Source organism: Lepisosteus platostomus, chromosome 5 (assembly GCF_059453375.1).
Source record: "Lepisosteus platostomus isolate fLepPlt1 chromosome 5, fLepPlt1.hap1, whole genome shotgun sequence".
In the NCBI taxonomy this organism is placed as follows: domain Eukaryota; kingdom Metazoa; phylum Chordata; class Actinopteri; order Semionotiformes; family Lepisosteidae; genus Lepisosteus; species Lepisosteus platostomus.
Genome location: NC_142615.1, coordinates 61,302,787 through 61,367,909, shown reverse-complemented (window position 1 = coordinate 61,367,909; position 65,123 = coordinate 61,302,787). Strand labels below are relative to the sequence as shown.

Genomic DNA, 65,123 nt, shown 5'->3' with positions numbered 1-65,123 from the left:
TCCTGCTCGTCTCCGTGAGCATCTATCTGTCCGCTTTCCTTAAGCCGTTTTGATTTCTCACGATGTTCTGGTCAGGTGCGCTATTAACATATAAGGAATTTCTAAAACGTGGTTTTACATTATTGGTCAGCGCATTACAAAGAGCTGCCTTCAACTGGTGAGGACAGCTCTGAGCAGTCGAACAGGTTGGCTCAGTTTTTTGTTGTTGTTGTTTAATGAGGAGAGAGAGAGAGAGAGAGAGAGAGAGAGAGAGAGAGAGAGAGAGAGAGAGAGAGAGAGAGAGAGAGAGAGAGAGAGAGAGAGAGAGAGAGAGAGAGAGAGAGAGAGAGAGAGAGAGAGAGAGAGAGAGAGAGAGAGAGAGAGAGAGAGAGAGAGAGAGAGAGAGAGTTCCAGGCCATATCAAAACTGATCATGTTTTCAGACGGTGTACTTTCAGCAAAGCTTTCCGGAAAAGAAAAATAATAATAATATCGCAATTCAACACCTACTTGTGAAAAGAATATGATAGGTAGCGCCACATTCAATAGTTCCCAAACATTAAAAACAGGAGACGGAGAAAAGCGAAGTTCTCCAGATCAACGGAACGAATTCTCTAGAGGCAAAGACGTCACTCGTGCTGAACTTTAATGTCATCAATAAACCGCATGTACAGTAATAATTTCACCTGCGGTTCGGATCACAAAGTTACTTACGGCTTGAAAATATTCAACATAACACATAGCACGCAGGCTGTCATTTTGACAAACAAATAATAGACGATTGAGGACCGTTTTTTCCCCATTAAAGAGAACTTATTATGCTAGGAAGCTGCAGCTCACTAATATGAATAATAATATGAACTCAAATCACCTTCAGGTGTACTCAAAGCAGTCCTCTGAAAATGTAGAACACAGTGAAACTAAAACTATAAAAAACTATTAACTATTCTTACTAATCACAGACATACAAGAAATACAGTACCCACCAAACTTAACAGGCGGTCTTCTAGAATAGAAAAACTGCTGTTTTTGAACATAATTGTAATATTAGGTTTATTCATCATTGGAAGACGAGCTCAACTTAAAGAACAGGGAAATACAAAAAAAATATATCATATACACAATATGTTCAGTGACGTAATGCAGCATGTATAACTCGTAACAGATTTTGTATGAACTGAAGAAATATTCTGATTCTGTTTAAATGATCAAACGGTACAGTAAATGTATTTATTCGTGTTTTAAATGTTTGCATTTTGTGCATCCGAGTATTTTCTTTTAAAGATCAATTGTAACAGCTAAACGTGGTCAAATGCCGTTGTTTTGTGCATAACGCTAACTTCATTTTAAGTAAATGAAGAATCTTTGGAGTATTAAAAGGTAGAGGAATTAAGGAACAGAAAAGGACATTTGACATCCTGAGGACAGTAGCAGAAAAGGACAGTGTCTCTTGAGGACAGTAGGACAGTGTCCTCTGCGGATAGTGCAACTGGAGACAGTAGCAGAAAAGGACGGTGTCTCCTGAGGACAGTAGGACAGAAGGACAGTAACTGGGGACAGTAGGACAGAAGGACAGTGTCTCCTAAAGAAATTGCAGTGGAAAGTGATAGATTTCTCCTTTGCTGAATCTATCTTACAGCTCTCCCCCCCATCTTGTGAACATTTGTGAGCTTCAGCGGTTAATCTCGGTCTCTTCACACGCTGCGGTTGGTACCTTCCGACCACAGTTTCCAGCTCAGCTCCGCCACTCCTCCACGTGAATTTCACAATGCAACACAACATTAAACAGAATCAAAAAATGAAAAGATCACCTTCACGTCTGAGGGCTGTAAGCCACAGTTCTAAGGATAGCTGGTAAGATAGACAGAGTGACAGACACACAGGAAACACACAGTCTCACAGTAAAGTCTAGTGTGCAGGCCAGAATTACCCACACAGTCTCACAGTAAAGTCTAGTGTGCAGGTCAGAATTACCCACACAGTCTCACAGTAAAGTCTAGTGTGCAGGTCAGAATTACCCACAGTCTCACAGTAAAGTCTAGTGTGCAGGTCAGAATTACCTAGCAGAAGGAGCGTTTCGATCACGAAGCTCTCTCTCCTCCGTATGCTCTGTAACGGTGCGGGGGTTCCCCTTGCACCTAACACTCAGCGTCAACGTCGCTCGACATCATATCGTCCCGCGTAGCTGGAGAGGATTTTAATTCTTCTCCCGTGAACAGCGAACGTTAAAACTCCAAGGAAGAGAAGAAGAGAAAAAAAAACACATTCTCTATTTGACAGGAAAGGAAACTCTGCGCCTGAGCTAGAAGAGCCGTTGACATGTTTCTGAGCCCCACGCCCACGCAGCTGCGGGAGTATTTACTGAATTAGCGGCACCGGTGGTGCTCACGAAATGAGACGCATTCTCACGCGGATATCGGAGGTGGAGAGAGACAGAGGGCTGCATGTGCTGGTTCTGGGTGGCCCTCTAGTGGGGATCAGCGGTATCGCAGGACGACAAGTACATTTTTGAACCGAAGTTTCTCTGCTCCGTCACGCCTCACCTGACTGATAAGATCAGATCACTTTATTGGCCCTGTACAGTTTCTTGTATTAGGAATTTGTCTTGTCGCAGACCCCAGCTTGCTCTCCGTGAGACACACAGGGAGAGAGAGAGAAACTGGGGGTCAGACTGGACCTGAACCACAGGACCAGCTGTTCTCCTGGTCTAACAAGACTGGACCTGAACCATTGGACCAGCTGTCCTCCTGATCTAACAAGACTGGACCTTAACCACTGGACCAGCTGTCTTCCTGGTCTAACAAGACTGGACCTGAACCACTGGACCAGCTGTTCTCCTGGTGTAGAGAGACTGGAAATGAACCCTTGACCAGCTGTCTTCCTGGTCTAACAAGACTGGAGCTGAACCCTGAACCAGCTGTCTTCCTGGTCTAACAAGACTGGACCTGAACCACTGGACCAGCTGTCCTCCTGGTCTAACAAAACTGGACCTGAAACACTGGACCAGCTGTCCTCCTGGTCTAACGAGACTGGACCTGAACCACTGGACCAGCTGTCCTCCTGGTCTAACGAGACTGGACCTGAACCACTGGACCAGCTGTCCTCCTGGTCTAACGAGACTAGACCTGAACCACTGGACCAGCTGTCCTCCAGGTCTAACAAGACTGGACCTGAACCACTGGACCAGCTGTTCACCAGTTCTTTCCAGGCTCAGACTAATCGCAGAGTAATAAGACTGGAGACAAACATCAGGCAAAAATAATTTTATTAACAATAATTAGAAACCACACCTGATTATCTGCAAATTATTTACAGAGTCCAAAGATGCCTTCATTGAACTTTACTGCTAACTAACAGAGGCACAGCCGCTCACAGACGACAGGCATTCTCTATAGACAATAATGCTCAGATTTAGAAACGAAATGAGAAATCAGAGATACAAGCATTAACGGGCAAAAACGATAACCTCCGAGTTCAACACTACCTGTCAGGTTAAAGGAAGAGAACAGTTTTTAGAGCAGAAAATAGGAAAAGATGAATAAGAATAATAATTGTTTACACTTATATAGCGCTTTACAGGTCACGGGGATTCCCACTACCACCACCAATGTGCAGCCCCATCTGGATGATGCGACGGCAACCATAGTGCGCCAGAACGCTCCCCACACACCAGCTCTCAGTGGGGAGGAGAGCAGAGTGATGAAGCCAGTTCAGAGAGGGGGGCTATTAGGAGGCCATGATTGGTAAGGGCCAATGGGAAATTTGGCCAGGACACCGGGGTTACACCCCTACTCTTTTCCAGAAACGCCCTGGGATTTTTAATGACCACAGAGAGTCAGGACCTTGGTTTTACGTCTCATCCGAAGGACGGCACCTGTTTACAGTCCAGCGTCCCCCGTCACTATACTGGGGCATTAGGACCCACACAGACCGCAGGGTGAGCGCCCCCTGCTGGCCCCACTAACACCTCTTCTAGCAGAAACCTTAGTTTTTCCCAGGAGTCTCCCCTCCAAGTACTGACCAGGCTCACACCTGCTGAGCTCCAGTGGAGGGGGGCTGCCAGCTGGGAGCTGCAGGGTGATACGCTGCAGGGTGATACGGCTGCTGGAATATATGACTTAAAAGCACAGAGAACGGAAAAAAACGTATGCAGCATTTGGAGCTGCAATCAAAGAAGTCCATTTTAATTTTTTTTTCTGAGACACGAAGGAAAAGGTAGGGAAAAGTGCCACTACAGATTCCGTTCTCATTCCTCATGCATGTGAGCGATATGTTTCACGGTCTGAAACTCCCTCATTTTGCCAGCTGACACAACCCTGTGAATCGACCTCAAAGAGCATCTAAAACTGAAAAAGAACGATTCAAGGCCAGAGAATATAAGATCCAGTGCCATCTGTGTGTGTGTATATATATATACTGTAACGCCCTCGCCCGGTGGTGAGGAGGAAGCACCTCTAGGCGCTCATAGTACCGCTGGGCAGGCTGGGAGTTGTAGCCGGGGAGAGTTTGAGGGTCAACACGATGACCAGCAGCTGACCCTGCATGTGTAAATAGTGTCATAGTAGTTCTAGTGTCCTGTGTAGCCTCATAAGCGTATAGCCTGTTGTTAAGTAATTACCACCCTAACGATGTGTACGTGTTCCGTCAGTCTCCTCATGTGCGTGTAGATCCCGTGTTTGGTTTTGTGCGGTTGATAAAAGAATAAAGCTATCGCTTGGTTCGTGAAGCGCGTCTCCACTGGTCCTTTGTCCTGAGAAGAACCTGTAAACGCTACAATACACACATCAATAGTCCAGACTCCCTTCAGTACCTGTCTCTACTCTTTAGAGCTGGTTGATGGCGTGTCGCTGTCTTTCCAGACCCGATGCAGACGACACAATCCGGGTTTGAGTGAGGAAAACACTGGGGCAAAAGGGTCATGCAGGATATGGGGAATAAAAACAGGGGGTGTGTCCAAGGAGGGCTGGTGGTCGGGGGAGGTGTGGCCCAGGCCAACGATCCAGTCGATGAGTCAAACGAGAAATCCCAAAACAGGGCATGAGTCCAAGGCCAGGCGATCCATCCGCGACAGACGATTAAAATCCAGAACCGGGTCGGGACCGGCAGGGGAGGAACGGGAGCAGGCACTAAAAACCACAACGGAGCCAGACGCATCCGGGTCCCGGGCTCGCATGATGCCGGAACCAATGCTGAGCCCGGATTAGCGTCAGCGTCTGGCTTTTAAGGGGGAACTGAAAAGGGGGGGCTGGGACAGGGAGCAGGTGCGGGGAGATGAGGCAAACTGTCACGAACACGGACTGAAATCCGTGTCAGATCTTATAGAAGACCCTATGTGATGTGGTAAGAGCTGGAGAAAACAGGAGGTGTGGTAAAAGGGAACACACAGGGGTTTAATAGTGCACAAAATAATAGTGACAGCCCGTGAGACAGTGTACGGGGAAGACAAAACGGCATCCAAATCCAAACAGGTCCAAGGGCAGGTCAGGGCACAGTCTGAGAGTCCATCAACAAGGAATCCATCCTGGGATGCGACAAAGTTAAAATCTCCGGGAGGGGGGAGCACACGGACAAACAAAACATGGAGGTCCAAGGGTGATGGGGTGAGATCCTCCAGACCCCGGGCTCAGGAAGCGGGAGGTGTCGGGGATGAGGCCTGCGCCCTCAGGAGACGGACGTAGGGTTTCCTGGTGCCAGGCGGGCCTCGCGACATCTTACCCTAATGATGAGCCCCGAGGACTGGAGGAGCTGGTCTTTAAATAATAACTCTAAAAGGGTACACCTGGAGAGCTTAATCACACAGACAATAATGAGAGCAGTGGAGCGCCCTCTAGGGAGGGATGTTGGGTGTGACACAAACAAGGAAGGGCCGGAGTGGTTTAGCGATCGTGACCGTCGATCTGTTCCGATTCCTGAAAGACAGGACAGGAGAGGTCGCAGAGAGGTCAGAGAGACACCCCTTCGCCCGCAGCTGGCCTCTACTCAGCTGCGGCATCACGTGTCGAAAAAGGTCTCCCTTAAACTGGTTTGTTAATTCAGGTCTGACTGGCCCACGTGCTCGAGCAATTGTGTCTGCAATTGAGAAAATGTCGAGGAGGGAAAAAGGCCTCTTGCCAGTCAAAACCTATCCAGTCTGTCTGGTAAGTAGTAGGTGATGAATAAGGCAGTCTCCTAAAACTTGTTTCTTGGGCTTCAACAGCATGGATGGGTTGCTTGTTCCATACTCCTACCACTCTCTGCGTTGATTTTGCAGAGACAAACGTGCAGTCGGGGTGGCAGGGGCGAACTCCCACAGTAGAGAATTTACACTTCACTGGATCTCTGCAGTCAGAGAGGTCTCCCACCCCTGTCAGGACCCATCACACACACACACTTACCCTGGGCTGCAGTGTATCTGACATCAGTGCTTCTACAGCCAGGAGTCTGGGCTCCTAGGATGTAAAAACACAACAAGTACGAATTACTGACAGCAGCAGCTGAAAGACAGGAGACAGTGTTATCAGTACAATCTCAGCTGTACTGAACACAGTCTCCTGCTCTATGGCTGTAACAAGACTGAAGCTGTGGACAGTGCAGTGACTGACACTCTGATACACTTTTTGTGTACTGTTCTGTTTTCTGTATATTCTGGACTGTGAGCGACTCTTCTCAGTGCGCTTCTCACTGACTGTATTGTGTTGTTGTATTATTGTATCATTTCGTGACTCTGTCGCTGTGTTGACAGTGCTGCTCTTGCACTGCAATTTCCCCTCAGGGGATCAATAAAGTAGCCAATTCTGGTCCTTTTCAACTTGAAGTCTCGTGCTGAGAGAACTCGTGAGGACGAGTCTTACAGGACTCCCCCCTCCTCCCTCCTCTCTCCGCAGAGACAGATCTTGAGGTAAGGGTACGATAACATCAACACTAAGGGGCTCAGTAGGAGAGAGATTTATTTACGCTGGAGAGACCAGTATGCGGCCCCCCTCTCCAACACCTGTTTAAAAATAGAAATATTTGTCCCAGTTGGGTTGACTGGAACGGGGGGGATGACTGTGGCATGGACTTGAACCCGCAACCCATCTGTCATGGGTTCAGAGACTTACCGCTGGCCCAACACTGCCCCTGTACACAATGTGTAAATCGCATCTGGATGCAGGCTTCACCTTTGTTTCTAAAAGAACCCCAAACAGTCCAAAGACCATTTCTCAAGTTTTCTTTTCTTTATTTTTTTTAATTTTGTTCCATTTCTGTGGGGCTATCTAATCTGGGGATTGCTAATATAGACCCATGCTGTAAAAAAAAGATGATCTAAGAAGAGAGTGGTATGCATTGCTAATCTAGATGCTCAGATCAGTTGTGCAGGCCTGTGTCAAACCGGTCCTGTGTGTGTGTGTGTGCGTGCGTGCGTGTCACTTGTGAAGCCCAGATTCTCATGACAATGTTCACTCTCAGAGACACAGTTAGACAGCGTACCTCCAAGAGGTCAGTTGCTGTCTGGGAACTGGGGTATTATCTGTGGGGAGTTTGCATGTTCTCCCCATGGTGGCCTGGTCTCCTACCGCGGTCCAAAAACATACTGGTACCGAAGTGTGAACGGGCTTCTGAGGACATAGGCCCTGGTGTGTGTGTGTGTGCCCTGTAATAAGCAGTAAAGCCTTTTACTGTCTGCCTCAATGTAGGGTGTAGGGCTTTCTAAACCCTTGTTTGTAATTGAGCAAACTCTTTTATTTCCTATCAATGTTTTTTGTTACTGTAAAGCGCTTTGAGAGGTTACTTTATTATTATTATTATTATTATTATTATTAGCCGAACTGATTTTTTGTCGCTCATAGCAACAGTTATTAAGGAAGTGACGCTGACAAACAGGAAGTCCTCTGTTGTTCCTGTTTGACCAAGTTTCGCTTCCTCTGAGTTTAAACCCACGTGTGTACAGCCGCTGCATCAATTGTCTGTGTCGTCCGGATCGACTCTGAAGAGATGGAGAATCTGCTGCTTAATCTGGAGACTGAGGCGCACTCTTTCATGGAGACTGTGCTTAAATCGATCGTGCACGAAGTTTCGGGAGTTTTCCGAAACCGGACAGATGATTCCGACAAGTCGATTGAAGACAAACTCCGCCGGATCTCCCAGGTTCTGGCGAGACGGGTCGTGATTAAAATCACGTCTGTCGAACACGATTTCGGAACCGAAGTCGCGCAGACAACGCAGGAAGACGAGCTTCGCTGTCTCATAGAGGTGTTGCTCAAATCGATAGTGTATGAAGTTTCGGAGGTTTTCCAAAACGGGGTGTCTGACTCGGAGGACGAGTTTCAAGACAAACTCCGCGGCGTCGCCCAGATCCTGGTGAGACGGGCCGTGTTTAAGATCACCCAGTGTGTGGAGGAGACTTTCGGGACTGAGATGGCGCAGATGAAGCAGGAAAACGAGAGGCTGAAGGTGAGATTCCGGTTCTGGGAGAAGGAGCCAGGAGCAGGAGGAGATCGGGGACAGACAGATCGTGTTGGACACACGCTTCCCTGTGAAATCACTGCAGAGATAAAAGAAGAGACGGAGCTCTCAGGTACGTGCAGTGGCTTGTATGTAGTAGTGTCTGTGTTTAAAAACGGTGTTTTTAACTTCCTCACTGTTGAAACTGTAGTGGAGATATGCAGAACGAGGTAGGAGAGGTGTGTGATGTTGCAGAGGGTTGGTTTGCTGCAGACTGAGCTGTTGTGGTCTGGTAATATGATAATAGTTGCTGTTGTGTGCGTTTGGGCAGAAACTCTGTTAAGATTGGCCCAAGTATTATTGCTGTCTTTATTTTTATAGTTTTCTAATCCATTTACACGCTTTCTCGATGTGAAAACAATTAAACTTCTTAGATGAATTGGAAAGACGTTGGTAGGGGGATTATGTATCCATTTAACACAAAAGCCAGGTCGTTATCTCATCTGTGCAGTGTTAATGTACCGCATTGTACATTAAAACAGTGACAATTGTACATTAAAGTGTCTGTATTAACCCCTCTCTCTCTCAGTGCAGTGTTAATGTCCTGGAGTGTCCAGTCAGTGTGTCTGTATTAACCCCTCTCTCTCTCTCAGTGCAGTGTTAATGTACTGGAGTGTCCAGTCAGTGTGTCTGTATGAACCCCTCTCTCTCTCAGTGCAGTGTAGTGTTAATGTACTGGAGTGTCCAGGCAGGGTGTCTGTATGAACCCCCCTCTCTCTCAGATTGCAAACTAAGATTGCAGAACAAAGTAGATGCTTGAAAACCCCTTGCTAAAGACAAGTGCCCACATGTGTGTTGGGGCCATGGGCCCACGTTGGGGCTTTTTTTATAATTCTATAATGTTAGCATGCCCGAAGGGTGGACCCCCAGAGGTTTTGTTTCTCCTTACTAAGGAGTTTTTGGTGCCTCTTCTCTGTCGTCTTCAGGTCTTCTGTTCTGTATCCACAACACGGATGGGCGCTTGCTTGGTTAAGCGACCCTGGGGCACCCTTGTTGTGAAAGGCGCTATATAAAAATGACATGAATGGAATAGTGCTCCAGTGGGATTAGATCCCGGGCCGGCCCATGTGACTTTACAAAGTATGTAGCAAATGTGTAAAAGCCACTGGTTGGGGGAAGAGGTTTACTCACAGCATTTAAATGTGAAGCATTTCGCACCATAGCGTGTTGTGTTTTAGAGGTGGAATGTGAATAATATTAATTATAATTGGAGGTTTAAGGGATGTCAGCTATTCAATAAAGCAGCATATCACCGTGCACTTTGTAGTTCAGGATATTAACAACCCAAGTTATTCATGCTGTTAAGATTTCAGTTCCTAAATATGGTTTATGGGTTTTATTTTAAGTGTCATTGTCGGTAATGTGGGCTTTTTTTCCCCCTTGATTGTCACAATTGGAAGTAGTAACGGCAGATTCTGAGATTACTTTTAGGCAGCAATTGAACATCGGAAATTAAATCTGTTTACGGTCTACTTGTATAACACTGATCCAAATGGTGAATTTCAGAAATTGACTAAGTGGTTTAGTCAATAAGTCAAATAACTATTCATCACCCCCAAACTTGTTAGTGATTATACCTGAGTGGTAAAATCAAACTATACGCTACACACAACAATTCCACACACGCGTTAATATATTTACAGTATGTACAAACAAGACGTTTCAGAGGCCTTACATCCTAACCACTGAGATAACCTCAGACTTCTTGTTAGTATTGAGCTCTTAAGTAATGCCCACAGAGGCCACCGTAACAGACAGGCTTCTCAGTAAATGTAATAGAGCTTGTAGTTAAATCTCTCTCTCTGCAAACCCAAATGCCACAAAATGCATGGAAGACTGTCTCGCTATTCTATAAATGCATCCATAAGAAGGAAAGACAACTCTAAGGTATCTTTTACCAAGGAAACCCAAGTTCCCTAGAAATACAGAATGGCACGCGGTCTCTCTCTAGCAAGGTTCAAATATTTATGTTTCATGTGGGTTTGGATGATCATGATGTAGGGCACGGCACAACCTTCAAGTTCCACCTTCTCCTGACCTCTGTTTTCCTCTCTCTTCTCTTCTTTTTCTAAATGGGATGTTATGTGGTGTGCCTTGTGGACTGATCATTGTCAGTCATTAGCTCACAATTTAATTGAGGTACACCAAAGTCAAATTTCCAATTCATTTTTTTTATCAGAGGACCCCCACATCTCAGCAGACGTCCTCTCAGCTTTGAAATGGGAAATGTTTACTCTGTCAGGCCTCAGATGCTTTATTTGACTTCTTACAGACATATCCTAGTCCCCCGTAACCGTAGCTGTAACAAATATAATTCTATCACATGTATCCTCAAATACAAGTTAATATGCAATGGAACTAGTACTGGGTTTGTTCCATGCTGAAAAGAGAAGAAAGGAAGTACAACGTTTCAGCTGTGAAGCCTTCTTTGGGCGGGGTTTCACTTTGTGTTCCTTTTCAGCTGACGCATGCTTACACGGCTACCCGCCTGAACTACAAGTAAATATGCTTTTACTCCCGTGAACTAAACATTAAACAGGTTTGGAATCATAGTTCAACTCTTAAGAGTTATAAAGTGATTAAAGAAGTATTATACTCAAAGATCCATTGGACAAGTCTTTGCTTGGGCTTAAATAAGAGGGAACTTAGGGTTGGTCCAGGGTCCGAGATGGCAGTGGCTGTATTCTGGGAGGGTCCCCAATCTGGGAGGGTTCTGCAGACAGAAGAGAGAGAGACCTATGTTGACCAAAAGAGTCCCAACTGTCTAATTCCGTTCATCAGGCGAAAACAAGATTTCTTCTGTTGCCGAAAGGACATCTTGGCCTCAGTTTTGTATTTCACTCCCTGCCTGGAGTCTTGAAGAGTTAAGGTCCTGGGTAGGACTGCTTGCAGTCACATGGTTGGGGAAAAGTCTGATTGCCAGTTTTAGTTGGAGAGAGATGAGGAGCCAGTGAGTAAACCTAACAAAAATGAGCTCGTTGACAGTTTTTAAGAGACCGCATCACCAATTGGCCTTCCTTTGGGCAATGCATGGTCTAGGAAAGGAAACAGACTGGCTGGAGCCCATTTGCATCATATATTATTCCATTGTTCGGCTTTGATACATCTTTGTGATGTCTCTTATCAGAGGGGGCCTCTTTAGTTACATTTCCCTGTGTTTAGAGAGAGGCACCATGCTGCCTTGGTCAAGACGCACAAAGATGATTAGAAATCTTGAATAACGAAATTCTACTCAATTAAGTCTCAGTGAAATTTTGTACCATGGTGTTACTGTATTCAAATTAATGGGCATTTCCTCCTTTATTGTAATTTATGGGCAATTTGTGATTCCTCCTAGTCTCTTTTATTGATGTGTCTGTCTGGACCGTGTCTAGGTGCCTTTTCTGTCCCCAAAAAATTCCAATGGCAGGAAAATTGAGCAGACAAAATGTCCTGCAAGGTGTATCTTTGTTTTCCTGCAATGTGCTTACAGAGTATAACTTTGCCTTGGAAGTTGACTACAGACACTGGGGTTTCATGTCGGCGTTCTTGGTGTTTAGGGCTAACCTTTTGGGTTTCCTGTAGTTCCCAGAACCTCACTTGGGCAGAGGTGTGCCTCCTTGCCTCCTTTTATTTGTATTTTCATTCACTTTCTCTGGGATCGAACAGCTCATGTGTTGTTTGACTGTTTTGTGGCCATCAGGCTTGCCAATATAGCCTCCATCCGTAAAGTAAGTTTCTTTCCTAGCTCGGATTTTATGTTTTTCAGCTTTTTTTTTAATGGGATGTTGGCTTTTGAACCCTGTGCAAAGCTGGTGTTAAAGGTCTTGTTCTCTTGTCCCGTGTTTGCAGGGTCAGAGGTCAGCGCTCTCCCTGACTCTGGGGACAGGGCTCCTCTTGAACAGCAGCACAGTGAGGAGGAGGGGGGCTCCCGTCTGATGCAGGAGACAGAGCTCGCCGCAGCACAAGGGAAAGAGACACTCAGTGAGCAGCAGCACCCAGAGAGCAGACAGAGGGTGGAGGATCTGGACTCTGTGCCCACGATGAAGACTGAGCCTGAGAGAGAGACACCTGGGCTCTTCGTATGTGCTGATTTTACAGAGAAGATTAATAATCTGGACACAAACAATATTACACAAGGTTGTAATGAGCTGGGCCGTGTCTCTGTACAAGAGCACAAGGAAGAACTGGGTGAGTTTAATCTTACAGAGCAGGACATGGAGCCCCAGTTGACTGACCCTGCAGAGCAGCAGACTGCTGTACCTGGTGAAGAGAACAGTACTGAGTCACAGCACCCAGAGGAGAGTAAGGACAGGGAGGAACAACAGCAGCACCTACAGCGCATGATGATAATTAGGCCTTGTTCTGTTCAAGTGGAGAGACTCTCATTGCAGAGTCTAAAACATTCATATGATCCCTTAGTATCTGATGACTTCACACGTAGGTTTAATAATCTGGTTACTGAGAAAAGTGTTGAAAGATTAAATGAACTGGGGTGTGTGTCTGTTCTTGGGCACAGAGAGGAACAACTGAATGATCTGGACGGTTTTAGTCTCGGAGAGCTGGAGAGGGAGCCCCAGTTGATTCACACTGCAGAGCAGCAGACTGATGTACCTGGTGAAGGGAACAGTACTGAGTCACGGCACCCAGAGGAGAGTCAGGACAGGGAGGGGCAAGAGCAGCACCTACAGCGCATGATGATAATTAGGCCTTGTTCTGTTCAAGTGGAGAGACTGTCATTGCAGAGACTAAAACGGGAGGAGGGGTGGGGCTCCAGTCTGATGCAGCAGACAGAGCTCACCGGCGCACAAGGGAAAGAGACTACTGGGGAACAGCACACAGAGAGCAGACAGAGACAGACTGTGCTCGCGATGAACATGGAGCCTGAGAGAGAGACACCTGGACCCTTAATAACTGGGGACTCTGCAGGCCAGTTTAATAATGTGCGTACGAAGGAAATTGCCGAGAGGTTTAATGATCTGGATTCTGTCTCTCCTCGTGGGCCCCAAGAGAATGAACTGGCTGTTTCGAATGCTGTAGATGAGAGACCCCGAACGACTCCCACTGGGGGTCACGAGGGAGAGAACGCAGGTCTGTTTGGGGGCACAGGGCAAGATCATCACGGGGAGCGTTCGCAGAGTGAGAAACCCCAGAGAGGCCTGAGGAGCCAGGGGGGTGATCCGAGGCCTGGCTCAGAGGGTGTGGGCAAAAATTCCTCGCAGCAGCTACCGGGTTTATGTCCGTCCAACGGTTCAAAACAACACCAGCACCTTCACGCGGGGAAGAGACCATTCGTCTGCGGTCAGTGCGGGGCCAGTTATATTTACCCGATTGACTTAAAAACCCACCAGCTCATGCACTCGAGAGAGAACCAGTTCAGCAGCCGCCAGTTGTACACGTGCAGTCGGTGTGAGAAGAGCTTTAGTACACCAAACCTGTTAAGAAGTCACCAACGCGTTCACACGTGGGAGAGACCGTTCGGCTGCAGTGAGTGCGGGACCAGTTTTATTTGCTCGAGTGACTTAAAAGCCCACCAGCTCGAGCACGCGGGGGGGAAAGCATTCAGCAGCGGGCAGAGTTTAACTCCGTCAAACGGCTCGGCGACGCGCCCACCCGCGCCCCCCAGAAAGCGTCACGCTTGCGATCAGTGCGAGAAGAGCTTTGCTATACCGAGCCGGTTGAAAGCCCACCAGCGCTTTCACACGGGGGAGAGACCGTTCAGCTGCAGTCAGTGCGGGAAAGCGTTCTGCAGCGAGAGGGACTTAAAGAGTCACCAGCGGGTTCACACGAGCAGACGGTTCATGTGTAGCGAGTGTGGGAAGGCGTTTCTGGATTTAAGGGGCTTGCGGTCGCACGAGCGCGTTCACACGGGGGAGAGACCGCTCAGCTGCGGTGAGTGCGGGAAGACGTTTGCCTTTCTGTGCTCCTTAAAATATCACGAGCTCCGCCACACTGGGGAGAGGCGGTTCGGCTGTGCCGCGTGCGGGAAGAGGTTCTTCTCGGCCACCCATCTGAAGAGTCACCGGCTCCGTCACACCGGGGAGAAGCCGTTCAGCTGCAACCTGTGTGGGAAGGCCTTCACACGGCCCTCCCACATGCGAGCGCACCAGCGGCTCCACGCGGGCGAGCGGTGGTTCGTCTGCGGCCAGTGCGGGAAGAGGCTCAGCAGCGAGAAAGGGCTGAGGGGCCACGAGCGGCTCCACGCGGTGGATCGGCAGTTCGTCTGCAGCCAGTGCGGGAAGCTGCTCGGCAGTGCGGGCACGCTGAGGCGCCACGAGCGGCGCCACGCGGGGGATGGGGAGCTGTTCCGCTGCGGCCAGTGCGGGAAGAGCTTCTCGACGGCGGGCGGCCTGCGCGCCCACCGGCGCGCCCACACGGGGGAGAGGCCCTTCGCCTGCGGCCTGTGCGAGAAGCGCTTCTTCACCTCGAGCCACCTGAAGGAGCACCAGGTCCGCCACACGGGGGAGAAGCCCTTCGCCTGCGGCCTGTGCGACAGGCGGTTCACCCGGCGGGCCTGCGCCAACAAGCACCGGCGCCTCCACGCTCGGGACACGTTCGCCTGCCGCCTGTGCCAGAAGCTCTTCAGCACCGCCGGCCGGCTGAAGACGCACCTGGGCCTCCACACGGGGGGCAGGCCCTACGTCTGCGACCAGTGCGGGAAGGGCTTCGGGCAGGCGGCCTACCTGAAGGCCCACCAGAGCGTGCACACCGGCCTGAAGCCCTTCAGCTGCCGGCAGTGCGGGAGGGGCTTTGCCAAGTCGAGCCACAGGAAGTCCCACGAGACCACCCACACGGGGGAGAAGCCGTTCGGCTGCGAGCTGTGTGGGAAGAGCTTCCGGCGGCCCGCTGACCTCCGGCGCCACCAGGGTTCTCTGAGACACAAGAAGAGAGCCCGTTTGGCTATTGGCGGCAGCCCGGCAACTTGAGGGTCGAACCGTCAATCCATCGTGTCCGCGCACGAGAGCTGGATTCAGGTCAGGGTGGGGGGCGGTTTCCCACGGCACATTCCTCCGCATGAGCGGAACCGCTCGGCTGGAGTCGGCGGAGGGGTGGGCAGCCTCGGGAAAATCGAAAAAGCAGCGGCCCGTTCACACGGGGAGACCGCCGAGTTGTGGCGGGGATCCAGACTCATAATTGAAAGGTTTGGGGTTCAAATCCTGGATTGGACACTGCTTAAGCAAGAAAGTGCAATCAGATTGTTTCAGTTGAACACCTTCTGCATAAATGGATAAATGAATCAGCCAAAGAACTAACCCTTCATCAAATGAGAGGAGGCCTATTGGTAGATTGTTAAAGAATTAAAGAAGCGCCTCTTGTTCTCAATTGAAATGTAAGTCCATGTAATCTTTCAACTATATCTTAAACTGTTGCTAGCTTTCTTATTTGCCTCTCCACATTGTCTTGAAGATGTAAATATATCGGAACATAAAAAACTACAGGACATCTCCTGCATAAGTACAGTGGACTCTTCTAGACCAGTGTGTCCTGTTTTGTATTTATAGTTTACAGTCTCTATTCTCACAGCCTGCAAGCAAATACCTTGCACCTGTCTACATTAAACATCCTCTGGAAAATGTTGGCTTAGTCTTGAATTTTATTTAAAATGTTTGCAACTCTCATTTGGTATCATCTACAAATTTGATTAGCTTTGAGGCCTCGGACAGTCTTGGAGAACATCGATAACGGACCGGACTTTTTCTGCCGTAGTAACCCGAGTAAACGTTTTATATCGCCTTATACCAACAGTAGAGAACGCTGTGTTCCACGTTCAAATAAAAGGCACCAATTTCGCTTTTCCTGATGTCGAAAATGTCTCGTCTTTCAAATGTATGCGTCTCTTGGGTTTATATCATTTTAGACGTGTTTCTTGTTTGTATAGTAGTTTTACCTTTTATGCTGTAATTATTTTAACTTTTCTTCCTAGTTTTCTTCCATTACTTCGAGAAAGCTACGCATCGCATAACGTGGCTCGGTCGTGCAAGATGTATTAAATCTTGATAAAAAAACTGATTTTATTTTGCCAGTCGCCGTGAGGTCCACATTACCTGCCCCCCTCCTCTTAATAAAAATGGGTCAAATAACTGTTTGTGCCATGTGTTAATTTCTTTTTCTCTTTTATGTTCGCAGATGTCAAAATGCGGCTGTCTTATTATAAGGCGATAGTGTGTTATATGGCAATGAAGTGGCATTACTGGGAGATTGCGGAATAATGCAATATTGTACTACTGCATCGTTACCCACAACAGCGGAGGTGGGATTTGTTTTTTCTTTCTGTTACTGCTTTTCACGGACAGTCTGCATGGAGTGTTCCACACTCTCTCACCTGCCGAAATGTACTGCGTGCTGTGACTGTGCCCTGTATGAGAGACCAGAGCCCTGAGACCATCTCGGCAGGTGAGAGAGTCACAGTCGGAGGGCTCTGGTTCAATAATAATAATAACATCATTTTATTAACCCTATACAATTTCTTCCATTAGGAATTTGTCTTTTTGCAGACCTCAGCTTGCTCTCCAGGAGACACACAGACAGGGAGAGAGAAGCTGGGGGTCAGAGCGCAGGGTCCGCCATTGTACAGTGCCACCTGGAGCAGCTGGGGTTCAGGGCCTCGCTCAGGGGGGGCCCCAACGGAGTAGGATTCCTCTGCTGGCCGCGGGATTTGAACCGGCAAACCCTCCAGCCACAGGCGCAGATCCTGAGCCACCGAGCCAACAGCTCCGCCGCAGGACTTAATCGGACAATTGGTAGATTTATATGACGGAGCAGAGGAATCCCTCATCCTGCGGTTCTGATCGTCACCTCTAGAGGGCCCAGAAAGACGAGGAACATTTTTTTCCTCCCCTCATTTCGTCTTACTGGACTTTTAATAATAATTAATAATTGCTTACACTTATATAGTGCTTTTCTGGACGCTCCACTCAAAGCGCTTTACAGGTAATGGGGAATCCCACTACCACCACCAATGTGCAGCCCCACCTCATGTTACGCTGGGGGGTCCATCCGACCCCTTAGTGGACAAGGCCAAGACCAGGACATACAAGGGCATGCTGGGGGAACCAAGTTCATTCTAACGTGAAGCGTTTCGGGCGTGACGGGCAGGGAATCTTCCAGGATGACGATACTCCCCCCACCCTGTTCACCAGTCACGAGCGCTCACCGGAGGCTGGACGAGCCGGAAGACGATCCAAACGCTGTCCGAGTTCCTGTGCGGAACGCTCCGCGCAAGACCGTAAAAAAAAAACAGTAACGGAAAGAACAGAGATCCCACCTCAGCCATTTTGGGTAACGATGCAATATTATAAGATTGCATTATTTAACAAACCTCATAGTGATTTTACTGCTCAGTAACACCATATGACCTTGTTATAAAACATCACAGGTTCTGTGTGAATGTAAAAGACGAGAAACAATAAATGAACATAGGACACAACATTTCTTTGACCCATTTTTATTAGGATTGCACACCTTATTGGCAACATAAAATAATTTCTTGCTTTGGTAACTTTTTAAGTGGCTCGATGATCTAAAACCCACACTGGCTACAGAAGGCTTTCCTGTATGAAGGTGCTGGCACTTTTTTTTTAAACCGGCTTGATGTACTCTCTTTCTTGGGTGGATTTTAGGCCCCTTGACTATCTAATCCGCTTCCCGGATGAATGGTCTCTCTTCTTGTGAACGAACTGGTGTCTACCAAGGTTACTTTTCACACGAAACCTCTTCCCACACTGACTGCAGCTGAATGGTTTCTCTCCTGTGTGAATGACCTGGTGGGCTTTTAAGTGTGCTGGCTGAGTAAAATGTTTCCCACACTGACTGCATATGTAGCCCCTGTACAGGACCTGGTGCTGTTTCAGTTTCTCTGATGTACTAAAGGCCTTCTCACACCGACTGCAACTATAGCTCTCTCTCGTGTGAATGTGTTGGTGCCTTCTTAAGGAGACTGCTTTCCTAAATGCCTTCCCACACTCACTGCAGCTGAAGGGCTTCTCCTCTGTGTGAATCCTCTCGTGGCATTTTAACTGCATCGATATAGTAAAGCTTTTCCCACACTGACTGCAGCTGAACGGCTTCTCTCCTGAGTGGATGCACAGGTGCATTTTTAAACTACCTGACCGAGTGAACCTCTTCCCGCACTGATTGCAGCTGAAAGGTCTCTCTCCCGTGTGGTTGCGCTGATGGGTTTTCAAGTGCTCCAACCGAGTAAAACTCCTCCCGCACTGACTGCAGCTGAATGGCCTCTCTCCCGTGTGAAGGTGCTGTTGGACTTTTAAGTCCCCCGCTGCACGGAAGCTCTTCCCACACGCGCTTCAGCTGAATGGTCTCTCTCCGGTGCCCGTGTGAGTGCGCAGATGCCTTTTTAAGGTAGACGAGCAGGAGAAACTCTTCCCACACGCAATGCACCCGAACAGTTTCTCTCCTGTGTGAAGCCGCTGGTGTGTTCTTAAGTTCCCTGAAGTCTTAAATGCCTTCCCACACTGACTACAGACGGGTGATCTCTCCCTTCTCATGTGAAGGCGCTCTTGGCGTCTCAAGTTTTCCAAACAATGAAATGTCTTCCCACACTGGCTACAGATGAACCGTCTCTTTCCTGCGTGACGGAGCTCATGACTCTTTAGGGCTCCTAAAACTTAAAATGACTTCCCACACTGACTACAAACGAATGGCCTCTCTTCTGTGTGATGACGCTCGTGGCTCTTTAAGGCTTTTAAACAATTAAACGACTTCCCACGCTGACTACAGTTTAGTGGTCCGTCCTCTGCGTGACGATGCTCGTGAGTTTTTAAGTTTTCTGAAGTCTTAAATGACTTCCCACACTGACCACAGACGAATGGTCTCTCCCCCCCAGGGTGAAGGTGCTCATGGCGTCTCAGGTTTTCTAAGCAATGAAATGCCTTCCCACACTGGCTACAGATGAACCATCTCTCTCCTGCGTGACAGAGCTCGTGACTTTTTAAGGCTCTTAAAACTTTAAATGACTTCCCGCACTGACCACAGATGAAAGGTCTCTCTCCCGTGTGAAGACGCTCATGTGTTTTTAAGCTTCCTAAATATTGAAATGACTTCCCACACTGACTATAGATAAACGGTCTCTCTCCTTTGTGAAGACGCTCGTGCGTTTTTAAGCTTCCTAAATATTTAAATGACTTCCTACATGGACTACAGGCGAAGAATGGTCTCTCTTCTGTGTGAAGACGCTCGTGAGTTTTTAGGCTTCCTAAATATTTAAATAACTTTCCACACTGACTACAGATCAATGGTCTCTCTCTTGTGTGAAGACGCTCGTGTTCTTCTAAGAATCCTAAATGATTAAATGACTTCCCACACTCACTACAGCCGAACAGTCTCTCTCCTGCTTGAACGCGTTGGTGACCTCTTAACAGGTTTGGTGTACTAAAGCTCTTCTCGCACTGACTGCACGTGAACAACTGACCGCTGTTGAACTGTTTCTCTCCTGCGTGCATGAGCTGGTGGGTTTTTAAGTCACTCGAGCAAATAAAACTGGTCCCGCACTGACCGCAGATGAATGGTCTCTCTCCTGCGTGAAGGTGCTGGTGTTCTTTTGAATTGTTGGACTGACATAAACGCAGTATCTGCTGCAATGAATTTTTGTCCAACCCCTCCGAGCCTGGCTTCAGAGGACTCCCCTGGCTCCTCAGGCCTCACTGGGGTTTCTCACTCTGCGAACGCTCCCCCTGACGATCCTGCTCTCTCCCCCCAAACGGACCTGCGTTCTCTCCCTCGTGACCCCCAGTGGAAGTAATTCGGGGTCTCTCATCTACAGCATTCGAAACAGCCAGTTCATTCTCTTGGGGCCCACGAGGAGAGACAGAATCCAGTTCAATAAACCTCTCGGCAATTTCCTTCGTACGCACATTATTAAACTGGCCTGCAAAGTCCCCAGTTATTAAGGGTCCAGGTGTCTCTCTCTCTCAGGATCTATGTTCATCGCGGGCACAGTCTGTCTCTTTCGGCTCTCTGTGTGCTGTTCCCCCGAGAGTCTCTTTCCCCTCTGCAGCGGGGAGCTCTGTGCAAAGAAAAGAGAGTTTATTATAACACTGCAGCTTGTGAACGTGCCTCTTTCAGGTTTACACCCATACAGAAAATCTAAAGGGCAATTCTGGTAGCTGAATATAAAAACAGTGGTGTCATGTAATACACACCTAATGTACGCACAGTAGATGGCAGTGGTAGCTAAATATAAAAAAGAGTACACAACCACCTTTCACAAATATTTTACACGTCGGAGTGCTTTACAGGTCATGGGGAATCCCACTACCGCCACCAAAGTGCAGCCCCCACCTGGATGATGCGACGGCAGCCATAGTGCGCCAGAACGCTCCCCACACAGCAGCTCTCAGTGGGGAGGGGAGCAGAGTAATGAAGCCAGTTCAGAGAGGGGGGTTATTAGGAGGCCATGATTGGTAAGGGCCAATGGAAAATTTGGCCAGGACGTCGGGGTTACACCCTACTCTTTTCAAGAAACACCCTGGGATTGTTAATGACCACAGAAGGTCAGGACCTCGGTTTTACATCTCATCCGAAGGTTTTACAGATGGTTTTACAGACTCCGACGTGTAAAATATTTGTGAAAGGTGGTTGTGTACTTTTTTTATATTTAGCTAACACTACCATCTTCTGTGCGTACATTAGGTATGTATTATATGACACTACTGTTTTTATATTTTTAACGACCACAGAGTTTCAGGGCCTCAGTTTTACATCTCATCCGAAGTACAGCGCCTGTCTACAGTATAGTGTCCCCGTCACTATACTGGGGCATTAGGACCCACATGGACCGTAGGGTGAGCACCCCGTGTTGGCCCCACTAACACCTTACCCAGTAGCAACCTTAGTTTTTCCCAGGAGGTCTCCCCTCCAGGAACTGACCAGGCTCACACGTGCTGAGCTCCAGTGGGGGAGGCTGCCAGCTGTGAGTGGCAGGGTGATAGGGCTGCTGGGACTGGTAATTGACAAAAATGGGACAAATGTTGTGACACGATCTATAAAAAAAGGCCAATAGAGACTCTTCTTTCTTAGGAAGCTACTTTAAGGTAGAGACAACTATTCTCACCGTTTTCAACAAGTCATTCATTGAAAGTGTCTTCACCTATTGCTTCCCTTGCTGGTTTGGCAACTGAGGAAGAATTTTAGCATTTATCTTTTATCAAGTATATAATACAGTGAACTATCTGCCTTTGCTCATATGCCTTTTGCTTAGCAACAGTATTAAAGGATAATTCAAGCATATGAATTGACCTTTTGACATGAATGCTACAACCGCAAAATGTCCAGCTCATTTCACATCTTCTGTTCTCTTACTTCTGTTTGTCTATATAAAATAAAATTGCTTCTTAAGAAGAACGTGGTCAATTACAAAGAAATCTATAGTAGAAAGAAAAAAACAACTCCAAATATGGGAACTTAGAACTTTCCTGTGTGAATCTGCTGTATAACACTAATTGCATTTACCATCTCTTTGGAGAGGTTACTCACACCAGCAGGCATATCACTCTGCAGCACAACTGGCAGCCCCCACTAGAGCTCAGCAGGTATGAGCCTGGTCAGTACCTCGAGGGGAGATCTCCTGGGAAAAACTAAGGTTGCTGCTGGAGGAGGTGTTAGTGGGGCCAGCAGGGGGCACTCAGCGTGTGGTCTGTGTGGGTCCTAATGCCCCAGTATAGTGAGGGGGACACTGGACTGTAAACAGGCACTGTCCTTCAGATGAGACTTAAACCGAGGTCCTGACTTTCTGTGGTCATTAACAATCCCAGGGCATTTCTTGAAATAGGCAGCCATGATTTGAGATGCCACCTTTAAAGGCACTATATAAAATAAAGTTGATTATTATTGTGTGAGGTAGCAACGGGTTATGGTGCTGAAAACATCTGCAAGACAGTAACAGGGCTGAAAACATGTCGTTTGGACTAACATCGACTTAAATGTGTACTTATATTAGAGAAACACTGCACATCACTGATGTCAACTGCTCGTTATGGTGGTCCGCTTTAGATGTTTTTTGGGAATATTAGCAAGGATTATACATTTATTGGATTTTTACTGGATTGTTTTTTTCATCATTGGTATCTGTTTTAACGGAATGTTGCCTTTTGATATGTGCTCGTCTCTGTGCGACCGGGAAGACTTAACTAATTTTCCTGTGAAAATGTCACGGATGTCCAAAGGGACTAACTGTGGGGAGCAGGAGAGCAGAAAAAGACCCATATGCGTAGCGGCGAGACGGGAAAAAGGCCCGGGCTCATTAGTGCAAAGAGTTCAGGAATGCCGTATAGAAACCTATGCCCTCAGGGAGCAGACGTGGGGCGCCCTGGTGCTAGGCGGGTCTCAGGACATCCGAACGTCAATGCTGAGCGAGGACAGAGTGCAAGACCCGGAAATATATAGCCCAAGGGAAAGAGAGGGACAGAAAGGACTGCAGGCCGGAAACTAGGGACAGGATAGAGAAGGAGCTCCCTCTGGCTGCAGAGGGCGTGACAGAAAATGCGATGTTTTAGCATTTATTAGGAGTGGTTAATGGGGAAAAAAAAGTGATTTGTGTGGTGAGCAATAATCTGTTCTGTTAAGAAGTTGTTGGGGCATCTCGTTCAGAAAATGTAATAATATAATTATTATATTTTAAACCCTCGCTATAAGCGTACTTGATTTATATGTGTTTTGCTGGAATTAAGTCACTTCCTTTGTGATCTTGCTTCTTTAATAATAATAATAATAATAATAATAATAATAATAATAATAATAATAATAATAATAATAGCTTACACTTACAGAACGCTTTTCTGGACACTCCACTCAAAGTGCTTTACAGGTAATGGAACTTGAACTTGAACTTTATTGCCATATGTAACCGGTACTGGTACAATGGAATTCTTACTTACAGAAAGTCTCTCGATTGTAAAATAAGTGTAAAAAACAAAACAAAGTGCAAACAGTGCATCAAGACAATGTACAAACAAACAATAGACAATGTGCAAGTAAACATGTAGACAGTTTGAATGTAAACAATACAGACGTGTAAACAATGACTGGAGATGTGCAATAGATAAGAAATCATAAAGAGGTAGATGGTGATGGTGTAGGTGTGGTCCAAGGGGGATGGCTAAATGTGTTCGCCAGTCTCACAGCTTGTGGATAGAAGCTATTGAAGAATCTAGTGGTAAGTGTCCATATGCTCTTATATCTCTTGCCTGAGGGCATTGGGGTGAAGAGCTCATGCCCGGGGTGGTGACTGTCCACTGTGATGGCCAGAATTCTACCACAGAAGCGGTCCTCATAGAGCTGTTTAATCTCGGTGAGACCGCAGACGATGATCTTCTGGGCCATATTGACCATTCTCTGCAGTGCCTTTCTTTCTCGCGAAGAGGTGTTGCCATACCACACGGTGATCTCGTTGGTGAGGACGCTCTCGATGGTGCAGCGGTAGAAGTTCACCAACACATGTATTGGCATCCCCCATCGCTTGAGGCACCTCAAGAAATAAAGACACTGCTGAGCCTTCTTCATGATAGAGTCAGTGTTCACAGTCCAGGTTAGATCTTTAGAGATGTGAATTCCACAGATGGGGAATCCCACTACCGCCACCAGTGTGCAGCCCCCACCTGGATGATGCGACGGCAGCCATAGTGCGCCAGAACGCTCCCCACACACCAGCTCTCAGTGGGGAGGAGAGCAGAGGGATGGAGCCAGTTCAGAGAGGGGGATTATTAGGAGACCATGATGGGTAAGGGCCAATGGGAAATTTGGCCAGGATGCCGGGGTTACAACCCTACCCGCTCTTCTGGTTCCCCGACTTAACCATATATAAAGAACAAAATATGCAAAAACTTTGTTTTAATCTGAAACTGTATATACAAAGATTTTAAAGCCACTATGTACAATAGATTTTTATAATTATAATCATTCACTGATGATAACTTCTCATGAGTATGTATATTATATTGACATTTATATTAGTTATATTTACATATCACAGCATGTTAAATATTCATTTTAAATCCATGAGCTCTTCAGCCTTGTCTGGTAGTGAGGACGAATCAGATGTTAAATTGAGGAAGGGAGACAGTAGCTTGAGCCCCACCCCCCAAACAGACTGAGAAAGGGTTCATTGTCACACAGATGAGCACTTTTGTAAGACAATGTGAGGCTCTGAACCTCAGCAGCCACAAATCCTGCTCCTGTGTCAATGTTAGAGGGGTTATAATTTTTTTAATTGATTCATGGCCTAACTTGTCCTCCCTATTCACTAACATTGTAAGACAGAGAGAGAGAGGGGTTCATACAGACACACTGACTGGACACTCCAGTACATTGTAGTGGTTTGATGGGTTTACTGAGACAATTATTAATTGTAGCAGTAATCACAAGGTTGTTTGTTGGGGCTTTTAGGAAATCAATCGTCAGAACAACTAACATGTCACGATTATAGTTCCCCCTCCTTAAGGGTGCTCCAGCCCTTTCACTTAAGACTTTATTCTATGCACCTGCTCCCTATTCCCAGCCCACCTTAAAAGCCAGGCGCTGACGCTCATCCGGGCTCTGCATCTGATTTCCATATCGTGCGAGTCCGGGACCTGGAAGCGCCTGGTCCCGTTAAGGTTTAAACCTCTGTTCCCGTTCCTGTTCCCCGTCCGCCGGTTCCGACCCGGTCTTCGTGGTTTTTAATTCTTTGTTCTGACGGATCTCCTGGTTTTGGACTTACCCTTATGTTTTGGATATTCCCTAAGGACTACTCTTTTGGATTGTTCGCCTCGGCCACACCTCCCCCGTGCACCAGCGCACCTTGGACACGCCCCCCTGTCTTCAGCCCCGTTTTCCTGCATGACGTTTCCCTAGTGTTTCCCCCACTCCGTCGGACTGTGTCGTCCGCATAGGGTCCGGAAAGAACTGTTCGTTACATAACAACGCACACACACTGGTTCAATACACGAGATACATTTATTAATATAAATTGTGCACCAAACATATACTACTCTGCCTGGATACGAGCGGCAGACCTTACTGTGAGGGTTATCAATATACAAGGTATATAATCTCGAAGAGATGCAAACACAAAGAGATACACAACAGAGAATATATGTCAATATATATCGTTCGGTTACCAAATCGCTAATCAGTGTTATTACCCACTGTTACTCTAAACTCGGAAGTAAATACATTACTCATAAATTAAATTGATAACAACTTGTGTTGAGGTACAATTGCATTCTCGAGACGCAATGTAGAACATGGGGTTTACTTATCCACTGTGTTTGGATTTGGAATTTCCCGGCACGAACACCAAACCAGCGGACAGGCTCTGTTGCAGCCTCTGTTCCAGCGATTGTCCAATGGGCATTGTGTCGGCGTCCTCTGGCTACCGGCCAACCAGTCAAGGTGCAGCTCGGAGTAGGATGGGCGGAGGAATCTGACTGCGGCGTGCAGGGCAGTCATTGCTCCGAGGGGATCTACCAGCAGTCCGGCTGGGTAGTAGAAAGTCTCTAAGCACAGAGTGTGACTGCGAGTCCTCACAAGTCACTCTTTTGCCTGGGAAGAAGCTGGTTCGTTCCCGGTCCAGCGCTGCTTCTGAATAAGCTATTCAGGTTGTCGACGACGGTCCAACTGTAGGCTGTCGTTGATCAAGCGGAGCATTCACGTTGGTAGAATTCTTAGTACGTATGGGATCCTCGGCCTCGCGCTTAGAACAAAGTCCAAGTCCTTTTGCAGACAACAGTAGTTGTCACGTGATTGTCTCTGAGGATGCGCGAAAATGGCCAAGGAGAACCCCGATCTGAGCTTGCGCTCCCTTTTTGACCAAGACCCAGATGTGTGCTGATTAGTTGAGAGTTTGGAGGGCATTGGAGACCCACGTGGTATTACCACGCCCTGCCAGTCCCTGATTGGTTGGTCAAGGTGAGATATAAGTCACTTACTCTTGACACTTAGGAATGCAGTCCAGATGTCCATTCGGCACTCCCTAGACTGATAGGCGCCAATGGATGACCATTGATCATGATAGCCAGGCTTAGCTAAGTGCATCCCAGTCTGGGAGCTTGTTCCTTATCAAAAGAAAACATCTTAAATCAGCCTGCATGAATACTTTCTCTGTGGCTGCACCACAGAGATGGAGGGTGAGATGGGGCCTCCTTTAGGAAAGCATACCAACGCTTAATTCTGTCTTATTAACAAGCATTGCCGCTACAGTGGGATCTTGAATGCGAGTTTGCAACAACACGGCGACTTGTTGTTCTGCATCGTAAGTATATTTTATTACCGAGATGTAATAACTGGTCTGAGAATTGGGACAGCAGCTCCCCTTTAACCACATGGCTGTCCTTGGGCCAAGTATAGAAGGGGGAGGATGATCACACATAGTCCAGATAATTTACTTAGGTGAATTAATGTTGGCATCAATTAATAGGACTGCCGTATCATGTAATGTTCGACACCTCCACTGGCCTGACAACACTACAAGAAAGGGTCCAGTCAGCTGCCGTAACTACCGCCGAAAGAGTCACATGTGACTGGCAGCCGGTAAGTTGTTGGCTCCTGACGTAGCAAAAATGGAGCTGTCTACTGCTCGGCTCCCAGGTGACTCTGGGAGATGACTGTAAACTACATAACATAACCTGTGGTCCTGCCGCCAGCCTAGAGTTACTGGGTTGAAACCCCGATACTGGCCATCTAGGATTGGGTGGGTTCGAGGACAGGGGGGTGATGAGATCAAGAGGACATTTGGGGGGAAAAAGGGTATGAAATGAAGTATCTATGGAAAACGTTGCAAACATGATAAAAGAGACACCTTACAGACAAATCCCCCCCACCCAGACAGAGTCTTAGAGGAGCAGGTTGTAGCGGCGAGGCTTAATAATAAGGCAGAATTAAGTGTTTCTGAGCTTTCCCAAATTAGGCCTCATTTCTCTGTTCATCTCTGTGGTGCAGCCACAGAGAAACCATTCATGCAAGGTGATTTAAGGTCCAAGGACAGCTCCCAAAGGGGGATGCACTTAGCTAAGCCTGGCTATCATGATCAATGGTCACCCATTGGCGCCTATCTGTCTAGGGAGTGCCAGTTGGACATCTGGACTGCATTACTAAGTGTCAGGAGTAAGTGACTCATATCTCACCTTGATCAACCAATCAGGGACTGGTAGGGCCGAGTAACCCACGTGGGACTCTGATACCCATGGAACTTTCAGCCAATCAATGAGCTGAAGTTCCTCCAGGTAAAAACAGGCAACACAGAGAGCCTGGGAGATTCAGATTCAGATTTAGACAAGATTCAGATTCAGATTCAGATTCAGATTCAGATTCAACAATTCTAAAGGGAATTCAAAGGAGAATTCCAGGGCAGGACGGCCCAGGAGCAGAAGGCTCCCAAGGGCAGGACATTCTCGCAGCGCGCCTCCTGACCATCCTGAGACTCAGCCCGGACAACCACGGAACGGCCAGTGTGTCCGAGTGCCAGAACTTTCCTTTGTTCTAAGAGTCTAGAGTGGAGGTTGCCAGAGAGTAACCAGCAGCAGGCCTCCTGAACAGGTCGGAACTGTGGACAGCTGAATCACTATTCAGAACTAGCTCTTCATCAGGAACGAACCGGTCCTCTTCCTGACTTGCTAGGACCCACAGTCATCTTTTCTCCTGTGCACAAACTGTGCTAGTTAAACAACACCAACTAGCCGGTCAGTGAGCATCAGCAGCGCACCGTCGCAAGCCGCACAGCACAGCCTGGCACGGAGCCAGAGAGCGCGGATTGGACAGCAACAGCCTGCAACTGTTTCTTTGAGTCCGCAGGAGATCTGAATCCCCAAAGATTGGATGAGTATTCAACTTCAATGCATTACAGCTCGAGAATTCAATTGTTATCCCAACCAGTTGATATCAATTTAATTCCTAAGAGTTATGTACTTGTTTTGAGTATCTAATGTAGAAGTTGTAACCAAGTTCACTTTACGAAACGGTCTAAATGGATGATATACTGAACATATGTCCTCTTGATATGTGTAACACTTTGTAACTGATTGAATATATCTCTTTTTTATTCTGATAACCCTCTCGATAAGATCTGTTAGTTTTACATGCATATTCTATGTATTAATAAATGTATCCTCGTGTATTAGTACCTGTGTGTGCGCGTTGTTTGAGTTATGTCGCATGGTTGGATTCTAAAGCCATCAAAAGAATCAACTTTGTGATTTACTGCTACAATTAATAATTGTCTCAGTAAATGCCCAAACCCTACAGAACTGGTGCCTTCAGAGAGCCACTACATTACATATTTGGCGTCCCTGAACCGGTTTTCCCTACAAGGTCATTGGAATTTACATATTGTCTCACAACTGAAGTGCTGTGATCGTCCTCCCTGGTAGATCTCACTCCTGTCACTGCTCAGTTCTCAGTTTCCACAAGTTGGACATCTGAGTTGCCTCTGTCCGGGGTACCTGAGACTGAGCGATCTCACACTGCGGGATCTGAGGCTGGGGTAGCTATGTCTGAAGATGGCACAGTCAAGGTAAGTGTTTATATATCCTGATAAACCCATTTCCTAACGATTTTTTAGCACTCTATCATTTTTCTCTGTCTTAAGAGAATCCAGGGTATGGGCTTCAACAACATGGATGTGCAGCTTGTTCCACATCCCCACCACCATTTTTGTAATGTAGTACCTTGTTTCAGAAGAGCAGTGGTCCAGTACAGCCTCGTGTGGTACTCCACTAATTACATCACTGATATAATTAAGAGCAGTGGTCCCAGTACAGACCTCTGTGGTAAGCCACTAACTACACCACTGATATAATTAAGAGCAGTGGTCCAGTATAGACCTCTGTGGTACTCCACTAATTACACCACTGATATAATTAGGAGCAGTGGTCCAGTACAGACCCTGTGGTACTCCACTAATTACATCACATATATAATTAAGAACAGCAGCGGTCCCAGTACAGACCCCTGTGGTACACCACGAGTTATATCAATTATATAATTAAGAAGAGCAGTGGTCCAGTACAGACCCCTGTGGTACTCCACTAATTACATCAATGATATAATTAAGGGCAATGGTCCCAGTACAGACCCCTGTGGTACTCCACTAATTCCATCACTGATATAATTAAGAGCAGTGGTTCAGTACAGACCCCTGTGGTACTCCACTAACTACATCACATATATAATTAAGAAGAGCAGTGGTCCAGTACAGACCCTTCTCTGTACCCATTGTTTTATACTCAGTAGCCAATGTTTCTTCCTACTCTGTCTCACAGACACCTCCTGTGCTTCCACACTCCAGTTTCTGTCTTCAGACTAGTCTTGACGGGAGCTGTGTGAGATGCAGGTACAGAGGCAATGTGCTGTCTGCTGTTTGTTCTGTGTGCTGGAAAGCGCCTTGTAAAGTTTCCCTTCTGAAACTTTACAAGGCCACAAGTCTACAGAGTTGTTTGCTTCTAATTCTCTATATTGGTTTGCTGATTTCATTTCACACCTGCCCTCACCTCTCTCAACCTCGCACCACTTGATTGGCCACTCTGCCTGTCCCCTGCCCACCTCCTCCTTTCTCCTGGCTTTTGTTTTCCCATCTTTGCTTACACCCAATGAAGGCTCTTTTTCTTTGTTCAACGTCTCTGCTTGGTCCGGAGGTCTTGACGTGCAGTTGGAGCTCACAGGTTTTCTCTGCAGTTTCGCTTTCAGCAGCAGAGGCTGCTACGCGTGCAGTATCACAGGCCTGAGGTTTGTCATGGCCTTGCCAGCCGAAGTGCAGTACTGGACTGAGCCTTTCAGAGCTGAGCCCTCCCTCCTCAGCAGCCTGCAGCCTGTCAGCCCCACCTACAACATCAACTGTCCCGTCAGTAATGTGCTGGAGCTCGTCTGCTTTCCCCACTCTGAAACCTCACCAGGTCAGACACACCTGGGGCTCCACTGCACACTGGTGTAGATCTCACACAGCTGGGGCTCCACTGCACATTGGGGTAGATCACACACAGCTGGGGCTCCACTGCACACTGGGATAGATCAGACACAGCTGGGGCTCCACTGCACACTGGGATAGATCACACACAGCTGGGGCTCCACTGCACACTGGGGTAGATCAGACACAGCTGGGGCTCCACTGCACACTGGGGTACAGTCTCACAGAGCTGGGGCTCCACTGCACACTAGGGTACATCACACACATCTGGGGCTCCACTGCACACTGGTATAGATCAGACACAGGTGGGGCTCCACTGCACACTGGGGTAGATCACACACAGCTGGGGCTCCACTGCACACTGGGGGCAGATCAGACACAGCTGGGGCTCCACGGCACACTGGTGTAGATCAGACAGAGCTGGGGCTCCACAGCACACTGGGGTAGATCACACACAGCTGGGGCTCCACTGCACACTGGGGTAGATCACACACAGCTGGGGCTCCACTGCACACTGGGGTAGATCAGACACAGCTGGGGCTCCACTGCACACTGGTGTAGATCAGACAGAGCTGGGGCTCCACTGCACACTGGGGTAGATCACACACAGCTGGGGCTCCACGGCACACTGGTGTAGATCAGTCACAGCTGGGGCTCCACTGCACACTGGGGTAGATCACACACAGTTGAGTCTTCTCTGGACAGAGAGGGGTTGTGTCTTATGAAGAAGCTGAGTCTAATGTGGGGTTTTCCTGTCTCCTCCTTGTCACAGATATCTGGGCTCAGCTGAAGGTGGCCCACAGACTGGATGGAAATACAGAAATCATTCAGCCCACGGGAGTGACAGATTCCCATGTTGAAGTCAAAGTGGATAGATTCTCTCCTTTCACCATCGTACTGAAAATCCTTGGGTTTAAAGTGGAGGTGAGAGGTCAGCTGCTGCTGTTGCTCCTGAAACTATCTTCCAGGCAGAAGCTCATTGTCCTGCTACTGTCCTCCAATGTCAACATGGAAGAGGTGAGACCAGGCAGCTCTTCAAAGACACACGGAGCGTTTTAATGTCCTGATCTTCAATCCCAGACAGAAATAAATTATTACCTCAACAGTCTGGAAGAGGGAGAAAGAGACTCGATAGCATTTTATTCTACAGTCTGTCAGTGAGCGTTTCTAAGGATTCCTCCTGGTGTCCTTTTGTCTAGTGGGATGTGTGGAATGAGTCCATAAGCAAAGAAGAAAAATTACAAACAAGACAAGGTGTTTTAGCCCATGGAGCTCCTTTTAGGGATACAGTATATATAACAGTAGAGTCTAAAGATTCTAACTGAAAAATCAAACACAATGTCAGAAAGTGTACTTTCTCAAATCCATTGACTTCAAATAACAACTGTAAAACATTGTCAGCTCTCCTGATGTTGCCATTAAGACCGACACTTTCACATGTTCATTACGAAGGTGAAATCGAAGTACACTGGGTACAAATTCATTCCCACTTTTTCAAACTGTGTCCTGGAGTCAACGGAATACAGTCTATCATGTGGGATAGAGGGATCGACAGTCCAGCCAAAGGTAGGCTCTGTACCTGCAGACATGACTCTGCACACGAACACAACTGATCTGTCAGGACAGGACACTCTTGAGCACAAAGATAACATTTTGCACATTTCTCCTGTAAACTTTAGGGGCCACATTGAACTTCAGGACAATTTTTTTCCCTTTCTATTAACGGTAATGAAATGTTTTTCAGTACAAAAACACAGAGGCTGACATGTGAACTTGATCCAAACACAAATATCTTAAACTTCTTGGACATTGGAGAGTTGCACTAACATTCAACAGATTTTTGGAGCTGCTATGTTCCCTATCATGAACCACAAAGAAAAGACTCTTTCAAAGTTGAATACGTTTTTAAAAAAATTAATTGAGACCACTGCAAGTACAGGGGGAGATATATCACGGACTGTTCCTATGACCCATATAGAGATTTACATGTGTGTGAATTTTACATCAGGCATGTTATTTCTTTTCCAGAAACACTTGTTTTTCCTAGATTACGACCCTAACTTCCACAGGACCTTTGAAGTCATACTTTCCAAGGAGGTGAAGGAGCTGGAACTGGAGCTGTTTAGATCGGAGAGTAAAGAACTGAGAGTCTGGTCTGGGAAAGTGCTGCTGGAAGGTGGGACCTTCCAGGTGGGTCATTGACCACAAATGACCCTTTTTTCCATAAGCGTGGTCCTACAATTGAGTGTGTGAAGTGTGTATTGTGTTGTGTTCAGTGGGTAGTGATTCAGTGATAGTTATAGTATATTGTGAGTGTGTGGTGTGTTTTGTTGAGTGGATATGGTGTGTAATAGGTTTGGTATATTGCGAGTGTGTCTGGTGTGTTGTGTTGCATGAGTCTGGTGTGTGAATAAGTCATCCTGCCCTGTTCAATCCAAGCAGTTTAACAGCCTCCTATCACAGATAATGTTTAAAACATAAAGGAAAAAACTAACTTCACTTTCAGCTGTTTTAGTTTCTTCAAGCTCTGCGTTTCTTTCACAGATGCTGTAGAAGGAGTGGCTCCTCCAACAGCCCGTGGTGAGTTTCAGTTCCTAACTCTTTGGGGAGCTGAGTGTGAACTAGTGAGCGTTCAACACAATCCAGCCTGCTTCTTGAAGAGCACAAGCGTTATGCAAGTTATACAAAGCTCGGTTGTCAGTGTCTTGGGCATCACTTTCTCTGAATAAAACAAAGACTTGTCACATGAAAGATACAGCTTCCTGCCATGAGGAACCCATGTTAAATCACCCTCTGCTACTTTAGCCCACTGACTCCCGGAGCGATAGCTGTTACTGAGCCCTACTTGCCTGCATGTCCAGTTTTTTTTGTGTTTGTTTTGTAGTTGCTGTTCATGGTCTTAAGGAAGAGAAAAAGATTATTTAGTATAATAATCAACAACAGTATGCACATCATTTTAGCCGATCACTATGATAGCGATCTATAGTGAAAGGATGAAAAATGTAAATATAATATCATTAATTATTTTACAGCTATAGTTGGCTTATTTGAGTAGAACTGCATTATTCACTGAACTATGTAATGGTCTGTATGGTATTAGTTGTTTAGGGTGGGTTTTGAGTGAACTTGGCTTCGGTTCAGAACGGGGTGGATTTTTTCCCATAAGAAATAATGGCATTTTTATTTTTGATTTATGATCTCCCACCTTCCGAACAGAAACATACCTGGGTATGAGTGTGTTAACAGAAACTGGGTAAAGAGAAGCAGCTGGAATGTGTCTACACAACTCAAAAATGTTGTGCTATCATGGCAAATTACACTACCCATAATTCCACTGGGCAACATCCTGCTGTATTTGCAGCCTGCAAGTCGCTAAGCTGCCTGTCATTCACAACCCATCCTGAGTCTGGTGTTTTCAGAAGTAGCTGTCTTGCTGTTGAGTCACTTGGGATGCCCACAGTAGCACGGTCTATTTAAGAGGGTGAGATCATATCTGAAGCTGATGACAATTATAGATTAATATTGCTGTGACTAATTAATAAACTGTGACTCTTGTGGTCGCCTCTCTTCCTCCAGTAGGAGGTCACTTTGTGGACAGACACCACACAGAGCTGGTCAGAAGGGTCACCAGGGTTGAGCCCATCCTGGACAGCCTGCTACAAAAAAACATCATCACCCACGAGGAGTACAGTACGATCTGCTCCAGAGGTACCCCTTCCGAGAAAATGAGGGAGCTGCTGTTGGGTCCCATGGTCTCCTCTGGGGACAGGAGGAAGGATGAGCTCCTGAGGATCTTGGCAAAGGAGTATCTCTATTTGATGGCAGACCTGAAGGGACAGGAGTTTTCATAACACCCTCTTTGTGAGAGTCGCGGGTCTGAGGTGAACAAACCTTTACAGGAAACCCTTTCCCACCCGGCCCGCTGTCGACTGTGGAGCCACCAAAGCTGAGAGGAGGGACCCCATCCTGTGTTCGAGCAGGAGGAAGGTACAAACACCCTGGTCAGCTGAACACGGACCCTGACGACTGACCAGGAGGAGGGAGGACAGCACAATGTAAAAACCAGCCTATACTCCCCAGCAGGCAAGAGAGAGAGCAGGAGTGGCTCTGGAAACACCCTAGGATTATATTTTAACTTGTTATTCTGTTTCAAATTAGTTTGATTTCTATACAATTTATATTCTACAGTTTGACATTTTTAACTAGCCACGTTGAAATGCGTTGGTCTCACACAGCTTGTTATCAATCCCACTCGCAAAAAAGTACCTTTGTCTGAATCACTGCACATGTGTCTTTTGTTTCACTCTTATCTTTCTGATCACTTGGCTGTTTCATTCGATTGGAATTCCCTGTCTCACACTCTTCAACTCTTCAGCTCTTCTCGCACTTTCACAACAGGAGACCAGAAAAGGCCAAATCTACATTTTCTTGCTGTCCTGTCTGTGATACTCTGAATGACAAGGAGCAAACCTTTAATGCCTCTCATTTAACTACTCTTTACACCTAAGCACCTTTTAAAACTAGCTCTGATAAAGGCTGACCAGCTGCAGTCAATGAAGGCAGTCTCCCACAAACTAGAAAGTACAGTAAGTGGCATCATTCTGGCTTGAATGTACATCTACATTCCTGGAAGGAGCAGTTGACTGAGTACAAGGATGCAGTAGAGTCTGCTAGATCCAGCTACTTCTCCCATATCATTGAGAACAACCATAACAATCCTGGACAGCTGTTCTACACCATTAACTGATTGCTCAAGCCTAACTGCCCTACCACATTACCTGCCTCATCCCCACTTTGCAACAAATTCTCTGCACAAACTTACCAAAACCACCACTCCACCAATCACACCTGTTTTACTGCTTCTAATTGCCTGACATAAGAAATGGGCCTTTTAAACACTTCAGCTACAACTGTTCCTAAAAACAAGCTCAGCTCTGAACAACCTAAACAGTTGTCACCCTATTTATCTAACTTGCCTTTTTGTGAAAATCTGAGTGTGTGCTGTTGCAGCTCCACTTAACAATCACCTCACTGCAAATAACCACTTTGTAACAGAGAGAGGAACCACAGTGAACTTTAAATTCCCATGGACTGAATTACCATTTCTGATACTTAAACCTACAGTATGCCCACACTAAACCTGACACTAAAGTAGCTGTCTCTGCACTCTTAAATAGTATTTCTGATATAAAACCCTTCGTCACTTACAATTTCCTTTAAAAACTGCCACAAGACAAGCCCCATGAACTCTGTAGAGCCAATGCAGTAACCCTGTCTGTGAATTGTACTGTACTTGAGCTTCAATCTAAACTGAAGAACATTAGGATTATATCCAATCCTTGCTTGATTTTTGACTCTCGGGTGCAAAATATTGTAAACACATTATTCTTCCATCTCAGGTATACCACCACACTATGTTCTATTTTGTCTTTGTTGCTGAAAAGTTGGTCAACGCTTTTGTCTTCTCGTATTGATTGCAGTAATGCCGGGGTATTTAAATTCACACTGAACAAACTTCAGTATGACCAGAATTTGGCACCCAGAATCCTGACCAGGCCTAGTGCAAGTGATCACATTACTGTCCCTGCACTGGCTTCCTGTCACATTTCTTGTCGACTTCTAAATCCTCATGCTTACATACAAGCAAGGCTTGGCACCTTAGTACCTTAGGGATCACAAGTGAGAAACTGTCCAGCAGTCAGAGAGAGTTTGTTTGGTTTCACAGTCTCCAGTAATGGAGCCAGTTCCCCTGTTTCTGTGCAAAATTATTCATACTTGTATTTATAAAGTATATAAAGGGTTAATTGAAGAAGCTTTCAGGAGCGTGGAGTGAAAATGGAAAAACACACTCGTGTGTCAAAGTGGTGTGAGTTCAGTGAAGTGTAGTTGCAGTGTGGGGAATTGTCCTGTTCAGTCCTGTGTGTGTGTTACAGAGTGTGACAGTTTTTAAATGGGACAGTGTGACATCAGCTGTAATGAGTGTAAAGATGTACGAGGCTGAGAGGAAGATCCGCGATACCAGCTGCAGTTACCCCCGAAATGCAAGAACCTGTGGAAACACCCCTATATTTTCACTAACTTTTTAGAAAATAATCCTTTAAAAAAGATGATCTCATGTGACTATTCTCGGCACGTGTCTCTGACTGCAGCCAGCACAGGAAGGGACCTGTGTAACGTCACCACGGCCAGGCAGATGCAGATGCCCCCATGAAGTCTCCTAGGGGGTTTATTGGAAATTGTAGTTCGTAACTAGTATCTACTGCCAGCTATGGTGAAGAGTTCAGACAGTGTCAGGCATCAAAAAGACTTCCCAAAACCCTGATCCTTTCCTTGATCCGGTGATGGCATCCAGACATTTCCTGCAACAAAGCCAGGATACGGTCTTCAACAACACGAGTGAAAAGCTAATTCCCAACCTTTGCAATCCTTTGCAAGGAAGCACCGCATGTGCTCAGTGTTAAATGCACTGTTCATTATTATTAATAATAATAATAATCTTTACATTATATAGCACCTTTAGAGGTGGCTTTTCAAAGCTCTTTACAGAATGACAACAATAAAGTTAAAAAATACACAAGATAAGCAGGATGAGAATACACAGTTAGAGGAGACAATATATGGTGGTATTAAATACAGTAGGAACAGAGGGGTAAAGAATAGTTCATTAAAGGCTCTTCTAAAGAAGAGGGTTTTGAGTCTGGATTTGAAGGAGTTTAGAGAAGGTGACTCTCTGATATCCTTGGGGATAAAGATCCAGAGCTTTGGGGCAAAACAGGAGAAGGCCCTGTCACCCATAGAGTGTAGATGGACTGGGGGACAGATAGGAAAACACAATTAGAAGAGCGAAGGTTGTGAGGTGGGGAGTAGGGCGATAACCCAGACAGGTACTGAGGTGCCAAGCCATGGAGAGCCTTATAGGTGAGCTTGAGGATTTTGAAGTTGACAGGAAGCCAGTGCAAGGACTCCAGGACAGGAGTGATGTGATCACAGTCCAGTGCTAATTTCTTTCTTGTGGCTGCTGGTTCATTTTCAACTGTGGACTCTTAAGAAGTCCTGTATTTGACTTGATCAACACCAATCCCTAGAGGATTTCGAAAGGTTCAATCGAAATGATACATGACTCCGGTGGGACTCAAACCCACAACCTTTGAATGACTTAATTCTATCGAGGCCTAGAAGTCCAACGCACTCTCCATTGCGCCACAGAGCCAGCTGTGTGAAAAAGTGTTTGCCCCCTTCCTGATTTCTTATTTTTTTGCATGTTTGTCACACTGAAAGTTTCAGATCATCAAACAAATTGAAATATTAGACAAAGATAACACAAGTAAACACAAAATGCAGTTTTTAAATGAAGGTTTTTATTATTAAGGGAAAAAAAAATCCAAACCTACATGGCCCTGTGTGAAAAAGTGATTGAGATTTATCAGTCTGGAAAAGTTTATAAAGCCATTTCTAAAGACCAAAATTACCCCCAATAGCACAGCGACGACTCTTCCAAGAGGTCACAAAAAAGCCCACAACAACATCCAAAGAACTGCAGGCTTCACTTGCCTCAGTTAAGGTCAGTGTTCATGACTCCACCATAAGAAAGAGACTGGGCAAAAATGGCCTGCATGGCAGAATTCCAAGACGAAAACCACTGATGAGCCAAAAAACATCTTGATGACCCCCAAGACTTTTGGGAAAATACTCTGTGGACTGACGAGACAAAAGTTGAACTTTTTGGAAGGTGTGTGTCCCATTACATCTGGCGTAAAAGTAACACAGCATTTCAGAAAAGGAACATCATACCAATGTTGTTCCTTTTCTGGTGGTGGTAGTGTGATGGTCTGGGGTTGTTTTGCTGCTTCAGGACCTGGAAGACTTGCTGTGGTAAATGGAACCATGAATTCTGCTGTCTACCAAAAAATCCTGAAGGAGAATGTCCGGCCATCTGTTCGTGACCTCAAGCTGAAACACACTTGGGTTCTGCAGCAGGACAATGATCCAAAGCGGGCAAACTTCTATGCCCGCTTTGATGCTCTGAACACGGGCAATGCTGAGAAGACCCCAAGTGTGCAGGGCGAGTTTGTTCTGAAACTCTCAGAGCAGGATGTGCAGAAGACTCTGAGCAGGGTGAAAATCCGTAAGGCTGCAGGGCCTGATGGGATACCACCTCAGGTCCTGAGGACATGTGCAGCCCAGCTGACCACAGTGTTTACGGACATCTTTAACTCCTCCCTGTCACAGTCCATGGTCCCCACCTGCTTTAAAAAAAACACTATTGTTCCAACCCCCAAAAAGACAAAAGTGACATGCCTGAATGATTCTGAATGATCTGTGGTGATGAAATGCCTGGAGAAGCTGGTGTTGTCACACATCAACTCCTCCATCACAGAGTCCCTGGACCCCTTGCAGTTCGCCTGCCAGAATAACAGATCAGTGGATGATGCTGTCTCCCTGGCTCTGCATACAGCCTTGGAACACCTGGACACTAAGAACTCGTATGTGAGAATACTGTTTGTGGACTACAGTTTAGCATTCAATTCCATCATACCCAGTCAACTGGTGACAAAGCTCAGGGGATTAGGTCTGTGCAACTCTGTCTGCAACTGGCTGCTGGACTTTCTTATCGAGAGACCACAGGTGGTGCGGATAGGCAATAAAACATCAACACCACTCACCCTGAGCACTGGAACCCCACAAGGCTGCTGTCTGAGTCCAAGGTTGTACTCCCTATTTACTCACGACTGCACAGCAAGATACAGCAACAACCGCATCATTAGGTTTGCCGATGACACCACTATAATAGGACTGATCAGTGATGATGACAAGTCCACTTACAGGGATGAAGTTGTACACCTGCTTAGGTGGTGTCATAGCAATAACCTGGACTTGAACATAAAGAAAACGAAAGAGCTAATAGTGGACTTTCGGAGACACAGGCCATACACTCACAGCCCACTCAGTATTGATGGAACGCAAGTGGAAACAGTCACCAGCTTTAGGTTTTTGGGAATTCACATCTCTAAAGATCTAACCTGGACTGTGAACACTGACTCTATCATGAAGAAGGCTCTTAGCACTAGATTCTTCAATACCTTCTATCCACAAGCAGTGAGACTGGCGAACACATTTAGCCATCCCCCTCGGACCACACCTACACCATCACCATCTACCTCTTTATGATTTCTTATCTATTGCACATCTCCAGTCATTGTTTACATGTGTGTATTGTTTACATTCAAACTGTCTACATGTTTACTTGCACATTGTCTATTGTTTGTTTGTACATTGTCTTGATGCACTGTTTGCACTTTGTCTTGTTTTTTACACTTGTTTTACAATCGAGAGACTTTCTGTAAGTAAGAATTCCATTGTACCAGTACCGGTTACATATGGCAATAAAGTTCAAGTTCAAGTTCAAAACACACCAGCAAGTCCACCTCTGAATGGCTTAAGAAAAACAAAATGAAGACTTTGGAGTGGCCAAGTCAAAGTCGTGACCTGAATCCGATTGAGATGTTGTGGCATGACCTTAAAAAAGCGGTTAAGGCTCGAAAACCCTCCAATGTGGCTGAATTACAACAATTCTGCAAAGATGAGTGGGCCAAAATTCCTCCACAGCATTGTAAAAGACTCATTGCCAGTTATCGCAAACGCTTGATTGCAGTTGTTGCTTCTAAGGGTGGCCCAACCAGTTATTAGGTTTAGGTGGTAATCACTTTTTCACACAGGACCATGTAGGTTTGGATTTTTTTTCCCTTAATAATAAAAACCTTCATTTAAAAACTGCATTTTGTGTTTACTTGTGTTATTTTTGTCTAATATTTCAATTTGTTTGATGATCTGAAACTTTCAGTGTGACAAACATGCAAAAAATAAGAAATCAGGAAGGGGGCAAACACTTTTTCACACCACTGTTCATAGCTATATAAAACAGCTACAGAAAGCTGTAACTCATGCTTCTCCCATTGTCTTTAAATTAAGCTCCATAAATATTGACAATGAGTGGCCTGTTGTCTACGAATAGATACCACTGGGATTCGCACCCCGGGCCTCTTGGTTTTTAGGGAGGTGTTTTAACCAGCTAAGCCACGGCGCCAAACCTGCTCAATGTTACCACAACTTCAAACACCTGTGAGAAACGGGCAACTGCAGTGTTACGCCTGCTGGCTCCACAGATAATCCTTTTTTGAAGTTTAAGGAGAGGATTTCTTTGTCAATTCAATTAAACTTTTCAGAAATGCTGAACTATTGATGTGTTTCACACGCAGCACGGGCTCTCCTTTGCTTACAAATATTTTTTTTACACCAATTTACTCAACTACGATTTTTGCTGAGCATTTTGTTTGCTTGCTTCCTATTGTATACTGAGCTGATTTCTGTATTGTTCAATTTCCCTGTTGATTTTAATTTCTTGTTTTCTAAGACAATCAGACCAGCTGTTCTGACCTTACCTTGCACTGGAGCCACTCTTTTCTTTCCAAAGGCATGGAGAAAGATACTACTGCAGGTAACACCCCATGAGAAACATCATGAGTTTCTGGAAAAGCTCTCTACCTGCCCGCTCCCCACACCGACGTGTGTGAGCAGGGATTTAAAGGGACATTCTGAAGTGTAGAAACATTTTATCATTACATACTTTTTCTGTGCAGTTAGTTCTCCTTCAACTCCGCCCGACAACAGAGGTCGTTTTTAATACAGGAGTAAAGGCACACTGCACATCTGCAAAACATCACGTTAAGGTTTAGGGAGAGCGACATCAGTGATTGGAAGGTACAGATGCAGCCATTCAAAGTGTGCGGTACAGACACGTACCGGAGGTAATTGGCTACGGTGTCGCGCATTGTGACGCGCGATGACGCAAAATACCGCGGTACGTGATTGGTTGACCGACAGGGGCACTTGTGGTCCGTTGGTTGGTCATAGAAAGATTTACAGTAAATGTCTTTACTGTGCCCGTTTTAGCATTGAATATTCATATGGAATTTTACCACTGAAGGGAAATTTTAGTACCTGAGCATAAAAAGAATAGGAGCATACTGTAACGTGTGTGAAGGCCATAAACTATATTAATTTTGGAACATAAACATACAGTATATGGCTGTTCTCTGTACTTTAAATAAAAAATACACACCAGTATTCCATTTCTCCCTAAACATTTTAAGCTTCGAAGTCTTTAACTAATGTGATACTGGAGTCAACAAGCATACTTTTAGAATTTGATTAAAAGGGAATATAATATGGAATCGCGTATCTAAAGAAATTAATAACAATATTATTATATTCATGTACCGCAACACAAGAATAGTACACGCTGTACATTGTCTGTTGATAATGTTTCTGTAGTGCTTTTTCAGCAGTCTGCATGTGACCTTGCTGGTGGCACTGTGGGTTAGGCTCCTGCCTCCTACCTCACATGCTGTGTGTTTGAATCCCGCTGGAATCATGACTTTTTTTTCAACAAACATTTCTTTGAAAAAATAAAACATTTCCCTGTGTCAGAGATTAAATAAAACCTCACTCGCACCAAACAAATTTATATTTCTAAATATCACAACATGATCGAATTTAAGTCATTTTAATAACAATGAATAGTCACCTATGCATTACAATATAAACATTTATATTGATTTAAATCGCGTTTTGATTTAAATCGCAAATGCGGGTTTAAATATATGTGTTTTTTGATTCACAATCAGACAAATGCAACATAAATTGATATCTTTGTCTTCTAAGTATCTTAATAAACTTTCAGCATAGCTTTCTCCCGATTTAGATGTATTTTTCTTGGGATCTTGGGATCAAACATGGAAAGATTAGATTGTAATCGTTTTTATTTTTTAAATACACTTTAGAAAAGTGTAATCTATACTAAAAAGTTGTACACCACCTGCTATAAAGATACATATTGTAATACTTTCGGGTTCGGATAGGACAGACACAAGAACTCAGACTTGCGGAGTTAAAGCAAGTTAAAGCCTTGATTTTATATATCACCTTTAAAAGTGACATCTCAAAGCAAAGTAAATACCCAACACTGATTGTACCAATCTGTCATGCTAATAAAGCACTTTGAATTGAATTGAGAGAGAGGGCAAGCAAGCAAGAGAGCACAGCCAGGACAGACAGGCAAATAAGATACACTCTACAGACATTCACAACAGCGACATATCATAAAACGTTTGCACATATAGTTAAATTATTATTTGTTTTTCAGGAAGTTAGAAAAAAACACTTGATTTACTTATCCAGTCTCTCGAAATAAAATTATTTTTCAAGCATGCAACTAACGTCAGGCAATGTGTTTTTTTTAATCCAACATTGACAGCCACATCTTAAATCTTGTCAGTCAGCTCTTTTTTCTCTATTTGTCAATTCAAACAACCTGGGATAACAAGTGGTCTCAAAGTCACAGAGCTCACAGAGCTTTCACAACAGATGACAAATCCCTTAGTCCTTCCTTAGTCTTCCTGAAATTGTCAGATTATGAGTGAACAAAAGCATTTTATTAAAAATTTAATAAAAAATATTTTTTTAATCGCGTATCTAAGGAAATAGCAGTATAACCTTGTTCATGCAGTGGCATGTTACATTATTAATTTTGGTGTCTCCTCTTGCCAGAAAGCTCTAAATTGCATTTTGAGTGTGGTTTTTGACTTTTTTTAAATTGCAACCCATAAATAAAGCTGATACTGTTTAGACTTTTTGCCACTTTTTGCGTTATGCAGGGAACGACGTCTGCCCAGATCACTTTTGTGTCAATGCAAATGGTAGATCTGAGACATCTGCGTTCGGTGTGCACCGAGCCTGCTCGCCTTGCAAGTTGCCTCATTTACATGCGATAGCTCCACCACTAAGAGAAAGGATGAGAAATGGCTTTTATCTGGCACTTTTCATGTCAGAGGATCTCAATCTGCTTTCCGTGTACAGATGCAGCCATTCAAAATGGGTGAGGTATTTCGCGGCATACCGCGACACGCCCACAGGGGTATCACGTGGTATCACGTGTGTCACGTGACTAACTATCCGGCGTCACCTTGTAAAACCGCCAGGGGGAGCTTAACCTCTCATGTACAGCATTTGAGCCTTTAATTTTGAACTGTGTATTACAGCATGTTAATCATCAGTCATTAAAATGTTGGTATATTTTATGAAAGCAAGATTGCTCAGTTGGACAAAAGTACACAACCTACCTTTATCAGAAATATTTATGCATCAAAGCCTTTACTGAAGATATTACTAATAGTATTAATAATGGATGACTTTGGACAAGCTGTATACTCAAAGTATAATTTCTTTAGCACATTTGTACAAGCACTTGGAATCTGTCCAAGCCATACTTTGTCAGGCATTTTGTTTTACTTCAACGGGCATAAAAACTTCCTTGCTTTTAACAGGGCGTTTCATAATTTCTAGCTACGAAAATGATTTAAAATGCGACACCTATCATTCAACTAGAGCTTAAAATATCACAAGGAAAAATACACACCGGTATTCCATTTCTCCCTAAACATTGTAAGCTTTGTAGTCTTTAACTAACGTGATACCGGAGTCAACAAGCATACTTTTAGAATTTGATTAAAAGGGAATATAATATGGAATCGCGTATCTAAAGAATTTAATAACGGTATGATTATATCCGTGTACTGCGGCAGGGCTGTGTAGGGCTGTTTCGCCTGCCTGCTCATGCAAGCTGTCTTGTAGCCTACTGGTCTAGGTGCGTGACTACCAACTGGCAGGTTGTGTGTTTGAATCCAGCTGGTGCTGGACTTTTCATTTTTATTTATTTATTTTTTAATCGCGTAACATAAACATATTACCGTATGCAAACTGTACTGTATACAGTATGTATATGTATATTTAATGTCTTAACTGTGCCCGTTTAATTGAATTTAAAAAAATTATTTAACACGAACATTAAGCTGTTTACATCTTCCACCTGAGAACAGTCACCCGTTGCTACCCAACGCAGAATGGTGATTGGCTGACACCATATGACACCCCTCTGATTGGAGAAAAAATACGTGCTGGTTTGCTATACATACTGTACCAGGAAGAGGATTTCTTTCTATTCAAAACGTGTATTTTAAAAGTTTAAGAAGTAAAAACCTTACAGCGTACACAGATTTCTAAACTGATCAGGATCGTTATCTTTGTCTTATGCATAATAATGTTCACCACTCTGTCCAGCAAATTAATAATAAACTTTATTTTATATAGCGTTTTAAACGAATAAGTAATTAGATTGCTCATAAACCTAATCACTTGCTTTTTCTTTTTATTTAGGCTCAGATTTCAACTATAGATTGTATTATTAATAACCATAATAACAACCAACCAACAAAAACAACCATATAAACATAATGGTGGTGCTGGACCTTCCAGTTTTATTTATTTATTTTTTTAATCGCGTAACATAAACATATTACCGTATGCAAACTGTACTGTATACAATATGTATATGTATATTTAATGTCTTAACTGTGCCCGTTTAAGTATTGAATATTCATATCTAATTTTACCACTGAAGGGAAATCTTAACATAAACATACAGTATATGGCTGGTCTCGATACTTTAAAGAAAAAAATACACACCGGTATTCCATTTCTCCCTAAACATTGTAAGCTTCGAAGTCTTTAACTAACGTGATACCGGAGTCAACAAGCATACTTTTAGAATTTGATTAAAAGGGAATATAATATGGAATCGCGTATCTCAAGAAATTAATAACGATATAATTATATTCATGTTGCAAAAGAACTGCAACGGACATAAAAACTCCCTTGCATGGTTTCATTACGACCAGAATCGGTCTTGAGATATTTTTAACTTGATTTACAGTATTTGAGAGGTATGTCTTAACACCGATACTACAGTGCTTAAGTACTGCTCACGTATATGTTTCTAGGTTTATATTATGCATTTCATACGGTCAAATTACTTTTGAGCAACTAATAAGAAGCGCGAAACGGTATGCGTTTTACTTTCGTTTTGTGCTGGGACCCGTGGATTGATTAGAGATATCAAGTACATACAAGTCATTTTTTAAATGTTGTAGTTCGTCTTGAAAAAATGTTACGAGTACATCATCTATCAACAATTACACAGGTTCTGTTTCCATGTTGCTGATTTTGGTTACGTAATATTATTTTCTAGATTTCACGTTGTGAATATGATGGGATGTTTCTAAAAATCCATCCTCTGTAAAACGTCTTCTCTAGTCCTGCATATGTATTCGCTAATGAAGCTGTGTGTTCTGAGCCTGGATCTCTACATTTCTGTATGAACCAGCTTAGAGGGCTAAAGACAGCTTGTGTTTAAATTGAGTGTAAGGCAATTTATGCTTCTAAAGTCATGGTCAGCATTTATTTTTGTACTGTGCTGTAAACTTGTTCTGTCCCAAGTCACATTATTTTATAGCGTTTTTATAGCTTTATCAAATACGGTGTTACTGTAGTTTACTGAGTCCCATGTCACATGGTCTGTGATTGAAACCTGTAAAACCGGTTTAATTCGTCACAGCCAGCACTCTTCAGGTGTGAGGGTCTTCTGCTCAGAATGAAACGCTAAAATGTTTGTGTATATTCTAATGGTAGTGGGGGCGGGGTGTGTGGGAACAGGTTTGGTTGAAATTGCATTGGAGCTCTATGTTCTTCACACCTGAAACATTTTCTCTGAAAGCATTTTCTTCGCAGTTTAACCGATCTTGTTACAGCATGTTACAGTTTACTATTATTAACCATATTAATTTTAAGTGCTTAATGTAAAATCTTGTAAAAATATATTTTCATTGTTCAAATATACATTAAGTCTGACTATCATATAATAAGTTAAATACAAAACTAAAGAAAAAATAGGGTTAAATATAATTCAAAATATTTTGCTAACAATGTTAACTGTTTATGAATAATAAAATGTATTAACTAAGGAGTAGGATGGCACAGTTGTTAGTATGTTTTTTGTTTTGTTTCTTTTTCATAAATACAACAGTAGTACCTGATGTCTCAGTGGCTTTCAAAATTAAATTATGCATGCAAACCTGTGAACTAGAAAGATAACTAAGATATCCATCCATTATATTCCATAATATCCATGAAATATATGGCGCTGAAATACAGTATGTGTGATGCATAAAAGACACCAAGGGATTGGGTGAGCTCCCATCACAAAAAAAAAACTGCAAACCTGCACTACAGCGACCATAGTACAGTATGGAGACCAAGGCGTTTTACGGGAAGAGACGGGGTGCTTCTGCCGCCCCAGCTTCCAAAGAGCGAAGGGTAAGCAAATACAGCAGACTTCATCTGAAATACGCGATTACAGCGCATATTACAAGGTATTATTGCCGTTTTGAATTTTAAATTCAATTATAATTATTTCTTCGTAGCCTGTTCTTCAAGAAAACACCGCACGGGCGAAACGATCTACCACCAGGACAGTAAAAAAGAAAGCGGTAAGACAGAAAAAAGAAAAGTTTATTTTGACTTCTGTTCCGCGACTGATGGATACTACTGTGTGACTTTATTTCTTACATGAATTATGTTATTTTGCCACAGGCCGTGGGTTTCTGCTCTCGGCCACTGGCCAGGGTGCCAACCTGTAGAAGCAGCACCTGTATGGAGACATTTCGGCAGCAGCGGGAGCATTACGATGCATTACTGGGGAGAATTGGGAGGCTAGAGTTCCAGCAGTCAAACAGTTGAGCAGCTGTCTCCCGAAAAGTGCCTCTCCCCGCCGCGCAGGCTGCAATGCCTGGCGGAAGCTCTGCCCCCCGCAGAGCACACACCGCCTCAGGACACTCCATCCCGGCCTCTCAGTTCACCACTGCGCAGGAATCTGTTGATGCTGTCCCCGCCGGCTATCTCCCCCCAGGAAGCACAGCAGAATTCACAGATGCCAGTGGGACGAATAATTCTCCCAGATGTCCAACTGCTACCCATCACCCAGGAGATGGAAGGGGGGTTGTACTTGCAGTGCATCGGCATAGACGAGAAAGCAAGAGCCGACCGCTACGCCGCCCTCGTGTTTCGAAATCTTGTGACTTTTGAAATGTACTGGGGGTGGACCACGTCTGTAAATTTCGATGGGTCCAGAGGCAAAAGTGCCTTGCCTTGCAATCTCCGGGAAACCATTAGTACGATGGTGAATCGGAGATTCTCAACCCTTGCTGCGTGCGACTGGAAAAGAATTCGTGATCGGATCAACGAAATGCTTCGTAGGAGGAGGCGATCTTTTCCTCTTGTCTAACAGTTTGTCCACAAACAAAACATTCCTGTTAGACAAGAGGAACTGAAAAAAAAAATTTTGTCAATGAAAACCGGTGTGTGTGTCTCTCCCTGCTGGATGTCCCTCTCACAAACTGCTGAATGAATAAAATAATTTAATTGAAAACGAGTTTGCGATTGTCTGGTCTTTAAATTCTTGAGATACGTGATTCCATATTATATTCCCTTTTAATCAAATTCTAAAAGTATCCTTGTTGACTCCGGTATCGCGTTAGTTAAAGACTTCGATGCTTAAAATGTTTAGGGAGAAATGGAATACTGGTGTGTACGTTTTCTTTAAAGTACCGAGACCAGCCATATACTGTATGTTTAAGTTCCAAAATTAATATTGTTTATGGGCTTCACACGCGTTGCACTATGCTCAGGCACTAAGTAAAAGGAGATGCTTCGTATTGCTTGACTAATTTTAAAAACTAAGTTATAAATGCAGACGCTCCCTCGATGCGCTGCTCTGGTGCGTCGGCTCCTACACAGTGCCTGTCTGCCGTAAGCGTTACAATATACTAAATACTAAATACTAAAGCCAATACTGGCTCAATGGGCTTTGACGTGCTAATGCATTGGTTTAACAGTCCGGGTGTGGCAGGCTTCCAATGTCAGTCCGACTCGATTGGAAGACAATGAACGTATTTTAGCCCTAAATGAATTAATAGCAAACATGGTTTACATAAAATACATTTTTCCAAGAAAGTTTATAATAATACGATCTATAGTTGAAATCTGAGCCTACTTTAAAAATAAAGGAAAAGCATTTTCAGAGAGCAATCATGCTGTGTTTATGTAGAAAAGGTGATTAGGTTTATGAGCAATCTAATTACCTATTCGCTTAAAACGCTATATAAAATAAAGTTTATTTAGAGATGAATGATCAGTGTCGCAGTTTAAATAATGTGAGTCAGGAAACTAACACAGTGCCACCGGATTTAATAACGCAATAAAAACGCTATAAAATAATGTGACACAGTACAGCACAGTACAATAATACTGACCATGACTTTAGAAGCATAAATTACCTTACACTCAATTTAAACACAAGCTGTCTTTCTGTATGAACCTCTAAGCTGGTTCATACAGAAAATGTAGAAATGCATTAGCCTGATTATGATTAAAAAACACATAATTAAACACGCGTTTGCGATTTAAATCGGAACACGATTTAAATCAATATAAATGTTTATATTGTAACGCATACTGTCCAGCCTCCATTTCTCTATAAAAATTTACTGTTGCACACACACACACAATAGAAGCAGGAACCACTGTCAGAAGGGAAGATATGTTCAAAATATCGCAAACATCGATCATGTTGCGATATTTTGAAATATAAAAGTCAATTGATTGTCCATAATATCGCTTACCTATTTTTTCAAAGAAATGCAGCCCTGCCGCAGTACACGGATATAATCATACCGTTATTAAATTCTTTAGATACGCGATTCCATATTATATTCCCTTTTAATCAAATTCTAAAAGTATGCTTGTTGACTCCGGTATCACGTTAGTTAAAGACTTCGAAGCTTACAATGTTTAGGGAGAAATGGAATACCGGTGTGTATTTTTTTCTTTAAAGTACCGAGACCAGCCATATACTGTTTATGTTAAGATTTCCCTTCAGTGGTAAAATTAGATATGAATATTCAATACTTAAACGGGCACAGTTAAGACATTAAATATACATATACATATTGTATACAGTACAGTTTGCATACGGTAATATGTTTATGTTACGCGATTAAAAAAATAAATAAATAAAACTGGAAGGTCCAGCACCACCATTATGTTTATATGGTTGTTTTGTTGGTTGGTTGTTATTATGGTTATTAATAATACGATCTATAGTTGAAATCTGAGCCTAAATAAAAAGAAAAAGCAAGTGATTAGGTTTATGAGCAATCTAATTACTTATTCGTTTAAAACGCTATATAAAATAAAGTTTATTATTAATTTGCTGGACAGAGCGGTGAACATTATTATGCATAAGACAAAGATAACGATCCTGATCAGTTTAGAAATCTGTGTACGCTGTAAGGTTTTTACTTCTTAAACTTTTAAAATACACGTTTTGAAAAGAAAGAAATCCTCTTCCTGGTACAGTATGTATAGCAAACCAGCACGTCTTTTTTCTCCAATCAGAGGGGTGTCAGATGGTGTCAGCCAATCACCATTCTGCGTTGGGTAGCAACGGGTGACTGTTCTCAGGCGGAAGATGTAAAAAGCTTAATGTTCGTGTTAAATAATTTTTTTTAATTAAAATTCATTCTATACAGCAATCGCATATTTGGGTACCGTTTCATAAAACTTTCATGCTTAAAATGTTTAGGGAGAAATGGAAGACTGGTGTGTATTTTTTCTTTAAACTACCAAGACCAGCCATACACAGTACAGTTTACATACATACAGTAATGTTTATGTTCCTAAATTAATATCGTTTATGACCTTCAGATGCGTTATGCTCCTCTTCTTTTTATGCTCAGCTACTAAAATTTCCCTTTAGTGGTAAAATCCATATAAATATTCAAAACTAAGCGGATTAAAATGTGCACAGTAAAGACATTAAATGATTAAATCTTTGCACTACCAACCAATGCACCACGAGTGCCCCTGTCGGTCATTTTGGCCAGCCAATCACTTGCCCTGCGGTACCCTCCGGTGCCCCGCGGTGGCTTGTGGGTAGGTTACCGTACCGCGGGTTTTTACCGCGCATTTTGAATGGCTGCATCTGTACAAGAGGATGTCCAACTCATGTAGCTAAAGACGTAGACGACAGTGCTCCACTGAAATCTTGATCTCACAACCCTCGGCATGACTCCACTGTGTTCTGCTTTAGACAAAGGGGGTAAAAGACTTCTTTCATCACACATTTTGCACTGTTAACGGTGTTTGCAGTGCTCTTTCTTAAATGAAAACCAGGAATCGGCACCATATGAGGTGAGACTAGATAATATTGGAACAAGTAGCCTCGCCATTCCATGCGTGACGTGAGCAAAGTGTAATTCCTATCTTTATAGTGTGCTTGTTAGAGACTTAGCTGGCACCCAGAGCGCTTTAAATCCGAGAGTCAGCAGCCCAAGACAAGAGAGTTTCCTTCGTCTATGTTTTTTGCGTGAAGGGGGAAACCATGCGTGTGCTGCAAACAATCTTAGTATCGAAGTGCCGTCCCACATAACTGATCCGAACAATCTGCTTTACAGAGGAGCACTGCCGGAGCTTATTGTTGGCAAACTGAAGACCAGGCTGACCTGTTCTGTGACTCTTGAACACTGAATCTCAAGGTTGTGAATTCAAGCCCCACGCTGGCGGGAAATTCCATAGGTAATGATCACATTTTCTTGCATGCTAATCAAAAGAAATATTAAGAAACTTTTCCCGATACCAGTTTTTTACAAAAGTAAAGGCACACGGCACATGTGTGCCACATCACGTCCGAGTTTAGTGAAAACTACCTCAGAGATTGTAAGCTGGGTAGTTTCAGATCAGATCACTTTTTTATCAAAGGTTCAAGCAAACCCGAATACTTTTGCAAGAGACATTTCAGAATCCCAGTCAAATCCAGTACGATTGCTGGATCCTTCGAATTCGACTGAACTATAGCACAGATCTGCAGTCCACCATTAGAATACTGTGGGTGTGTTGTATAAGCCATACCGCCCAAAATAGTTCTAAAACAGGAGATGCATCCTCGTTTAGGAATGTGGTATAAAGTGAAATGGTCTGGGAAGAGCCCTATGTTTGAACAGTTCAAAATAGACGTAAAGGGGTAGTTACGGACTCTTTCGAAATGTAAGAACAAGCTGTGCGGACCTTATCTTTATTTACCTTGTGTAATCGTTTTTCATAAAGTGTAATTGTATTATAGCATGTGCCCCTGACGATTTTCTTGATACTTTTGTTTGTATTGTATGTAGTTTTGTTGTTCAAATAAAACATTAAAGACACAACTTACCGGATGCGGCTGCTGTAAAAATAAAATGACATCAAGGGTGCTGTACGCAGAGGTCTGAAACCTGCTCCACAGAAGATCTTTATCCAGAGGTGTTAAAGAAGTCGAGATCTCGCCATGAGAGGGGAAGCATCTCAGAAAAAGCAGGTGCAGTCGGTTCCACGGTCATAACGCCACTAAGTCGGGCGACAAGAGCAAAACCCACCCGGCTTCCCCCGGGCAAGTAATGAGACAAAGAGACAGCACACAGTGGGTAGCGTGGCCAAGTGGCTTAAGGTGCTGGGTTAAGGCTCCAGGCTCTTCGGGGGTGTGGGTTCGAATCCCACTGCTGCCAGGTGCTTCTGTCAAGACCCCCTTTCAGCTGGCTTCAGACGAAAGGGAGGGAACTACTTTTTGGCAGTCTCTCGAGAAACTAAGCAAAGTGTTTAAAGATACTTTCTCAGCTTGACATCAAGGCACAAAACAAAAACCTTCTTGCGTCCTCTCAACCCAAAAGCGCCACTTTTTGCGTTATGCAGGGAACGACGTCTGCCCAGATCACTTTTGTGTCAGTGCAAATCGTAGTGTGCCCTCCGTTTTAATGTTGGCTGTGCTGGCGTGCTGCTTCTGTCTGTGAAACTTGAATGTTCTGCTTCTTCACACCGAATCGTCGGCGGGGGTTGAGCTTGTTAAATCTTTGCGCATAGCGCTCCTTTGGAAGTACTTTGTCCAAGTTCAAAAGCGATCGTGGGATTTACTTCATGCGTTCAAAAAGCATGCCTCGCGTGACAGATTTAAATGGGGAATGGAGCCTGCTTCTTGCTGTTTTTCCTGTGGTTGCAGTTACAAAGTTGATCATGCTTTCACATTCTGTTGACAGTATTCACTGGCTGAGCTTTATCAGTTGGTTCGTAAAGGAATCTCTGCTTCGGTTCCAGAAAAGTCATCTGTAGTGTGTTTTTTTCCGTGCCCATGGCAGTCTTTTAAAGCTGGTAGTAATGGCGGCGAAGGTAATTTTTTATCCTCTTTAAAAGAATAAGGACGGGCTGGTGCGAGCTCCATTTACCACAATTTCAGCTAACCGCCGAACTCGCGAACTGATTACACTGCAGAGCCACAGGCACCACGCTTTTCTCCATTCTCTGGGTTAGGGTGAAAAAAAAACTTTGCTGGTATTAGCTGGCCTGCTGGGAGTACCTCTTCTTCACTGATAAGCAAGATTTGTGTTTCATCTTTCGCAAGCTGTATAGATTTCTTTCAAAACAAGTTGTTCCAGAAAGGAAATGAACACTTGCATTCTCCTGAATTAAAAGGCATGGGATTTGAATTCACCAGTTCTGTAGGGTTTAGGCATTTACTGGGACAATTATTAATTGTAGCAGTAAATCACAAAATTGATTCTTTTGTTGGCTTAAGAATCCAACCATGCGATATAACTCAAACAACGCACACACACAGGTACTAATTCACGAGGATACATTTATTAATACATAGAATATGCATATAAACAGATCTTATCGAGAGGGTTGTCAGAATACAAAAGGTATATATTCAGTCAGTTACAAAGAGTTACATATATCAAGAGGACATACGTTCAGTATATCATTCATTAAGACCGTTTCGTAAATGCACTTGGTTATAACTTTTACATTAGATACTCAAAACAAGTACATAACTCTTAGGAATTAAATTGATATCAACTGGTTGCGCTGCTGATGCTCACTGACCGGCTAGTTAGTGTTGGCTTTAACTAGCAAAGTTTGCGCACAGGAGAAAAGATGACTGTGGGTCCCAGCAAGTCAGGAAGAGGACCGGTTCGTTCCTGATGAAGAGCTAGTTCTGAATAGTGATTCAGCTGTCCACAGTTCCGACCTGTTCATGAGGCTTGCTGCTGGTGCTAACCTCAGGTGGATCCTCTGGTTACTCTCTGGCAACCTCCGCTCTCGACTCTTAGAACAGAGGAAAGTTCTGGCACTCGAACACACTGGCCGTTCCGTGGTTGTCCGGGCTGAGTCTCAGGATGGTCAGGAGGCGCGCTGCGAGAATGTCCTGCCCTTGGGAGCCTTCTGCTCCTGGGCCGTCCTGCCTTGGAATTCTCCTTTGAATTCCCTTTAGAAAAGTCCACAGAATTCTCCACTGAATCTTCTCAGGCCCTCTGTGTTGCCTGTTGATTGGCTGAAAGTTCCATGGGCATCAGAGTCCCGCGTGGGTTACTCGGCCCTACCAGTCCCTGATTGGTTGATCAAGGTGAGATATGAGTCACTTACTCCTGACACTTAGGAATGCAGTCCAGATGTCCATCTGGCACTCCCTAGACAGATAGGCAACAATGGATGACCATTGATCATGAGAGCCAGGCTTAGCTAAGTGCATTCACCTTTGGGAGCTGTCCCTTATCAAAGGAAACCTTAAATCAGCCTGCATGAATAGTTTCTCTGTGGCTGCACCACAGAGATGAACAGAGATGGGGACTCATTTGGGAAAGCTCGCAACACTTAATTCTGTCTTATTAATAAGCCTCGCCGCTACATATGTATAGTTATACGAAAAACAAGTGGTTTATCGACTCATCTTCATTTGCAGATTTAGAGGCAGCTTCGATATTCGTTTTACAAACAGGTTTTTTTTTATATGGGTCACACACATGCCATAGCAACAAAACATCTCTAGAGATGAGGCTATAGATCACCTTTCCATCCTCCAGGTTTTCCTCCCAAAGCCTACGGTACCAACGGCGACCCCTGCTGGCCAAGAGAGCAAAAGCTTGTAGCACCTGGTACTCCCAGGCGGTCTCCCATCCAAGTACTAACCAGGCCCAACCCTGCTTAGCTTCTAAGATCAGACAAGATTGGGCACATTCAGGGTGGTGTGGCCACAAACGAAATCAATGACGCCTGACTCGCTACTTGAAGCTGTGTGTGGCTGGGGCTCCGTGCCCCCCGAGCGGGACTGAAGGATCGTTCGTGTGCAACTCCTTGGAAAGGAGCTTCTTTCCAAATCACAATGCGTACCTGGATGTTGGCGAATGTGCTCCCTTGTGTTGGCTTGTCCCGCACTGGAGGAGAACAAACAGACTGCTCGGAGGAGCACAAGGCAAGTCTTCACAAGACAAAAACCTCCAGTGCACAGCACTCAAAACATTTCTGGGCTGTCGCGTGTTTATTTCAGCACATAAAGCGCACTAGTCCAACACGTCGGCCGGGCGTGCGCCGCCTCCGCCCTCTTGTGGCCTTGCGGCGTCAGAGCAGAGGCTCCTTCTCGCTGCCTTTCCGCTGTGTTGCAGAGCCCCGAGAGGGAACCTGGAGCGCACACTTTGTGGGGGGCGGGGGACCGTGTTCGCGCTCTGCCCCCGGTCTTTTGCGCAAGTACTAAATCTCACGGCGCCAGCCAGCGGCCAGGAGACAAGTACAATATCGCGGGACAGGGGGGCCTTGTCATTGATTGTTACATATGAGACGGGGATTAGGAGGAGACCCCGACTGATTGGTAAAGGGGAACACTAACACCAGAGTGACACCCCCGGCATGGGATTTCTTAATGGCCAAGGAGGGTCGGGACCTCGGTTTTACGCCTCCCCCGAAGGACGGCGCCTGTTTGTGTGTCGTGTCGTCTACTTCCCCCGTCCCGCTGTGTTTGCTGTATTGTCTTTGAAGCCGACCCCCGAGACGAGACGGGCTGTTCCTGTGCCCCAATTAACACTTTACAGGTGCCATTCCCCGGCATTGTGGCCATTGTCGGTGGTCACACGGGATAAGATAAGGTGGAGGAGAGCGGGGCATGCCCAGCGCCAGACATTCAAGGAGGTCTGCAGCATGTCACAGAGGTCTTGAGCGACCGGTCATTTGTTCCCAATGTATTTCCGGTGCCTACGTACACTCTTGTACCAAACGCACGTTCCTTCTGTACGCTTAGCTGATCATTTGCAATTCGTGCAAGTAGTAAAAGCAGACGCCCCAATTCTGCTGTGACCCAGATTCAAACAGGGGTTGTTGCGGCCACAACGCAAAGTACTGATCACTATACGATCACAGCGAGTTACCGATACACACGTGGCAGCGCGGAAAAGGCTGTGCTCTCTTCGTGTGACATAATTCAGAAAAGTCCTGACGTTGCATTTCAACTGAGCCCCAGTATACATCGACCCTTCGACACTCTGAGTGACAACTCTCTTGCGTGTTTTCTCGTATTTATGTAGTTTGCTTGCATGATGCCAGGAAGAGCGTGGTTGCTCGCTGCCATATGGTCTAGCAGTTAGGATTCCTGGTTTTCACCCAGGCGGCCCGCGTTCAACTCCCGGTATGAGAATGTGTCAGTTTTGCCTCCTGCAAGTAGTAAAAGCAGACACCCCTTTAGGGAGCCTGTCAGCACCCGGAGTTTTCCCCTTCTGTAAGCTCTCCATAGCCTCTCAGCTCTTCTACTGTCAAATCCACCTCAAGTACTTCCCTATCTTCTTCACTCAAAACATTTTCTAGCTTTGAGGTAAAAAAATGAATTTCTTCATCCTTTATCTCTGTAGAGCTGTACAGTCTTGAGTAGAAGTGTCACGCCCTCTGCAGCCAGAGGGTGGTCCTTCTCCGTCCTGTCCCTAGTTTCTGGTCTGCTGTCCTTCCTGTCCCTCTCTTTCCCTTGGGCTATATATTTCCGGGTCTTGCACTCTGTCCTCGCTCAGCATTGACGTTCGGATGTCCTGAGACCCGCCTAGCACCAGGGCGCCCCACGTCCGCTCCCTGAGGGCACAGGTTTCTATACGGCATTCCTGAACTCTTTGCACTAATGAGCCCGGGCCTTTTTCCCGTCTCGCCGCTACGCATATGGGTCTTTTTCCGCCCTCCTGTTCCCCACGGTTAGTCCCCTTGGACGTCCGTGACAAGAAGGCCTCGATGCAGGAGAGGATAGCACTCAGCTCTGCACTCTCTCTTCCCTCCTCATCAACTACACTTTCCATGACAGACTTAGAACCTACCACTTTCCTGAAAAAGAAGCGAGTACACTTCTCATATTCTTCCAAGAACTGCACTCAGCTTCTTAACAGCTCTCCTCGACTACTTTCTTCCACTATGCTCCGGAAGTCCTTTTTTAAAAGGGTGATATCCTCGAGCACATCGAAGCCACTGTCTCATGTAGAGACGCTGCAGCTGCCTCTGTTTCCTGGCTAGCACTCCTCTCCGTCTGGCAGCAGCCTTCCTTCCCTCAGCCATGAAAAAGGCCATTGTCCTCACCTCCACCTCCTCCCACCACTCTCCTACTGACCTGTACAGACACTACAAGGATAGGCACTTTGATAGTTTCTCCTTGTAGCGGGATACTACCCCCTCGTTCTCTAGCAGCTTTGTGTTGAGTTTCCAGAGGCCTGGGCCAAAGACAGTCCCGCCCTGGAGTTCCACTCTACACCCTAAAGCTTGATGATCTGAGAAGAAGACAGGCTGAAGAGTGACCCCAACAACTTTCACTCTCTCTGAGGCAAAGCAATAGTCAGTTCTGGAGCTGCTATTCCTCCCTGACCATGTATATCCTGCTGTTGTGGGATATATACATCTATATGTGTCTGAGAGTTTAAAGTCTTGAACTAAGTTTTGCAGGGCCAGTGAGCTGGAATCCAATTTTATCGGAGAGCTAGACTGCCTATCTGTGTGCTCTAAGATACAATTTAAATCCCCTCCCACTATCACGTCTGTGCTACATAACAATAGGGGAGAGAGTGCCTTGAGTAGCTCAACCCTTCCTCCCACATCAGTAGGGCAATACACATTGATTAGCCGCAGGTTAACGGTCCCCCATTCCACATCCACACACAGCAACCTGCCATCTATGACCCTCTGAATACTTTTCAGTTTGAATGCCCATCCTTTGAAAAGAATGGCCACGCCAGAGGCTCTGTTGTTATTGTCCCCTGACCCAACAGAAGGCCCTTTATCCCACCTATCTTCAAAACTTTTATACCTCTCTTGATAGGCTAAAGCACATTCCTGCAACATCAACACATCTCCCTCTCTCTGCTGGAGGTAATCAAAGACAGACTGGCATTTAACTCTGTCATTGATACCTCTGGTGTTAAGAGAAATTATGTTTAGAGACATATTACATAAGAAAGTGGAACCAGTCTTTACAAAACACATTTCTCTTCTGTCTCACCTGTTACCTTCTTCTTTTTCTTTTTCTTCTTCCAATTTCCTGCCAGCCATCCTCTGAATGAGCCTTCATCAGGGTGGCAGCAGTAAAAGCGTTCACGGAGTCCATTTCAAGGAAGGGGGTAGAGGGAGGGGTGGAGAGGTTCCAGCTCTCCCTATCGCCATGCTCTCCTTCCTCCTCGCTCGGGGAGAAACAGAGTCCTTTTACCTTTTCCTCAAGTCCAGCTCCTGGGAGCACTGAGGGGAATGGGGTGCAGCCGATGCACCAGTCTCCTCTTCCCCCCCACCCACCAGCTGCTGCAGATCCTCTGGGATGGACTGGATGGAGGCACTCGTTCTGAGCCCTCTCCACACAATCGACAAAATCGGCTACTGAACTGGAGAAAATCTCCTCTCCAGAAAGTGCAAATATCATCTTGGAGAGTATAAATCCTATTGCCGAAGGTCAACACTGTCTACCAGAGTCACCCCTCCCACCTCCGGCAGGTTTCTGAGATGCAGCGATGATCAGTTCGGCTCACACGCGAGAGGTCCTCGGTTGAAAACATGCGCCCCCTCTTCTCGTACGTTTTGCACATGATCGAGTGGTTTAAATGTGGCTCCTTCGTACATGGTGCTGATCTTTTGGAAAGCAGGAGGCAAAACTGACACGTTCCCATACCAGGAGTTGAATCTTGGCCACCTGGGTGAAAATCAGGAATCGTAAACGCTAGACCATATGGGAGCATACTGCCATGCTGTTCCGTGCGTCATGTAAGGAAACTGTAATTGTTGCCTTCATGACCTGCTTGGTGGAGAAAACACACAAGAGAGATGGCACTCAGAGTGTCGAAGTATACTAGGGCTCAGTTGAAATACAACTGCAGGACTTTTCCGACTAGTGTCACACGAAGAGAGTACATCCTTCGCACCCCACTGTGTCTGTCTCGGTAACTCGCTGTGATCATATAGTGGTTAGCATTTTATGTTGTGGCCGCAACAACCCCGGTTCGAATCCACGTCCTGGCAGAATAGGAGGAGTACTGCCTGCCTGGATGGTTGCTGAACGACAGAGGCCACTCCGACCTCTTCTCGGTTTTCTTCAATGACTTACTAAGGATCTTCTTCACATTCGCCCATGCAGGGGAAGCCAGTTACACCAAAGCAAACGCAGGAAAGTGCATTTCAAGCAGAGACCAGGAGGGACTTGTTTACACAGAGAGTGGTCGGAGAATGTAACAATGCACCCAGCCCTGTTGCTGGAGCCGATTCTTGAGATTAATGAGATTTTCGGCTCACTAAGAGTGCTGAGCTGCTTTTGAGCCGACAGAGCATTGTGCCACATTAAATAAACGCATGAGAAAAAGAGATTCAGAACACAAAGCTGTGTCAGTGTTCTGTGGGCGGCCATCATGGATGTCTTAGAAGCACCAGCAGTTCACTAAACAGATAAAGGCTTTGCTGGATAAGCAAAAGTTGCCTGTTGTAGCATAAACGGACCGGGAAATTAAATATTCGGATCGATTCAGAGTGTGCTTTACAGCCTTCTTGTAATATTTTGATCGGCCAGGGCGCGGTCGTTTTTACAATCTGGATTATCTAAAAAAAACCGACATCAGTGTAAAACAGCTTTCAATTTTGAGAACAGACCTTGTATTGCACATTTCTTATAGTTTTATTTTCCTGATTGCAATATATTGTGAATCATAAAAGCCAGCTGCATAAATCTCTATTATGCGTCATTTATGAAGGCATTTCAAATATCAGCCTGTGCAGGATTAACGCTTTTGGAGCATGTATTATATTGTAAATAATCTTATTTAAATAAGCTTAAATTCGCATACTGTTTTTCAGACAGCGCAAACCAGTCTGACCTCCAACAACTTTCTGTGCCCGCTGAGTAGATCTTAAAACAGCTGCAGCCAGAGTAGCCGTAATGGCAGCACAGTGCTTTGAGTTCAGCTTTTCTTATTTCTTCTGCAGAATCACCCTCATCGGAATATACTGATCCGCATAAGAAGCGCTTTCGGTTTCTGATCGTTTTTATTACATGATTTCACTTTTTTTCTTTTCAACAAGTAGAAAGAATAAAATATAATTCCGTATTGGTGGTCTAAGGCGTTGCGTTTAGGTTGCAGCTTTTCCTGGAGACCATTGTTTACATCCCACTTCTGACAAAGGAGAAACGATAAAATCCCTAGGTAGAAAGCATCTCGCATTTCACGTGTTTAATGTTAATTGTCTCAGTGGTTGCCTCGGTGAATGATGGATCTTCTGTCTTGCAGGGTGACGGCAAACTTCTTCAGAGAGGGAGTCTCCCACGCACGGCTTTTCTTCATCAAGAGCGGAGACAAAAGAAACAGGCTTCAAACTGAAATTAATTACTTCTTGAGCGTTTATGACCGTCTTTAAAAAGCTGAGAGCAGGCAAAAATGTCTTTCGAAATGAGGAAATGTCTGCTGACAGTAAACAGCTCCTCTTTAGTACAGTGCTAAGTACCCCTGTTTGGTGCGCGGCAGAACGGGGTACGTTTCTGTGAAAGGGCCGTGGTTTATTTTTTTAACTTGTTGAATCATATTGAAATGTTAAAGAACGGAGAGAAAATTGCTATTGACTAGGATGGCCGAGTGGTTAAGGCGTGGGATTTAAGATCTAATAAACAAATGTCCACGTGGGTTTAAACCCCACGCCTCGTAAATTCTTGTAAATATTCTGAAGTGAGAGATAACTTTGAAGATTTACACTCTATTTAAATGTCATTTCACTTAATTTCAGTTCTCTTCACTCCCTGGGATAACTGAACTCACAATCGCATACTGAAGGCTTTACATGCATTATCTGTGATACAGCTTCTAATAAGAACGGAATGAAAGTGTAATAATAAATGACATTGTTTTAAATAAATGTGTATTGATAAACTTCATAATTAATAAAAGTGGTGTGACAGGAAAGCAAATTAAATATTACAATGATATTCCAAGCAACTGATGGATGCGTAAATTCATTATGTCGCGACAATTTTATTCCCACTATAAAGGGTAATATTCTAATGTAGATCCAGTGTTCCGCTTAGTCTGCTTCTGAATGTCTTCATTTCAGTCTGTCCTCTATTTCAGTAACCTCTAGAGGGCGCAGGATTGGGTTCCTTGAAGTGAAGAACAGGTTAATTAAGGAGCTGTGGACTGATTTCTGCGGCCGAGTTCGTTGTAGTCTTAAGTTAAAGAATTCTTCGATTTTAAGAAAAAAGACAGGTATGTTTTGTGCCTCATGCCGATCCTCTTCTCGATCCAAATGAAAGGTTTAATATGATCCCTCGAGAAAGAAAAGAGTCAATTTCCACCTGTAATGATTGATGGCACACCAAACATTTTGTAATATCCCCGGAAGTGTATACAGTAGAATCCTGGTTCGTAGCTTAAATTCAAGGTAACCAAGACTAAGGAAAAGAGTTGGAAACTTGATGTCTTACTGGGATTTAAATAACCTGGAACATTTCATTACATTGTGCAGTGTGTGCGAGGAAACAGCTCCTGTTATCCCTTTGATAGCTCAGATGGTAGAGTGGAGGACTGTAGTAGGAACACCTGGGAATCTTTAGGTTGCTGATTCGACTCCGGCTCGAAGGAAGGCGACTTTTCTGTACTTTAATCAAAACAATAAATAACTATCACTCACATGTTGATCAGAAGCTCAATAAATGACGAAGCAGAGGCTCCTGTTCCGAATTCCCCTCACGTCTGATGGTCTTGTTCTGACCGAGATCAATCTAAATTGGTGGAAGGGATTTTAACTAATCTGGTCTTTGAATTCAGGGACTGCTCTATCTGCTTTGTAATTCAAAAATAGATACCAATGTCAAGTTTTTTGTAGATAAAGTGTTGTCTGTTTTCAAAAGTTAGGCACTTAATTGGCTTTATGATTTGGTATTGATTTTGTATAGTTATATTATTACATTTGTGCTTTCTCTGTTTTTATTGTATTGTGAACTTATTTTTTAATCAAATGCTTACAAAGGCAAACAGGGCACACAGTACAAGCTACTCTGCACTTTTGGGAGTATAACAGGTTCGATATAAAATCGCAAAAATGTAAAGGGGAAAATACCCCAGACTACGTGTGAATCCCTCCTTGAGGTAGGCTGTTGTTCTATTGTTAGAAAAATACGACGTACTGTGCACAAAATGCTGCATAAAACAACCTGATATTTTAATAATTATTATTTTATAATTTGATAAGTGTGAGGCCCCGGATTCAGTTCACGTTATCTTCAGTCCTAATTTTTTTTAAACATGAGATCTTCCCTTCCTCTAGTTGAAGTCACACGATGAGAGCTATTTTTTTTTTCCACGTTGCGATCCAAACAGTCTGACAGTGACCAAACCAGGACGGATTCTGCTGGGAGCCGGACTGAGGTCATTCTCACTCCCTGTGCTGGTACACCTTATCTAATTTTCACAATTGTGATAGACTTCTTTAAAAAAAAGTAGATATAGCCCTGAAAAAAAGCCTTAGCTTTATCAGTTTTTACATTAATCGATTTTGAATCTAAGATCGAATTTTTAAAAGGTTCAATTTATATTTAAATTGAAATATAGCGTGCATACCTAATCCACCAACGGGCAGAGCAATATTTTATGGTGGATTTGTATGGGCATCTGTATGATACCACTACAGCACTGGCGCAGGTGCAAAATCCACTTTCACACAACCTTTTCAGTGTCTTCTCTCTCACATGATCCGGAGCGCAGGAGCTTATATCGTTCAAATGTTATTGATTGCTGATCGTTCAGTGGGGGTCCGGATGTGTCTGTGCGGCTGAAACCGGACGGCACCGTCCCAGTGGGCAGTGATTCGTCAAATATACGTATATATCACGGCGAAAATACGGTTATACTTATATATACGTTGCCGCGACGTATAATCAACGTTGAATTGCAACCGTAAAATCGACAACGTTAATAAATGCATATATAACGTCGAAAACACATCTTACACAGTCCCTGAGGCTTTTTACTGTTAATGTCTTGTGTGCCGCAACTAGGAGTATACAGCAATCTGCATCGTGCACGAAGTAAATTATTTTTGCAGTAATTACTTTATTTACACGTGTATACTAAATATAGTAATAAATATAGTCCCACTCTACATCGACATTAAAAGAAATTAAGGAGCACAAAATGCATTACTTGAAGAATGCATATGCAAGGCAGGGGGCCAGGAGATCTGGACACTGAAAATAATAAGTTTCTGGTTCTAATTGTTAGGACAATTAGACAGGGTTTGCAAATGGTGGACAAAAATCGTCTTAATTTCCATTGTAATATTTTTTTTCTTGGAAATGTAGAAGTTGTGCATTTTAAAATTTATATTTGAATCAAATTGTGTTTTTGTTTTAGTGCGTTAATGTAATTAGTTAATGTAATTAGTGTTTGTCATTACTATACTGTATATTGCCATGTTACCAGAATTTGTAGCTGAAGTTTAAGACTAGTTGTGTTTTTTATGATTATTGCCCATATGTTGATTGTTGATCGATTGTATACAATGCATAATTTGAAATACATATTTTTCAGGTGTGAATGTTTATTTTCTGAATACATTTCTAAACCAAATCATTGGCTTGATTTACTAGTTTCTACACCAGTGAAACCTATCTTTGATGTATAATAGACCTCTACTCATAAACGTATAATAGACCTCTAAAGTTATCCGTATAATAGACCTCTAACCATATACGTATATTAGACCTCTAAAGTTATCCGTATAATAGACCTCTAACCATATACGTATAATAGTCCTCTAAAGTTATCCGTATAATAGACCTCTAAATTTATCCATATAATAGAACTCCAACCATTTATGTATAATGAACATCTAATCATAGACGTATAATTGACGTATAACAATAGATGTATATTAGAATTTCATTCTAGACGAATTGCAGACCACATTTATACGTCTAAGGTATGCGTTTAATAGACATATATTATACGTCTTTTGCCCACTGGGGTGTATCAGGCTCCGCTGCACAGCAGCGTAAGTATAAGTGTATAGATGAAACCTTTAATGTATTGTTCGGTTTCAATCAAAATGCTTTACTACTACAAGAGAGAAGTATAGTAAGAAGGATGGAACAAAATGTATGATTTATTGGAAGAAAACGTTTTTTATTTATAAGCTCGTGTCATCCAGCTCTAATACAAAAGCGACTCGCATCTTCAGCCCTTTTTTTGTTTGTGATCATTTATTTATTTAGTTATAATCAACATTGAACTTTTTAAAAAATTAAACGACAATAATCAAACACGCAGACAGATTTTTTGAAAGTATTAGGAGTTGACAGGGTGCCCCTTCGGAATAGTCGTCAGAAAATGTGAGAAAAGGAAAGTTACGTACAGTAAGCTCTCATACACAGTATTCGACATTGGAATCTGATTACAAAAAAACTACCTGTCTCCCCAGCATTTATCGGTGCTGTTGTTCTCTGAGTTCTCTTAAGAAATACCAAATTATCTCCTAATTGCGACTCGCTCGCTGAATGATCTCTCAAGAAATCCCGAGTGAGATTCAACAGGTGTTTCCTGCAACAGCCACGACAAGTGTGAAGACGTTCTCTGGATTTCATGAATATGACGTTAAATTAGTTCAAATCATTTACCAGGCTTCCCACGTACAAAAAGGCCCAAGGACTCTAGCAGTCTTACAACCACTGTCCTGTTTGCCTCACCAGACACGATCTCTATTCTGTTGTAATCCACGATGACCCCATTCTTCAGGTGATTTATCATGTCCTTCCTCGCCTGTTGAGAGACCATCCTGATCTCCTCTGCCGTGGCGTGCTTCATACACGCCCTCTTCAAGTGAGCAGGAAGCTGATCAAAAGTATTCAGGCACATCTTGCACACCAGGGGAATCCTAGCAGGTTTCCTTTGAAAATAAATAATATAATTTGTGTATAGAAACAAGCTAAGACTGATTTCTTAAATTATCCTTAATTTTCTCTCTCATAGTTTGAGCATAATGATTTTATTGTATTTATATCAGACTTGCTTATTGCTCCAAATGAAATAATGGCTTAATATAAAAAAGTGAACTCTTACTTGGTCTCAGTCACAGACTTTCCAATAGGAGCCATTGTGGAGTTCAAAAACTGCTGGTCCTAGAAGTGAGGAAGGAATTTTATAAGATAAATTGAATTACAACAGAAGGACTGGCTGAGGGAAAACTGGAATATATACAAATTCCAACTAGTGAGGAGTCCATATAGACACAGCTACCTTTCATATTCAGTATAAGATGGAGAGATGAATTGGCCCTGAAAATTCACTGCAATGAGAGACTGCTCCTGCCACTGTATATGAACAAACATACATGCTCATCTATATTCATTTGCAGTTACATTATAGCAATAAATCTGTATCCAAAAAAGGATATGCTCCATCTCGTCAGTAGATTGGATTCCAAAACTGATTTGGGTCAATATACATTGCCTTAGAAGATAAGGTACAGTCTACTGT

General features: G+C 44.4%; 3 protein-coding genes, 1 non-coding gene and 1 pseudogene across 11 annotated transcripts; 2 read left to right on the top strand and 3 right to left on the bottom strand.

Annotated features, from left to right (window-relative positions):
- The first annotated feature begins 7,850 nt into the window (after positions 1-7,850).
- LOC148670597 (uncharacterized) lies at positions 7,851-15,743 on the top strand. The gene is made up of 2 exons (XM_088632400.1): positions 7,851-8,514; positions 12,273-15,743. Exons 1-2 carry the CDS (start codon positions 7,932-7,934, stop codon positions 15,344-15,346), a joined length of 3,657 nt encoding a protein of 1,218 aa, XP_088488526.1. The 5' UTR covers positions 7,851-7,931; the 3' UTR covers positions 15,347-15,743.
- Positions 15,744-17,570: 1,827 nt separating this feature from the next.
- On the bottom strand, positions 17,571-20,516 carry LOC148670596 (uncharacterized). Its single transcript, XM_088632970.1, has 2 exons — positions 19,183-20,516; positions 17,571-17,632 (listed from the first exon to the last, which is right to left on the bottom strand). Exons 1-2 carry the CDS (start codon positions 19,877-19,879, stop codon positions 17,571-17,573), a joined length of 759 nt encoding a protein of 252 aa, XP_088489096.1. The 5' UTR covers positions 19,880-20,516.
- Positions 20,517-26,315: 5,799 nt separating this feature from the next.
- LOC148670595 (NACHT, LRR and PYD domains-containing protein 1b allele 2-like) lies at positions 26,316-34,586 on the top strand. Of its 8 annotated transcripts, none has more exons than XM_088632534.1 (10): positions 26,316-27,256; positions 28,719-28,920; positions 29,669-29,739; positions 30,081-30,298; positions 31,082-31,326; positions 31,762-31,875; positions 32,338-32,485; positions 32,854-32,889; positions 33,671-33,790; positions 33,886-33,972. In XM_088632534.1, the coding sequence occupies exons 2-9, from the start codon at positions 28,897-28,899 to the stop codon at positions 33,784-33,786; spliced, it is 972 nt and encodes a 323-aa protein (XP_088488660.1). In that variant the 5' UTR covers positions 26,316-27,256; positions 28,719-28,896; the 3' UTR covers positions 33,787-33,790; positions 33,886-33,972. The 8 variants fall into 8 exon arrangements, with proteins under 8 accessions (XP_088488660.1, XP_088488661.1, XP_088488662.1 ...); XM_088632535.1 differs by having other exon boundaries at positions 33,889-33,959; XM_088632536.1 differs by having other exon boundaries at positions 26,319-27,256; positions 33,729-33,790; positions 33,886-34,023.
- Positions 34,587-37,426: 2,840 nt separating this feature from the next.
- trnar-ucu (transfer RNA arginine (anticodon UCU)) lies at positions 37,427-37,519 on the bottom strand. Its single transcript has 2 exons — positions 37,483-37,519; positions 37,427-37,462 (listed from the first exon to the last, which is right to left on the bottom strand). It is a non-coding gene; the product is annotated as a tRNA-Arg (tRNA).
- A 16,741-nt stretch (positions 37,520-54,260) lies between these two features.
- LOC148670593 (5S ribosomal RNA) lies at positions 54,261-54,379 on the bottom strand (annotated as a pseudogene).
- Between the last annotated feature and the right edge of the window lie 10,744 nt (positions 54,380-65,123).

Bases quoted from the DNA above. Each gene is read 5' to 3' on its own strand.
- LOC148670597 (XM_088632400.1), top strand. From the start codon at position 7,932: ATGGAGAATCTGCTGCTTAATCTGGAGACTGAGGCGCACTCTTTCATG. The intron at 8,515-12,272 runs GTACGTGCAGTG...CCGTGTTTGCAG, and splicing joins AGAAGAGACGGAGCTCTCAG to GGTCAGAGGTCAGCGCTCTC.
- LOC148670596 (XM_088632970.1), bottom strand. From the start codon at position 19,879: ATGCACGCAGGAGAGAAACAGTTCAACAGCGGTCAGTTGTTCACGTGC. The intron at 17,633-19,182 runs GTCACGCAGAGG...TCTTGCGCGGAG, and splicing joins CTTAAAAACTCACGAGCATC to CGTTCCGCACAGGAACTCGG.
- LOC148670595 (XM_088632530.1), top strand. From the start codon at position 28,897: ATGTCTGAAGATGGCACAGTCAAG. The intron at 29,740-30,080 runs GTACAGAGGCAA...TTTTCTCTGCAG, and splicing joins GGGAGCTGTGTGAGATGCAG to TTTCGCTTTCAGCAGCAGAG. The intron at 31,327-31,761 runs GTGAGACCAGGC...TTCATTACGAAG, and splicing joins CCAATGTCAACATGGAAGAG to GTGAAATCGAAGTACACTGG.